At 25.2% G+C, this 62,015-nt stretch overlaps 4 protein-coding genes across 4 annotated transcripts; 2 read left to right on the top strand and 2 right to left on the bottom strand.

Annotated features, from left to right (window-relative positions):
• Window positions 1-25,992: 25,992 nt before the first annotated feature.
• On the top strand, window positions 25,993-31,187 carry LOC132930174 (homeobox protein 2-like). The gene is made up of 6 exons (XM_060995892.1): window positions 25,993-26,229; window positions 26,291-26,472; window positions 26,553-29,269; window positions 29,660-29,767; window positions 30,703-30,816; window positions 30,879-31,187. Exons 1-4 carry the CDS (start codon window positions 26,207-26,209, stop codon window positions 29,750-29,752), a joined length of 3,015 nt encoding a protein of 1,004 aa, XP_060851875.1. The 5' UTR covers window positions 25,993-26,206; the 3' UTR covers window positions 29,753-29,767; window positions 30,703-30,816; window positions 30,879-31,187.
• Window positions 31,188-32,209: 1,022 nt separating this feature from the next.
• Window positions 32,210-35,088, bottom strand: LOC132930325 (WW domain-binding protein 11). The gene is made up of 9 exons (XM_060996153.1): window positions 34,890-35,088; window positions 34,677-34,802; window positions 33,966-34,063; window positions 33,568-33,800; window positions 33,357-33,490; window positions 33,192-33,286; window positions 33,011-33,119; window positions 32,571-32,925; window positions 32,210-32,494 (listed from the first exon to the last, which is right to left on the bottom strand). The coding sequence occupies exons 1-9, from the start codon at window positions 34,951-34,953 to the stop codon at window positions 32,284-32,286; spliced, it is 1,425 nt and encodes a 474-aa protein (XP_060852136.1). The 5' UTR covers window positions 34,954-35,088; the 3' UTR covers window positions 32,210-32,283.
• Window positions 35,089-37,533: 2,445 nt separating this feature from the next.
• LOC132929220 (uncharacterized) lies at window positions 37,534-47,228 on the top strand. Its single transcript, XM_060994412.1, is given in 11 exon segments — window positions 37,534-37,739; window positions 38,832-39,172; window positions 39,227-39,352; window positions 39,444-39,555; window positions 40,183-40,551; window positions 40,628-40,800; window positions 40,858-40,968; window positions 41,259-41,380; window positions 45,984-46,105; window positions 46,107-46,224; window positions 46,292-47,228. Coding segments are annotated over 10 exon segments (1,992 nt in total). The 5' UTR covers window positions 37,534-37,739; window positions 38,832-38,888; the 3' UTR covers window positions 46,747-47,228.
• Window positions 47,229-50,338: 3,110 nt separating this feature from the next.
• LOC132930577 (uncharacterized) lies at window positions 50,339-53,469 on the bottom strand. The gene is made up of 8 exons (XM_060996517.1): window positions 53,086-53,469; window positions 52,604-52,814; window positions 52,365-52,537; window positions 51,931-52,040; window positions 51,575-51,698; window positions 50,872-50,963; window positions 50,617-50,792; window positions 50,339-50,555 (listed from the first exon to the last, which is right to left on the bottom strand). Exons 1-8 carry the CDS (start codon window positions 53,211-53,213, stop codon window positions 50,478-50,480), a joined length of 1,092 nt encoding a protein of 363 aa, XP_060852500.1. The 5' UTR covers window positions 53,214-53,469; the 3' UTR covers window positions 50,339-50,477.
• Window positions 53,470-62,015: the final 8,546 nt, after the last annotated feature.

Genomic DNA, 62,015 nt, shown 5'->3' with positions numbered 1-62,015 from the left:
AGTTATATTCAAAAAAATATTATTCGTAAGGACTTGGAAACTTTTGAAAAATATCTATAAATACTTGAAATTTTCATCAAGTATACTTATATATTATTACTTTTTAAACATGGTAATTTTGATAAATTAGTAAGAAAACTGAAAATTTAAAATAAAATTTCTCAAAAGTTTTTCTCATTGAAATCAATAAGTTTAAAATAATAGTACACGATGAGGTTACAATATAGCAGCAATGCAGCATGACTTCTCTATAGGTAGCTTATTATTTTAAATTTGTATAAGAAATTAAACTCAAAACCCTATTATCTATTATTTCGCAAGAGAATCTTTGGTTAAATTACAAATTAAAAAAAAATATGTCTAAATTATGTTTTTAGTATTTAAAAAAATGTAATGTTGACTATGAACTATAAAGTATTTAATGTGACATAATAAGACAATATATTATACAAATATCAAATTATTATAATATACTTATTGCGAAAGTAATATGAATCGCATGTATTGTAAATGTAATAATCATTGAAATCTGATTGTCAAAAACGATTTATCACGTGTTAGCCTGATGATGTTTGAATGTTTAATTGTGACAATTGTGTACATCTTCATAACGTATAAATGAAAAGTGTGATTGCAAAAAAAATCTGTATTTTAATAAATGCCTATCAATTTGATCCGTTAGAACTTTTGAACGTATCTCTGATGTCAGTGGTATCTCGATTCTCGAGTACAGTGTAAAAGTTCTTTTATTTAGTTTTCACTACGTAAAAAGATAATGTATACCATACATGGAGATTGGAGAGGATCCTGATTCTAGAAGGGAAAGGGGAATTTATGTAATTAATCTTACAAATAATGACACATTATGTTTTGGACTATATAAATGATTGAAGAATTATCGACCGAGTTTTTAATTATCAATTATTTATTAAAAATGATTTAAAATTAAAACAATTAATTAAAATCGTTTGGGGGAAAAAAAATAATTAGCCGAATAATTATTATATTATATATAGGTTGCAATAATGTTCTGAAAATAATTTGCTGATATACTCTCTTAAAGTCTTAAGACTATGTAATTTAGTAATTTGGTAAAATTACATAGGTATTTATAACGTATATAATATTCATGTTAACGTTTGACGTCAATAAAAATAATAAAAATTAAAGGATTGAGGCATTTGTAAAATTTTGCCACCCCTCCTCACCGAAATAAAAAAAAAATCCTGTTCCGTGCCCGTACGGTCATACTCCAACTCCGGGCTTTTCGATTTTCTGAAACATGCGTAAAACGTATAATATACTATGATGTACATTATATAACAGTACAGCGATAGGTGTGCTTGAAGCGGTCTTTGCCTCCACCCGAAACCATTTCAACCGGCATTCGATAAACACATGCATAATATTATTAATATTCATGTGCTGTGACAACCACGGCGTACCGTACCTACACGACCTTACATCGGCGGCGGCGTCGGCTGCTCGACGAGGGGGAACAAACATCTGTGCTTTGCGCGCAACACACGCGCTAAAGTGGCCAACGTGCGTGCGACGCCGTTTTGATAACCCCTATATTATAACCATAATATTATATTATTATATTATATATTGAGCACGGCGTTATAATAACTATACCATATTTTACGTGCGGTCGACGGTACGATATGTCGTACGAATCGTACGATGCAATACGACAAAAATAATAATAATAATAATAATAATAATACAATGTTTATTATTACATATATATATATATATATATATATACCTATTTTATTACGACGGCGGCGAAGTATGTTTCGACACCGCCGCGAAGATAACGCGGGCACAGAGACAGCAGCGTGGCGCGGTCTGAGACCAAGACGACGTATTATTTCGAATCGCGGACGCCGGTGAGGTGCAGCTTCGACGACACAGCAGCGCCGGTGGAGCTGCAGGTAAGAAATGTTTTGTCAAAGCATACGATTTTATTAATTATTATTATTATTATTATTATTCCGATGTAGCGTGTGAGTGTAATGAACTAACAAAATATTGTCGATTTAGGCAGGTTATATAGAACTATTAGTATAATCGTGTTACTCGATCATAGGTTAAACTATATAATATGTGTCAGACAACGTCCTAACCTTAATGTCGACGGGAGACAAAAATATGATAAAAAAAAATTACTCACATTCAACCAAATTTTTATTTTTATTTTTTTCATATCCGATGTATTACACTAATGCCGGCGGGCTGCAACAACGATTAATTAGCATTTATTTTAATGAATCAATAATGGTTGCATAAACATTGTTTTAAGACTTTTAAGTGTCCCGCGATTGTTCCATTAAATTTTAGCGAATCATTAAATTCAATTTTTATGCGACCCGGCATTATATATATTATTATAGAAATATATTCAATAAAGGTGTACTGGTTTTTACTAATCCTACTATTTATATAATATACCACAGCTAGTTTGCGGGTAACGCTCACGTGGAGTGATAGGATAGATAAGTGCCGCGTGAAACTGTACGCCGAGGTCCAAGTCCAGAAAAAAAAAATACGAAAGTACTTCGAATACTTCGACTAATATATTATTACAATAATTTAGCCGTAAATATATTATAATACGTATACCTATATAGATAACGTCTGCGTACGCACGTGTTTACCTCCGAAAGTACGGAATTATTATAAATTATAATCTTCTGAGATTTATTTTCGACGTGACGTATATTTGCGATAATATTATATATATATATATTATAATACATTACTACACTGTAAAGCTGCACCGTCATTTTCTAATTTTTCTGAATTCTGGTACTCATTTGATAATAGGCTATGCACTCTGGCAGAGGAGTATTATACATCATAGAAAATAATAAAAATTATACTCATATAGAACAGAAAAAAAATTATCAAATTTTTACCAAGTACATAGGTGTGTTTTGAAAAATTCCAATAGTTTACTATAATTTAGATTCCATAACTAGAAAAACAACGTTCGTCCGCTCATTTAGGTACTTAATACCTACTATCGATATGGATATTGTATAAATTCATGTGTAGTACACAACGATATACTGTGCAACGAACGAATAGTTCTTTAAACTTTATTGGGTACGTGTCACGCGTGTACCTGTTTACATCAGGTGTATATACGTAATAATATAATCTCTAAACAATATTTGTTGGATAATATTGGTTTTTCCTTCATTGGCCGATGATATTATATTATGAATTGTGTGGTGATTACGTAATCGTTCTTAATTAAGTAGGTGTTCAATATGTTCTTCTATGTATATGTAATATTAATTCATTTTTAAATATAGGTTATAGGTAGGTACATTTATATTAAAATATTAAATTTATAATGAATTTAAACTTTAATTTTACAATTTCAATTAATCTAACGTACAAATATTTAAGCTCAATTACGGCATGCAATCTCTATGAATTAAATACAGTTCTAAATATATTATAGTTAATAAACACTGTATATTGTTCATGCTGTGTGTACAATAGTAAAGAAAAAAATGTATGAATTCAAGAAGAAAATAATATTCTAAGTTATACAGTGTAACACTGGAATGTTTCAAGTGTTTGCGATTAATATTTTTTTTAATTAATTACTATAAAATACCAAAATTATTTATGGAAAAATCATTATTCGTTATTTTGTGTGTTAATATCAAATTTCGTCATAATTCTAGTAATAGTTATATTAATAAAATATAAGAATGTTAACTGCTTTAAAAATAAAACGACAGACACACATTAACTTGACGTACCACGTACCGATCTAACTTAAACATGTTTCTCCGGAACGTTTAATATGAATGTAAAATGTAATTCAAAAACACGAGTATTTGTTTGTGAACATACACTACCTACATGACTATACATTATAATATAATATATATAGTAGAATATTAATAATAATATTTAGTTAAGCATTTTCTTTTCCAAAATATAAACCACATTCTCGAGATGCGTATTCCAAAATAATTTACAATAATAATATTATTATAGTATAGGTAGTGAAATAATGATTTTTAATAATTTTGGAGAGTTGTGTATTGCATGTCAACTTGTTATAATAATTGTATCGACCAAGCTACTCTGTGTCACACCCTCGTCTGGGCGTGGTTTGAACGTCTGATGAACATTATTTTTGAGGTTTTTTCCTGTACCCGATTTACTTGTACTGTTTGCTTAGTTCACATATGTTAAGTATAAATAAAAAATACAAACACAAATAAATGCACACCATACATCATACTTACAACTTTCTTTCTATTCGTTTGACGGATAAAAAACATGTACCTATCATACAGTTAAACATAATAAAAAGTTTAAATTTAAATTTTCAAATTACATTACAAATAATAAAATAGAAATAAAAAACAATACACCTTGACATTTTTATAAAAAAAAAATGTAGATAGTTTTATCGAAAAATTATAATGTTTATTTTATAAGACATCCAATATTAATAGTTAATATCAGATACTACTCAAATTAAACAATATATTATTTAAATTTAAACACAGCAATCTTAAAATAAAATAATATAGTATAGTTTATTTTTTATAAAAGATTATATAAATATAACATATTAAATATATTAGAAAATAGATTAAAATATGGGTAAAGAATAAAGGATATTTGTATTATTATTTTTTTTATTAAAATTAATTTTGAAGTTCAAAATAATATTTACTGTAGTGCTTAACTAATTCATAGTCTCATTGTGGAAAACTTGTTAAATTTTTTTAAAAAGACGATTTTTATTTAATTATTGTGTTAGTGTATACGGGTATACCCATAGGTACTATAGGTACTATTGATTTTTATTTTTGTATTTGAAGTAGTAGTTAGGTAAGTAGTTTGTATTGTATAATTGTATGTTCACAGCACCTTTTAACAGAAATGTTTGAGTGAAATTATACCACTCAACACAAATTTTGTTCATATAACACAAAATCATAATGGTTCTAAAAGGTCATCCTCACATAAATCTTTTTTCAAATTATTTAAAAAAATAATTGTTTCAAGTTTTAAAAGTGCACGGATTGATTAAATAAAAATATATATTAATATCTGTTGTTTTACTTATTAATACATGTTTCACATTTAATATTATAATTTAATTCTACATTATATTTTTGAATAATTAAAAAAAAAATATTTGTGTAAGGATTAAATTTTAGAATCACTATGATTTTGTGTTACACGAAAAAAAATGGCATTGGGTGAGATATAAATATCCCTGGTAAGAAGTGTTGTGAATATACAAATACATACTACATACTATAACTACTTTGGTGTTTATTCTGCAAAAAAATAAATAAATATTTATTTGATTCTGAATGAACCTAAAATTTATTTTTTTAAATAATGATGTATGTTTTTATTTTGTGTTTGTATCTGGTAATGGTGGTTTCTGGAAGAAAATTGGATTTAGTTTGTATAGGTTCTATGGGTCAAAATAATCGAGAAAAACTAATTATAATATGGAAAAACGACCAACGAGAATGATTTTGAACACCAGTTTTATAAAGAAAATCGTTTTTTTGTTTTGTTTTATTGTAACTTGTGAACTATAATTTAATATTTATATATAACACTTGTGACTTGAAATTTTTAAAAACATTTATGACATTTTCTAGACATACTATAATTTTCAAAACATTTTAACTCTTTTTGTACTATTATATACATTTAAAATGTAAAATTTTGTTAACATAAATAATTGGTCTTACGATTTATGGCAGTTTAAAAATTTAAACTAAATTTATTTTTATAGTATTGTTTGAATTTAAAATTTTCACGAAATTCATCAAAGCCAAGAACATTTCAAATTATTTTGTAGTTAAAAACACTTACAATTTTCGATAAATACTATTATTTAAATTATCATTTTCGTAACACATTGAAAATAATAAAACATTTATACTAATTAAAGCCTAAAGGCTATGCAGGTATATAAAGACATTTTAAATTTTAAACTTTTTTTAATGACAACAATTTTTTCCCGGTCAAAAAGTTTGAAAATGTAATATAGTGTAAAGTATCTATTACATTTTTTTTAATCGTGTTCTATATTGTAAATTTATAGTTGTATAACTTGTAATGAATAAAAATGTAATGATTTTAGGTTATGATATGTTTTATAGCAATTATTTATTTTTTACTGACTTCTGTTAAAATTTCATCTGAAAACTAAAATTTCATTTGGCATTAAGAACTTTATAATAATAGTTGATTTCTAAAAAAGTAATCTTATTCAATCCATATTATATTTTTTACCATCCGTTTACAATAAAATTACTATTTAATAAAATCATTATTCGATAAATGGTATATAATCTAATTATTATTCTCACCGAAACGTCTTTATTGAACGTGGTGTTATAAATATACACATAATATAACGATTTATATAGAAACATGAATACTGTATAGCGTATATTCTAAACACATATATAATGGCATAATGTGTTTTTATATACATTACACATCTATTAATTTTTTGTACATTTGCCCTCCACAGGCTATCAGTTATCGTACGTTTAATATAGATTAAAATTCTTAGAGAAATTCGGAGTTTGTACCATTTTTATCATTTGAGGTCGATTTTTTTTGACCCGAACCAATAGCGTTATCACCGGAGTTTGCACGCAGGTGGTCTGTATATAAATTTTTATTTCATCGCTCATGTATAATAATGATCCGAATTAAAGAAATATTGATCCATCATAATGGATAATATTGTTTTTGAAATTTTAAAACATTATATGTACACATTTATGCAAATATGTGTAAAAAAAAAGTTTGACGGTTACACTGAATCTAAATTAATTCATAATGCATAAACGGTCATAAGAGTAATCAAATATTAATTCAGTAGGTACATTTTGAAAACATTGACGTATTCATATTTCGTTTATCTTTACAAAGTTAACGATATTTTTCTTGTTATGTTTAGTGTATATAGATGTAAAACACGTCATTGTAAATCATTTATCATTTTACCATATGTGACTAATGCCGATGCTTTATCTTAGTGACGTAATGTAAAGGAACACTGTACCAATATTTCAAAATAAAATTCAAATTTGTGTTAAGGTAGAAATAGATCACTTAAAAAAAAATAAACATTTTAGCACAAATTGTAGGTACCTAATAATATAATATATTAATATATAGGTATTATTCGAATCATACGTATTATAATATGTATTAGTATGCTGATTTTAAACAACTAAACTTGCCGTATGGAGTAATTTGTAATTTTTAATATATAATGTAAATTTAGTATTTTCATTCGTTTTAAATTCTGTATGAACAAATTTAAATATTTATATTTTATTTTTATAAAAATAGATAATATAAAATATTATTGGTGTATTATGTATAAAATAAAGATTTAATAAGAATAAGAAACATTTTATCATTATAAAAATATTGAACGTAACAAAGTTCAAACGGTGTTAAGATACGCCATTTCATGTTTTTAATTTATTTAAATAATACTCGTATATATAATAGATATATGATTTTAGTAAGAGTGTAAATTAAGTATGCCGATTAATAATACATAGGTACCATCAAAACTATAATAAGTACAAAACATATTAAAATCATAAAAAATCATCAGATTTCCGTTATCAATTTAGTATTAATTAATAATTAAAATTATCTTCTTCGTTTCATTAGACTATAATCTTATTTTTACAAAACTAAACGTCTGTTGTCTGCTATTAATATATTTAAAATACACTTTATCTTTACCTAAATTTGTTTGATCATTTAATCAATAGGTACATTTTATATACGTAATTATCAATTCCAGGACATTTGTCTAAAATACAGTTCAATTAGTATAATGTATTACGTATAGTTTTTTAATACAATGAATATAAGAACTTGCATTTTAATTAAATATTCTTAATAATAGATGTTATTATATTACATTTATATCCCATTGACATGCTTAATTTAAAATATATAAAAATAAATAAATTATAAATTAAATAATAATACTAGTATTATATTATATAATATATTGTGTATACTATACTGTCTATACAATATATATACATAATAAATTAACTAAAAGTTTTATGTTTAAATAATAAATATTAATACTATTATACATGAGAAATATTTTATGATTTTAAATATTAAAAATTATTTGTACTTTGAATTTAAAGAATTGTCTTGTATTTACACTATTACAGACAAATGAACGAATAATATTAATTAAAAATAATAATGTTCTTATAAATCTCAAACAAAATTCTTTAATAAATATAAAGTAATAATAATAAAATATAGAGATAAAATTATATAAATAAATTGTTCAAATCAAAAAATTAGATTTGTTTTTTAAATATCTATATGCAATTGTCATATTTCCTATATAATTTAGTGATTATAATACTCGTGTATTAAGCGTAATATCCAAATTTACGCTTGATTTTATGTTATTTTTAAATGTTTTTTAATATAATAGTGAATTTATCCATTATTAAAGTTAAACATTATGTTTGCACGTCTGTTAGGTTTTACAATAATACTTTTTTATTTTACTTAAGTTATGAATATACAGAATATTGTAGTTTAAAAATGATCATAAATTGCTTATAAACTAAAATATAAAAAACCGGAAGCAATTATACAGATAATGTTTTTACCTTCAAGTTTGACAATACTAAGTCAATTTGTTCTAATATTAAAGCTAACAACATAAAAATGATTCTGATGTACGCAAATTTTCCATGTTGTATTTGTATGTATAATATATGTATTTATTTGTTTGTAAGATAGAAATAATACATTATTATAAAAGGAATTAATTCCGTAAATAAATAACACATGCTATGTCTTCCTTTTAATAAAAATGTTAAACCTTACGTTTCGATATTTATATATTTTTGACATAACCTATTATTTACTACAGTTTGTACGTCTACATAGAGATTATTTTATTCGTTTATTTGATAATTGCGGGAAAATATAAATTCTTAAATATCTTATTGAATATTACTCAATGTATACATAATAAATTGACATAAACTTACAATAAGCATACTTTATTACGTTTGGGTGTAATAAAGACATAGTATTAAACTGCCATTTAGATTATTGGATTAATGCCAATGATGACTGTATGCAATCCTAACAATTACAAACGTTTATTTTAGGTAACCAAGATGGCCAAATTAAATTTGTCTATTTTTTTTTTTTGCATACAGGTAGTCGATACGTGTTTGTTAATATTATTCTAGGCCCGTTAAAAGTAATGGTTTCTAAATAATATTGATAACAATAATAACGGTTATATTATAGGTAAGGAGGTATATTTTAATGCATGTATGTATAATATAATAATTTCTTATTATTATGAAAATAAATTACTCTAACAAAAAGATATTGGTTATGCACATTATTAGCTAATAGGAGAATGAATATAATTAATTTTAAAATAAGTACGTGTGTATGTATATGAGCGTATATGATTTCATCGAGTTTATTACTTCGATAGTTTGATCTATAGATCTATTATATGCAAATCCAATACATATACGCAGCAATCATCGTATAAACGTTACTTCACACTGTTTTCCGGTGTACGACCCCGTTATCCGGTGCACAATCCCGTTGGTGGTAGATTATTATACATTTATACTGTAGAACATTTTTCTCGAACGCGCAATCTCGAACGAAAGCCATTCGCAACCCTCCAGATGGGGTCCACGATTTCAGACTCCACCCTGGGAAAACGTTACCCGCCTCTCACACACTAGTTGCTGAATATATTATTATAGTGTATATTCGTATTAATCGCGTATTCTATGATATACTTATATGATTTCGACGTCGATGTCGAATCGTGAACAAGAATTACTCGAATAATTTTGAACCGTTATTTATGTTTTTTCATACACACTTAAACGTTACACGATGACCTGCAGGGACGACGGAAATGACACCACGTCGCTGGTCGTTCATCGTGTAATATGTATAATATGTACATTGTACAAGTTATATTTTTATAATGTTTATTCTATACTCCTATCGTATACGTCTGGACTACATTGTATATATACAATTTCATGTACTTATATATATATATATATATATATATATATATAGTGCATACGTAATACAACAATTTAAATGGTAGTAATTTATCCTTACAACCATCGGTGTTCACGCATTGAATATCGACCGTTCGTGATCTTTGACCTTTTTTGTCGGAAAAAACAACATAATATTATATCGTTGTCGGTTTTGCATTTCCCCGTCATGAACGGAATTTCATTAACCACGAGTGTACTATAAGATACCTATTGTATTTAAGTATTTTATTTTTTTAACCCACAATTGCTGCAGGTGGTTACTCACATAATATTATATCTACGTATGTTGGATTGAAGCTTTGGCCACGAACACCTATTATAATACTACACAAGGGATTCGTTTTAGATTTTAGATTATTTTATTTTCATCAAATTTCATTTCAATTTGAAAAACATTCAGATAGCGGGCACACGCCGTTCAAACGTCGCGTATTAATAGAAGACTATAATTGCCACCGAGTGCCGTCGTCTATTATTGCGACACAGGCGGGGGCGAAGGTTTGTCTTGGCATCGTATTAATAGCGAAAATATTATTCAACATTCCCGAATTTCGCATGCTTTTATTATTGTTCGTCGCCCTTCGCTGAAAGTATAGTTCAGTCCAGTTTCGTCGATAAATACTCGCTTAAAAAACGAACAGAACCGTCGCGGTGCCAAACGGTGACACGAATTTGGGTGAAACAAATCCGTTTTCAGTTTTGTATATCATTATCGATGTTATCTGAAAATACAATCGTCTGGAATTCGTAAAGGTATTCTGTATATTTTCTTCCGATGTGAGTGGCAGTTCAAGATATTTTTGAACGTGTCTGATCGCATATAATTTGGATATAAACGGGTAATTTCAATTTTTTCCGAGAATAAATTTGTATAATATTACTGTATCGAATGAAAAAAAAAACTAAAGAGGAATTTATTAAAATATGTATTTGTTGTTCGTATAATATAGTTTATAAAGCTATCGATATTTTTTTTCATATTATAAACAATATAAACCATTGCAGGGCATCACTTTATTATATATTATTGGTATTACTGGTATTAGCCATAATTTTCTACACAGTAAATTATAAGAAATATAGAAAGTGACTGATTTACCAAATATAATATCGTTACTGAATTAGTAGTTTAAAATAATATATCACTTTATTTAATATTGTTGAAATATCACTTCATAATAAGTTATTATTATTAACTATATGTATTTGATATATTGTACGACTATACTGATTTAATTAATCAACGTTAAGATTTTTAGATACACAATAAATTCAGATAAAGGTTTTTATTTAATTTTTAAATTTCTTCTGGATGCTCTGTTCCAACAATTGCCTGTTTAAAGGAAGCCAGTGATCGCCCATATAAAAATATCAAATTAGTTTCGACAAGTATATTTTTATAGGGGTCGAAATCAGGGTCATCAGCATTCATAGTTGGAATAAACGGGCCTATTAAAATGGTTGACAACATACAACAGTTAGGGTCTGCATGTAGATACTACTGCAATATTGAAGGCAATTTAGTTATCCTCAATTTATAAACGTACCTAATATTTTTTTACAATAGTTTTTGTGTATATATACATATACGCTTTAAGACAATTGTAAATTTTGGAAGGGTCTATTTTACTATTCAAAACAATATTTAATTTTCTTAACACATCAATATTAACTACAACCTATACATATATAAATATTATATAAACACTAGAACCATAGAACAAAGTGTAAAACAATAATATAATAAATATTAAATACCATTGGTTATTGTATTTAATAATATGGTATATCATAATATATTTATATATAATATTACCTATACATTTATAATCTTTGTGCACTTTTTAGTTTAAAGTTATAATATATTATTATTTATAAAACTAGTAATATAATAATATGATAATATTATATCCCATATAGGTATTTCAGTATTTCAGTATTTGATGTAATGTTATTGATATTATTATTATTATTGTATAGCTATATATAAGAATTTTTTTAATATTTGATTATTTTTTAAACACAATTATTATTGGAACATTTAAAAACGATTATAAACGAATAAAATAATTTTTTCTTGTACCAACGATATAAATATGTAATGTGGTACCTAAATTTCTAACGATTAATTAGATACATATAAGAACGAAAAATATGATAAACATGTTACCTATTCATTTATGTAGCAGTAGCACTGTACATAGAATGAAGATATAATTATTATATAACTGATCACAAATACAACCCCACCCAATGTGAACATTATTAAAACACATTTTGTATATTTGTATAATATCAGAGATACATTCAGACATATGCAACGGGCAAGGACGAGCGTGAGCCCTTAGTTTCATTTTACAGTCTTCTGTAACTTGGCGACTGAACGACCCACGCCAATGTAACGCGTCAGGCAGCGTTCACCGTAGGCTAGAGCACTATTGCTTTTTATGGTTGTATATCAATCAAAGTATATATCTGTCAGAAGTTAGTTAATTCAGATTGTTAATCGCGTTTATTAGTCATTATAAATATCGGCTCTATAGATTATCCACAGCTGTTATCAAGCATAAATGCATATTATAAATACGTATTGTCGTATTGACATTGTGTTAGTGTACTATTATAATTATAACACAAAAGTAAAATATAATATAATATTATTATGTAATACTTTTCAACCGATTGTGAACTATTTTTGATATGAATTAATTTTTTTCCTGACAAAGAATCATTAATTTGGAGCACAATATTTATCAGTTTTTTCTTTACCGTATGCCGTCATAGTTGGATGAGTTTACATTAGTTGAAAAATATTTTATCAGTTAAAAAAAACGATGATCCAATAAAAATATATATAGGTACATCATACACAATCGTGAACTCTGGTACATACAAAAAACATTGATTTCAGTCTTAGTTTTCACAATCGAATCAATGCTTTAATTATAATAATAATCCATAATTATTAAAACTAAAATGCAATTATTTTATTTTTATTTCAGTTAATTGTGTAGCAATGATTTACCATTTCCAAATACTTAAAAATAATTGTTACATACGTTCTAGAATATTTGTACACTCAAAAACACATATTCACTAATTGAACTGCAACAATCTATGAATGTATAATGTACGTTCAAAATGTAAAAATTGATATTAGATTTGTCGGTAGTTTAAAATTTTTCTTACTTAACTACGAAATATTATATACTATACCTATAAAGTACATAGAAAGGTATTCATAAAATGTCAAATTTAAAATTTATAATATTATACGAATAACAAATAATAAATAAGAATTATAGATATAGGATTTTAACTGAACCTAACCTGATTAGTTAACCAAGAAGGAATTAATTATACGAAATAAATATAAATTGCACTATACTTATACATAATATGCAACATACCAGCTGATACCTATAAGCTGATTAAATTTAATTTGTATTAAATTTGTACTTTCAAAATTATAACACGTTTACAGATATATCCGATATAGGTTAGTACTTATATATCTTATATATATATATATATTAAGAATTGTTCAACATTTAAACTAAAGTACTGAATTTACAAATAATTACATTTCTATTTGTTTACGTTTATATCTAGTTTTTACTGCTTTATAAATGAATTATAAATTAACAACTAACTATATCAATATTTAATAATTATTTTTGTTAAAATATAGACCTATTATATTCTAACATTTGGTGTTTTGTATAGAATGTTTAAGTATAGGGTAAATCGCCTTGTATATAGGCTATGTGTCTGAGCAGTGTGCATATTTAAAAACAATTATAATATTGACAAGGCCAAAAAGGCCAAAAACCTATTAAGCATTGTATATAATACAACTATAGTAAGTAGGTACTATGCAGGAATTTCAAGAATTGTTAGAATATAATATAGTAGGTAATGATTTTCTTTAATAAGTATTATGTTTTCGATGATAAACATAAATATTAAAACATTATATATTTATAATATTTAAATATATTTAAGTTAATTAAATAATGAAAATTTTTTAAAAATTGAAAGAAAAAAATGGTAGTAATCAAAATTTCTCTTCAAGAGACACTATATAATATACAACCGACGTAGATAACACTAGAAAGAAATATGCAAAACGATAAGGACGCGCCTTATAACAAATCAAATTGAGCTAATAATATGTTATTGCTTTAAGTCTTAGATAATTATTATGAATACTATTCATAGTATGCATTATATACAGAGTGGTATGCTTAAATTAATTGTATATAACTTGTTTTTACCCGAAAATAATATTTTTTTTTTTTAAAAATCATAGTTGTAGTATAAAAACTTTAACCTTGTTTTGCTTAAACTAAAAATGTTTGATCAATTCGAATACACTATTGTAAATTTTCAAAGACATATATTTTAAACCAATTAACATGTATTAAATGTACATTAAACCATAGTTTAAGACGTATAAATTGTATTATACACATATATATTTATAAAGCAATTAAACACAGGTACCTAATTCAATAACTGTATGTTTTTTCCACTAGAATATTCTAACATTTAGCATTAATTTCTAAATTAAATTTTAACTGCTAGTTTTATAAAGAATATGAAATAAACATTGTTCTTATTTGTATAATATACGGTTAATGAATTATTTTAAAAATCATATTTAAAAAAACTTATGATTATTCTTTAAGCTTATGAAATACTTTTCTGTGTAGGTTAAAGTGCTCGTGAGTGAACAAAATTAAATCCTATTTAAATAATATAACACCAAAACCTTAAGCAAAAACTGTGAACACACGTAATTTATTTAACACGCGATTTGATGGTTTTTTTCTTTGGTCTTTGACCTTACATACACATTGATTATATTCAAATAATTTTTTTCCATAATATCCATGCTACTACTGACGCAGGTTTGATAGCAATAAAATGTTTCTAACATTAGATTTTTTTTTAATACTCAACTAAAAATCGAATTTTAATTACTATTGGTACACAATATAACCGTTTAATAAATTACATTTTTTTTTATTTGTTAAAGTAACTAATTTTTCGTACAAGAAAATTTTTTTCTGATATTTCATTATACTAAAACTGTGCATACATGTGTATAGCAAAAGTAACAATCAGTCGGTACTCGGTTGCATCATAATATTGTACGTTTGTCGTTCAAAACGAAAAAATAAAACAAAACGGCTATCATAATAATAACGATTCCTCCTCATTTTATCAATTACTTCCGCAAATCGGCTGTGTATAATATATACTTATATTATAAGTTATAATAATAAAATAATGTCAACCGCATAAAACAGAATATTATATACTATAGTGGTTTACAGTAATATAGTATAGAGCTCGCATCTTATCTAGGTTCGCAGTTGATAAGATTAGAAGGCCCGCTAAAAAAAAAAAAATCATAATAATAATAAATAACGTTGAAACCACATTCCCAGACGTGTGTAACGAAAATGCGATGAGTAAAATACTTAATAATTATAATATATTGTATTGTGGCGGGGAGCGTGGTGTATATATTATTACGAGTGAAGCTTTTGTAGATATGCAACGCTATATGCGTATGTATGGGTATTATATTTGAATCGTTTGCGCGATGCAAAGGCTCTTTTGACGAGGGCCACGCCTTTTTCAGTTCGCGTCTGTCAACCGCACGTTCTGGTTTTGGTTTTCTGTGTCAAATATTATCGACGTACGTTTATTCGGTTTTTTTTTTCAAGTGCACGTTATTATTACTAGTTTACCGCACAATATTATAATGTTGTTAAAAAAATAAATATATATTAAAACACATATATTACATGATGTTATAATTTTTTTCTAGCGTACATATCGTATATACATATGCGTGTACCGTTTACTCACTCCGAATTTATTTACAATTAATCATTTCGTATATAGTTAATAATGTTGCACCTATACCTATATACATGTTGGCTGTTTTTGTATCGACCGATTTTGTTTTTTCATTATTATAATATTCATAACCGAAAAAATAATAATACAGTTTTCATTTATAAAAATTATAATGTTATTTAAATGGTTCACAAATTGAAACGGTTTTCATATATGGCAGTACGTATCGGTTCCGCGCCGTGGTGTTTCCTGTTGCGTAAATATTCAACTTAAAGGTCAAAGGATATCATCAAGTGGCAACGTTACTAATGAGTTACCCGGGATCCAAGTTCGATTTTAAATATTTGTTACAACACTATAATATTCTGTATATACCACGTGTGTATTTTTTTAATTTAATTTTGTGTATATTTACGTAGTTTACAATGAAATGCATTGCAATATTACAATACTTATAATATAATAAATATTTTCCGTTAACAGAATCTGAACAATTAGGTAGTGTATTAGAATACATGTATTAACAATAATAATGAGTGATTTTATTCTAAAATAGTTCAGTTACATTTTTGAAATCAATACAAGTTATTTTAATCATATTTTATAATATTGTACTTTATATGTTGTTCAATCATACAATTTTAGGCACTCGATAAATATTTCTCAGAAGATTTATGTTTAATTATTAAATTCTCAGTAAACTCATATCAACTTAATTGCTCAACTTTTAATATATTGCATTAATTCATCTTTGCACCAGAATTTTTTTTTTTTATTAAATTTACGACATAATTGAAACGTTTTAGATATTTTTTATATAGAATAATCAGTAAAAATAAAATTATTTATAGTTATTTGTATCCAGAAAAATTTCGTTGCAATAGATATATTTTTTATATTAAATTCAACAAATATTTTAAGAAATAAAAACGATTATACAGCTATGATTAGTCGTTAATTAATAAATTATGTTGATTTGTAAATAACAAGTCAAATAAAGAATTTTGACAAAATAAACGTGCACTTCAATACTATTTACTTTTTGATAAAATAATATATTTTATTTAAATATTTTTCATACATTTTGTTCATTCAAATAAACTGATAATCTGTGTTAAAACAGAGTCTATAAATATGGTAACAAATGTTTGGACCGCTGTGTGTTTTTAATCGCATAAATTAGAGATGGTTTAAAATATTATTATTATCGAAAATAATAAGCAAGCATATTATGTTTGTGTGTTTCTCGTTATATTGACTTAAACGTCTATGAAACCTCACACTGTTTTTATCATATTAGATAAGGCTGTTTGCCCTAACTAAAAGGCCAAAGATCATGTTTGCGCGTTATCTCGGTACAGCTTAGGTCATCCGTTAGCGCTCGCCGACCTTTGCGCGCGCAACCGATATATTTATGTAAGAGCCGACGTACTCAACGCGCCAGTTCTCCGTCGGACAGATAGCCGAACGATCTTGGGCAGCCGGAGTTCACCATTATAATTTTGTCTGTTAAAGTATTTTTTATTCGTGTGCACAGTTTTTATTTTAAATTACATCTGTATAATTACTTGACAGTTTATAATTTGGTATTATTATTGCTATTATTATTATATATTTTTACATTTTTACTTGTAGGCATCCCTCGGCGGATCCTTAAGTACGGCCACTATTGTACGGGACGTCGTCCGATTCACATTTTAGAACTACAGTTTGTGACAGGTTAGTTGATTTATTAAACATCCCGAAATAATTCTATTATTTAAAGTATAATAGATAATTATTCATGTGATCAATTAATTTTATTTTATTATTATTATTATTATTATTTATTTTTATTTTTCAATGTAGGTACATAATTTATCCAAGCCTTGTATAAATTATTGAAATAAATTATTATATTCATTACCTACGTATTTATTATTATTTTTTTTTAAATTAATTTAAACAACGGGCAATGTTTGTTTAAATTTAATTCCTTGTTCACAATTATTATCAGTTTTAATTTTATTACTTAGTGCAGATTGCTTTTAAAGTGTTTTTATAATGGCGTCATAAATTATTTTAAATTAACTATAAATGGTATAAAACTTTATTGTAACAGTATATTTAAACTTATTTCTTGATATTTTTTTTTTTGTTTGCTTGATGATTTATTTTTTAAATAACAATTCCCTTATATTTTAACATTGTAATTGTTTTCAACTATTTTGTATAATTTAAATTTGTAAATATATTCGTTTTTTAGTTAGATGTTAAGTTATTTTTATTGTTTATTTTATATAATTTTAATATGCTTACATAGTTAACGTATTTCCTGCAGTACTCACTTTGGATCTGTTAACGTCTTACTTGGGCAGGATTAGAGTGACAATTTATATGTCTAATACTGTCAGGTAATGATGTCCTCAGTTACCCACATATCATCGAAAACGCAGAATCCAGTAATAAACATAGAAGTAATTTATAAAGAAAAGCTGTATATTGTAAACTAATTTATTTTATGAAATGTATGTATTACAAATGCATATTGTTAATATAGAATATTAATGCATAGTCTTGTTCATATACTTAATTATAAGCTAGGTGTGAATGAAAATTATGTAGGTACCTTATTTATAAAACATTTTTTATTTATAATATATAATAATATCTTTTATAGTATTAAAATGCTATTGTATTATATTTTATAATTTTTTTGTCAAATGCCTACGGTATGCACTATGCAGACATCAGTGTTGGTGAAACGTCTGACACAAAATTATGTTTAAGAATGTTTTGTTTAGTAGGCTAAAATCAAAAGGCGGCTGTTAGAAACATGTGCAAGCCAGATATTAGTGTCATCGAAAGATTTATGAATGACTTCGAAATACCTCCTGGCCAGACGAATTTGACACATCATCAAGTATAAGTAACTAAACATAATGTAACAAATTAATAATAATAATAATTAATTAATAGCTACCGTGTAACATACCTATATATTTATATAATAGTATAGCTAGATCATAGTAAAATGTATAGGTTTTTGTTTAAATAATACAATTAATGACCAATGAGCAAAGTATTTAACTATACTATCAAGAGGCTGTTGGTGCAATATTTATTTTCTCTCTTAGACCCACGTACAACATAGATAAAATGCATTCATGTAAAATTGTTTTTTATGATTTTTAGTAATCTTAGAATAAAGTAACCTATAAAAAAATGATTGTGAATAATATAATTGAGGGTTCGACATATCGGTTTTATATTTTAATATTATTTGATTTTATACTCAACTTTAAAAATAAATTGAAAATTTAAATGAATATTAAATTTTCATACCATTCAAAAATGTCATTCTCTATCATTTTTGTAATGAGTGAATTTACCCTGAGATTACTAAAAAAACATTTTGCAAAATTATTTTGCGTGAATGTGTTATCTGCGTTACGCGTAGGTCAGATGTACAATGACATCTTCTAAACGTTGTTTACTATATTTTTGTTAAGTATGCAAATTATTTTACTCTGGTATTAATCTGTAAATAGTTTATACGACTTTTCGACCAAATTAATTACCCACTAATGCAATTTTTAGTGTGCTTAATATTTATTTTTGGATAAAATTAAATATTATATTTTCCGAAAAAAATGTGTAAGCTGATCTTTAAAATTGTATCATAGTCGTGTATTTATGGCCTGTGCCTATTAAAGGTATGGTCAGTATGGACGTAATATTGAATTATATCACAAAATATATAATATTATTACCTAAACATTTCTTGCATTTAATAAATGTAAATACATACCTATTGTGATATAACACGATTTTTAGACTAAAATTATTTTATTAAAAACAAATCTACTGACATTATTAATAATGTTGGTTGTTTTAATGTACAAACAATGTAGTTTAGAAAATATTATCAACTGATCTACCAACCAGTAAAAAGTCAACGGCTTCTTAAACTAAGCAGAATATTATAAATTATAATATTATAATACAAACGTTAGCATGACAGACATGTAGTGTTTATAAATATACATATAATAAATATTTTACATACGTCGTATTGGTATCTTATCGGTGCATCACTATTAGGTACAGAATTATTTTATAATTTTAAATTTGAATAAAAAAATCAACATTAATATAACAAAAACAAATTGAATACTGTAGTCTGTACCTCCGTTACAACAATGATTGGCAATTGATAAATCTATACGTTTCATACATAACGTTAATATATAATATTAGTAATCATAATTCAATTTCGTTAGCTTTATAGTCATACATTCAAACATACGCTTTATCTCCTTTAAACGCTAGTTGTTATAATTACTATGAAAATAATCATAAATATATATTATGCTATGACTTAATTTTTTAATTTTTTCCTTAAACTATTTTAAAAACTTTTATTAATTTATTGTTAACTCCTCATGGCTAGAACCCAATACATGTTTTATAATATATATATAACAAGGTAAACAAAAAAAAAAAAGAATAGAATAACAGAGTAATGTTATTAACAGTACAATTATTAATGAATAAAATAAAAATGATATTCACGCATAACATCTATTATAATTTTTAAAAACTTACTTTTGTAAGTGTCCAATATTATAGATATAATTCATTAGTAACTAGCATTAGGTAATTATAAACTTACTGGATTAAATACACAATTATAATATTATGTTCACTTTTACAATTAGCTATAATAATTGTTCACATTTAAAAAAATTAGGGAGTTTACGATGATAAAAAAATTTTATAAAACTCATATTATTATATATACAATTTATTGTTACTGCATTATTATTATAATTATTGCTGTTCTGTAGTTTAAATTAATTTTATATTCTTATAATAATAAAATAATTTTTAAAAGTACACAAATTCATAAAATATTATTAGTCTCTAAAACCAACAATATAGTAGAATCTCGATAAGTTGAAATTCTCGATAACTCGGAGAAAATCATTCCACGTGAAATCTCTTGGGCTTCGAATTATTGAGATTCTATTGTAAATATTATATTATAACTAATATTATTATTTTAATAATTAAATTTATATTTTATATTTTAATTAATATAAAAATAACTAACCTATTAGGGTAGGTACTTATTTATATTTTATTGTTACTTGTTAGATAGTATATTAACATTTATAGTATTTAAATTACTTATTTTATTATGATAATTTCATTAGTTATTTTGCTTAGTAGTAAAAATAAAATAATATTACGATTTCATGAATGTTTAAAAATATATATATATATTATTATAATATGATAGATCTAATAAAAGAATATTTGTATAACACAATGATCAGATTTACGAATTTTTTTTTCTGTCCATGTTACAGCTTCAAATACTAAGGTTGTTTTTTACGAAAATAAATATTCCAAAAGAGTATATACAGTGGAGTGACTAAAATTGGTTGTACATATTAATTATTTTCATATACGTATTGGAATCATACTATCAGTTTATAAAGATTTAAATGTATGCAAATTATACAATCCTAAATCACTTTTTTTTTTGTCATAACAATCAATACATTTTTTAATTAAGCATTGATTAAATATACTAAATATTAAATATTTAATCAATGTATTAAGCATATTTTTTTCGATTTTATTTATATATTTTGATTTGTAAGTCATGGAAAAGAAATCAATTGTAAGCGATATTTTTGTCTATGTTAAGTTAGATAATAAACATTAAATTTTTATGAAAACTATTTGCCTGGTGGTTTTATTACTCTTATTGTACTACTTATTTTTGAAAATTAAAAAAAATCTTACTCTTAATAGTTTATATATATTATTATTCGTATTTACTAAATAATAATTAATAATACCTACTGTAGCGTTTAAAATAATATTATTACACGAATCTGCTAACAAATGTATTAGAAATTATTTTTTTAACACTGCATAATATATTAATATACTAAATTGATGATTCCTATTGTTATTGTCAATATAGCACCCCTTTTATATAAATTCACAATACTGCTGTATGCAGACATCACTTATATATTATATACTAATCGCCAATTTAAATAAAATACCAGCATTTGAGAACTTCAATTGGTAGACAAAAAATAAACAAAAACCAAACAAGAAAAAATACGTTGAAAAGAGAGTACGAATACTGTACAGCGAGAGTACTATAATAGTAACTAACTCTCATGAAGGCTATAGTGAACACATGCGTTGAAACATAATAATAAATGAACAAGCTGTCTAAATACGTCTATATAGTGGGGACGGGGAGCCATACGGGTTAAAACTACTATTATATTGACTTTATTAAACAGCACCACTCATTCCTGCTGGCTTCCGTTTAAATTACATTAATCTGAGAGATTTTTTTTCAAAAAAGACCAATATTCACCGACAAGGGCTCACAGTGTTCTATAGAGAAAAAAAACCGTTTTGGATAATTAAAACTGTTTGCGACATAATTATACATATTACATTATTATGCATATTATAATTTACATTATATGTATAATAATCGTAATTCATTATTTTAACCATTATTCTATAAATTAAGGTATAAAAGTAAATACTTATGTATATTGTATACCTATTACAAGAATATGTTATTAAATTATGAACATTTAGTCATGAAATAAGAAAAAATATTAGCTCGAGCTATTAAGAAAAAAAATGAATTGTATATAAACATTTAAAAATAACTCTATAACAGTCAAATCATTTATTTTATTTTTCCAATCACCTTTTAGACTTTTGTATCATCACATCAACATTTTAAATGATTCAGGTAATCTTGCACTCTTGTGCCTTAAATTATAAAGTTATATGTTAAACTAATATATATATTAGTTTATAAGTGAATTCTATAGAATTCACTTATAAGTAATAAGGATGATAATGCAATATATCAAAATACAAAATAGTTCACAATTATTTGCAGTATTAGATGGTTATAAATTATTCAAAACCATTATGATTCTCACTTTTACAAAATTAGATTAGGTTAAAAAAAATGTAGGTTTTGAAATGTATAAATATTAATATGTTATATAATATATCATATATTCATACTTAACTTATATGCAATATATATACACGATAAATATTAAGATAATTAAGGCCACAGTTAAAACGTCCAAAACACTATTAAAGCTAAGAGAAAGAAATGTCCTAGAACAAAACTGTCCAAAGAAAAATATCTACGTACAATAGCGAATCCAGGGGGCACATGGCCCCTGTCAATGGAAATAGAAAAGTGTTGAACTAGTCATTTTTTATATATATTTATGTATGATTTTAAAAACTAAATAAACACTTATATAATATAGTCGGACAGTCGATGTTGAAACTTTATTCATATATCTTATATTAATTTAATATATAATATACAATTAATTTACTGAAAATAAAAATAGTGTCCTCCCCTTACTAAAATTTCTGACTCTACTGCTGTCTACGTAAGCACATTAACAAATTATAGTTGCAACTCTCCTCCTCTGAAAAACTACAACTAGATCCGATTTAATACCAAAAACTTCCCTCAAAGTTGGAAATATTTTTTCAACTACCTATTTTGAATAATGTATACAAGTCATATTGTTTAACCAATACATATATTTGTTATGATCTTAGATTTACTCGGAATCTAAAATATAATCATATTTCGATATAAGTATCATAATTTACAAATAATAAGACTGTAAATCATATAAAAATGTCATCATAGTTTATAATAGATTAGCACAACATTTGAGATCGCGGACAGGTCGTAATAAGAATAATAGGATAGAAACAACAGATAACAGCAATAATATATAATAAGCAAAGTATAATATAACTGAGGCTAATAAAATTTAAAAAGAAACAACTGATTTTAACGATATAAGGAAGATTTGTAATAGATTGAACCAGCTAGTTATTTTAAAGTACCTTACCCGCTAAAATATTACTAAAATCATAACCTCAGTCATTTATTTCAATTGCAATTGGTTACTGCTAAGAAAAAATTTATTAATTACTACCAACCACAGCTTGCAGGTAGATTGATCATCTTAGTTTTATTTATTCGCAGACAACACCGGATAATTCAAATAGTAGTAAATAAACTGTGCTTATGCCAGCGACTAAATATATAAATAATAATATACAATATTTTAGAAAATTTCAATAATCGATGTACCACGTAGTACACGTACTATCGATATATTAGTAATTAGTATAAATATAATCTAGGTATGTTATATGAAGGCAATTTGAGTGTTCTCAAATTGAATTACCTACCTAGATTTGGAAGACAATTTATGTGCACCCAAATAAATTTAAGCCACGTTACTATGTTAGAGTAAGTTTTATATGTTATACTAGCTGTAATGTTGTATTCTTGTGTTTTGTATGCATACAATAAATAACTGTTTTACGTGAAAACTTTTACTTAAATATTTGTATGTGTACGGCGTATTGTGTAGGCAATTTGGCGTCATTATTAGGACGACGCCTCTTTTGCAGTATGTTCATAGGTTAGGTCGTAAATTGATGAACGATTTGAGGAAATATAAATTTAAATAGCTCACAATAGCGGAGTAACTTTTTTTTTATGTGTGACAAAATATTTGTTAGTAAAAAAGCTTGAAAATATGTAATGCAAGATTCCCCATCACTTGCTTTCATAGTAATTGAAAATATTCTCAATGTTTTCACAACTTTTATTATTCACGTTTAAATTTTGATTTAAATCATGCAATTTTTAATTTTAATACCTAATACTTGAAAATTAAATACAACACGTTTCTCATAAGTTTTTTTTACAATAATTATAAAAAAAATAGCCTAAACCATTTTTAGGGCTATTTATATGTCATTCTATTTTACTACAATTTACATACATGAAAAATAATAATTTTGAAAATAATTTTGTTGTAACTCAAAAAATTCAACCATTGCGCATATTTTTATTTACTATACACATACACTATACACTATACCATTTTTAAAATATTTATATAAATTTTAAGTTATTTATAACATCAACATATTCTGATATTTACATACCGATTGACTGTCGAACCGATTACTGTATAGAATGAATCCACCGGCAATCGATAATGACTTAAAAATTAAGATTAATAACAATTATTTATTTATTTATTTATAAAATAAACGACAATCGGCTTTTACACTGGTAATGGCAAGAAAAATAGATTATAAACATATTAGAATAGCGTAATGAGTAATGACGCATAAAACAACAGTAGCAAGAGAAAAATAATAAAGTAAACATAGTAGAATAGTGAGTACAAGATATAACTAAATATAATCAGGGGTGTTCCCATAGGGTATACTACATATACGCCGTATACTCTCAAGATTTTTTTTCAATATTATGGGTAACTGCGTATACCCATAAATCCATAATACATGCGTATTTGATGATATAGTATACTCTCAAAAAAATTCATGGGAACACCACTGAATATAATTATAAGAAATAGATACAAAAAAATTATTTAGGGGTTTAGGTTCAATTAGATAATATAATACCGATGATTTTGGCAACAAATAATTTAACCTACTATATAACTATTGATTATAAACAGTACCTACTATTAATCATCAATAGTATAACTAATAAAAAAATGTAGGTACCTAATTGAAAAATATCCTTAGGTTTACACTTTTGCAGAATAAATATTGTCATGTATTATATCTGTAGAGTGTAGATAATAATAATTATAAAAGTAGAATACAGAATTTATTCTGTTATAGTACTATCTACATTCTACAGACCAGCATCTATAATTCTGTCCGATGGTCGCCAGACCGTCTCTTTTCCCGTAAAATGCTCAGGCCTTATATACATATATATATATATATATATATTTATATTATACTATATATTTATATTATACTATATATTGTAAGATAATAGAAGTCTGTGGTAGAATGTTGATAGTACTTATCACTATTACAATTATTAATTTATTATTTAGCTTAGGCTATAATAGTAGTTATAATGTTATATTACTATATTAGTTATTAGTTATTTATTTAAATTATTATATTGTTACAATTGTTGAACAATAAAACTTATTATAAAGCCAAGACTAGTTTTTAAATGTTACTTTGAATACTTAATGTCTTTTGTTTAATAAATTAATTTTAATTTTATTTCCAACAACTTTTTTTATTTTACAATGGGCGGTAAAAAAGCACCATCGTATGTATTTATTATTAATTTATTATTACACCAATTATTTCAAATGTTTTTTTCTCTACAGTAAAAATCGTTTATATGAAAAAGAACGAAGAGATCGTTTGAATGTTAGTTTTGAAGAATTGCGAACTGTTCTTCCACCATCGGACTCTAATGCTTCACTGGGTAAAGCTGACATTATTAACCATGCAATTGATTTAATTCGTGTATTACAAAATGAAAAATTGAAGACTTCAAGTATGCATAGTAAGTAGGATTTTTAATTTTGAAACCATTTTTGTACCTATAAAACTTATTTTAAATCTAAATTATATGTTCTATCTTAGGAAAGGAATTAGTTCGCTTACAAAATAAAGTAACCCATTTATGTACAAGAATCAAACACCTAATATCCATTTTGAAAGAATCAAAAATTAAAATACCAAAAGATAGGTCTATTAAAAAGACATCAATACAAAATAGATCAAAAATAAAACTTAAAAAAGATTCTGGTGTCAGAAATAGTAATATAAAAAAGTTTAAAAACAAACAAAAGTTAGCTCAAAAAGTAAGGCCTATTACTTTAACTACTAAACCTGTTAATATACCAGTTTTAACTTCAACTAAGCCTACATTTATTTTACCAAATGGGCATTTGATAAAAATTGACACTGCACCTATTATACCTCAGTCACAAATCATATTTGATATACCTAAAATACTTTTGTTACCAGATTATAAAAATTCAGAGGTATTAATTGCTCCAAAAAAAAATGATGCAACTATTACTACATCTATGAACAAAAGACCTATACCATCATTAGTAACATACAATAGATTATTAAAAGAAAATAATTTGTTGAAGGATAATGAAGTAGAACTAACAAACAATAAAAAAGTAAATAGTAAATCTGAAAATAAAAATGAATCTAATAAAATACAAAAAGTTGAAAAAAACACAAACAAAAATGTAATAGAAAAAAGTGATAAACTAGGTTGTACAGAACCAGTAAAATCAAATGATAATAGATGTACAACAAGTCACACAATTGAAGCTATAGTTAAGGATATCAATCAAGATAAAAATGAAAAATCTATTGAAAGAGAAGAAATTGTAACATGTAGGAATATTAGTGATGAAAATAAACATTTATTAAAATCTGTTGAAACAGATAATAATAAAACAACAACTAATTCTCCAGAGTGTTTATCAACGGCTCAAACTACATCAACTGTTGTTAATTCATTAAGTATATTAACGGAAGAAAATCAAAGAAAATCAATAGAAACAGCAAAAAACATTATCTCTTGTTTTGATGACATACGGTTACCAATACCAAACACAGATTTTTCTACAGATTTATTTAGTTCTCTCCAAGGGCCAGTTGGAGGACATCATGCGGATTCAATGTCTCCCACAGAAGCTTTTCTCCTTTCTTTTCCCCTGGTTTCTACTTCAAAAAATACTAATATTTTAAATGAATCTGAACAAACTGAAATGCATTCAGCTACTCCCACAACAATATTGCAAATTGGGAACTTAGAATCTCCAGCTACAGAATTATTCCAGAAAAATGATGATGATTGTGAAAAGGATCAAAATAAAGATAAAATGAAAGATCAATTTGGTTTTAATGTTAAACCATACTATAATGATGGATATTTAGACATTAATAAAAAGAATGATCAACATTACGGTTATAAAGAAGTTAAAAAGTTAAAGGCAATACCTCCACCTCAACCAACTGCTTCTACTTATCATAAAACATCATATAATGATATTTCTTCTTATTATAGAACAACTCAATCAAATTCTGATCTTTGGAGGTATACTAGTTATAATTCGTTTGATAAAAATCTTAATAAAAATACTAAAAAGACTGATAAATCAACATCTACAGCATTTGCAAATAATGTTCCTTATGTACCGTATGACTTAAATACAGTAAATTCAATTAATACAACTACATATATTGATACTGAAAATTATCAAGAAGTTTGGCCTCACAAACCAAAACAAAAAAAGAAACAAAATGAAAAGAGTGTTCCAGTTAACTGGATGACAGATAAAAGTTGTCAAAATTCTTATGCTAAAAAAGATGACTATAATTATCAAAAGAAAAACAATTTTGATATGTCTTTTGATTTGCAGTCCGAACCTAAACAAGCATATTCATGGTCACCATCAAAAACTATCCCTTTATTACCTCATTTGGATACTAATATGCCTTCTACATTACCAACTCTAGTAGGAGATTTAGCTTTAAATATTAATACAGGCTCCAATACTCCATTTGACCAAAGAGTTTACGAATGTAACAAAAAAAATGATAATATAATTCCTGTTACAAGTACTGAGCAAAATATGCTTAATTATAAATCTCGTTCTGTTAATTCAAATTTCCTATCTGTCAGTCAGTTAGTAGAACAACCCAAGTCAAATGACAAACGTAAAGGAAGAAGTTGTGCTAAGGATTATTGTTGTGTGTATCAAAATCAGAAAACTGATAAAGATTATTATCAAAATCAAACCAAACAATATTATCCTGAGATTAATACATTTGAACAAGATCAGTCTTGGGTACGATCAAAATATTCACATGATTCTAGTAGATCAACTAATCATAGTGCTGAATCTTTAATTAGACATCAACAAAAACATGCTTCTATTATAAAATCTGGTTCAAAAAATCAAAATTTAACTAATAAACAAACTAATTGTTATAGAACAAGCCAAAAACCAAGTTATAATAACAATGAAAATTTTAGCAATTATTATAATCAACCCAATAGTAATTATCTATATGAAAATAGAAATGAGCTAGATAAACAATCATCTTCATACCAAATACCAACTAATTTCTATACTCCTCCAACAACTACAAAGCATAATATTTCAAATTATATACCTCTTCCTACAACATTTAGTATGACAAGTTCAAGTTATAATAAACCAGTTCAACATTTTAATCAGAACACAAATAATTATTATAACAGCAGTAGTAATGTGAATACTTTAACAAACTTCAATTTGAGTACTATATTTCCAGAAATGATTGATAAGGTAAACTTTGGTTATTAGTTATTAGTTTATTACTTATTGGCATAAGTGTGCGTATAAGATAGTCAAGGTAGGCTGTTAAATCTTCTTTACTTAGCAGCTAGTCATAAAAATGTTCTAGATAATAACTAATAATATTACAGTTAGAAGTCTGACTAGTGAGTCGAGTAATACTACTAGTAACTTAAAGTATAATTTAAAATTTTTAAATAATACTAAATGTCACCCCTTGACTTGTCCCAAAAACTTGAGTAACTGTTGGACCAGAACTTAAATTTAATTATGAATATTCATATTATCTATGACTTCATACTGATAATGTCTACTGCGCACGCTAATGCTTATTGTACATGTGCATAACTGCATAAGTTTTAATATTATTATTTTTTTTAGGAACCAAATATAACACCATTAGGTGTACCAAGTAAAAATAATGAATTTGATGTTATGAATAATTATGGAACCAACATACATTCATCTTATTAAATGAGAAATATTTAGGTAAGTTTTAATTGATTTAATATTTATTTTACATTTTAAATGCTACATTTTCTATTGTAAGCTATTCAGTAAATACAAATTATAATAATATGTGTTTGCTAAGTTTGCTTCCAATTCCATTTATTAATTACTAGCTTTTAAAAAATAAAAATATTTACATTATTTAGCATTTTTGATTGAAATATTATGGTCTATGTAATTTTTGTAAATGTAAATGAATAATAAATAGGTATATTATGTGTCAGTAAGTGACTAAAACTGATACTAATATAATAATATCCGACAATTATCTACCTGTGGTGGAAGAAAACTACTCAAACCCATATTTTGCTATTATAGTTTATATCGGTAGCTATTCAATAAAAAAAAATGATACAAATAAAAGTAGTAAAAATACAATTTTTTCAAAAATGTTAATTTGCCATCATGAATTCCTTTATAAAAAAATATTTTTAAACTGTTATTACTTTTTGAGATAATAAATATTAACTGTTAAACGAATCACTCAGTATGTACATAATATGTATATTATAGTATTATTATTAACTTAAATAAAATTATAATATTCAATATTATATTAAATTAAATTAATAAATATTCTTATAATGTACCTGTTCAAATTATTTCAAATTAAATAATTAAATGAAAAAAACAATTCTAATTGTAGTATTAGTGTAGATTGTTTACTATTTCACAGGATTTCTAACAGAAAAATTATAATTTTAAGTACTAAGTCATTGTTATTACTTATTATATTTTTTGTATTTAAATAATTATATATTTAAATTTAACTATTTTTAATTTGGACACATAAATTATAGTGGTCATCAATACTAATACTTCTTAATATATGAATATTAATTTGACAGTTAATGACCTTTTATTTTATATATAATTTATATTTTATATTATATATTTATTTTCGTTTCTCACAGGTGTTGGCATTGGAGATTTTTATATTTTATAAAAGTAAAAATATTATAAGGAAACTCGAAAATTCTAAAATTATTTCTGCAACAGGAATTTTTACCAATTAAGGTAAAATACAGGTAAATATATCAATAGTTTGATGTTTCGAATTAATATTAACCATATTTTTAATTGTTTATAGATATCATTTTCAACTATCAAAATATAATGCAGAAAAGCAGAAGATAATAAGTATATCCTTACAACCATTTCCATTAAAATGTTCTATTGTTAACAGATTTTTTTTTATATTTTATTATGTTATTTGAGGTGATTTACCAAACATACATTTTTTTTTCTAAAATAATGTAGTTTTTCAAATTCTGATCTTCAGAGTTTTTAAATATACTTGAAGACCTTGGAAGTGAGCATGTTTGGTAATACACCCTATATTATATTGTATAATTGTTGGACATTTTTATAAGTATAAAATAAACAGTATTTTACAAAACCTGTTTGACTTTATGTGATTATTCCTTACGAGATATAATATAAATACAAACTATTTATATCAATGACAATCAATTATTCAAAAATATTCAGTGCATTAATTCTTTGTTAGTTTTATTTTTTTGGTAGTAAAATCATATAAGTATAATTTTGTCCTCTACTCTATTATGAGTGCTACTCATGTCTTGATCTTATAAATCTATTGAATGTTTTACTTGCTATATACTCAGTATTTTTTAGGAAATAATTTTTTCATATATTCTTTTAAGCCAAATTGAATTGATTTTAGTTTTGTTATAAATTTATAATATAAATATAATAACTTTGAGACTAAATTTTCACTATTTAAATATTTTTTATTTTATAAATATGAAAATCTTTGAATTGTTTTTGGGCAAAATATATCATTATGTTTAATAACTTTATATTTGTATTAGTTCTAAGACTTTAAAGAAGGTTAATAATACATATAAATTTTTTTAATAATAACTAAAATAATCTGTAAAATTGTTCAATTTTTTAAATATGTATTTTGATAAAATTGAATATTTACAAATGCCGAGAACTTAAATTTAATAATTATTATAAGATTTAAAATTGCTAATCACATTAATTTGAAAAATTGCAAATTATACATTCTGACATATTTGTATACTTTTTTAGCATGTTATTTTCCTAATTTTTTTTTATAAAAAATGTGTTATTTTAGAAATAACGAAGACACAGAACCAAAAAAGCTAATCCAATCACACATTTCTTCAAAATAAATCATAAGAAAAAAAATATTAATGTAGTAGTAGTTTAAATTGAGAAATAAATTTGATTATGGTGAAAACAATTTAAAGAAAATTAATTTCTTAAAAAAAAATGTATTTATTTTGAAGACTTAAGTCATGCTAAGAATAATAAATAGCTAATGTTGTATTCAATTTCCAGGTCTTTTAAGTAACAATTTGATAAATTTTTGTTATTAAACAAATTGATTTCAAAAGTATTGTATTGAAATAAATGAATATCTAAACATAAAAATGTACTAGTTTTATAATTTTGTTAAAAATGAAAAAAAGTATATAGGTATAGATATAATGAGAATATCTTCAAAGGAGCCCTTCCATTTCTTGCATAAATTGCATATATGCATCATCTTTAGTCTGTTGTCCAGCTTGTTGGTTACTGGCAGCAATATTAGATTTATATTCTGCAGCTTTATGTTGTTCCCATGCATTATCTCGTTTATTTGGTCTACCATCATCTCTTTTCACTCGGATTGATGTAGGCAAGAATCGTGTAATATCAGCTGCAAGATTTCTATTACACACAATATAATTCATATCATTAATTACTAACTAGATATTATAGAATAAATATAAAATTTTAAGTATACCTCATTTTTGGTTTTGCTTCAATAGTAGATCCAGTATTATTTTGAGCTTCATCACGATTAATAAGTTGAGGTTCGGCACTTACAATATTCGGTGTTACTGCAGCAGCAGCAGCAGCAGCAGCAGCAACGGCTGCCGCAGCTGTATTCATATTATTATGCATACCAGAGTTATACCTCATCATTCTTGGTGGCATTCCTGGAGGGGGTCCAGGGGGTAATCTTACATGCATGCGTGGTGGTAAACCAGGCGGAGGTCCAGGAGGTAACATTGGTGGTCGACCAGGAGGTGGACCTGGAGGCATTCTACCAGCAGGTCCACGGTATGGCATAGGAGGAGGAACACCAACGGGTAAACCTATATATGCAAAAATAAATAATTAAAAAAAAAATGCAAATATTAAGTTTCAATTAAATAATTTAATATTATGAATTTATCATACTTGGTGGTAACCCTGGAGGTAAACGTCCTGATGGAGCAGGTAATGGTAAGGGAATTTCATTAGAGTCTTCATTCTTTCCAGTAGAACTCCTCTTTTGAACTTCATCAATCTAAAAATAAGTTAAATTGTTTGAAGTAATAAAGATTAAAAAAAATTGAATTAGTATTTAGTTATTCCTAACCTCTCTCATGAACATCTCTATATCGTCAGTAGTTTTGTTTTCTTTACCAGAATCCTCTAGTTCAGCAAATCTTAATGTGCGGGAACGTTTTGGAGCTAAGTTAAAAATAAAAACTAAAATATAATACCAAAAATAAAATTAAAACTGATTTAATCATTAACTAACCAGTTTCTCCGTCGCTAGAATCATCTTCATAATCATCATCATCCTTTTCTTCATCTGTTAATATTGGTGGTACTCCTGGAGGCACACCCGGTGGTCGTTTTTTTGTACCAGATATTGGTGACATTGGTGGACTACTAAAAAAAATAATACATCTTTTGTAAGTATTTACATAAACTAGTCTTAATAGTACACAATATAAATAATTACTAACGTATATAATGGTGGTTTTTTCAATATTCCTAAAGGCAATTCAATAGAATTATATCCTGTATCAGAAGCAGGTAATGGAATATTTGATGTCATAACAGGTAATGGAATTTCATCAACTGATACTTGTTGAGCTGTTTTTACTGCATCAAAGTATGATATTAGCTTGAAACGACGTTTCTCATACTCAGATTCTGCTCGTTTGATTTCATGATATTTATCAAGCTCATCTTTTACCTAAAAATAGTAAAATATTTTTATTCTAAAATAATCTTTAATTGATATTTAGTATATAAAAATCTTATATAATTAATAAATAGGTAATTACTAAACTATAAATTTAAATAAAAATACTAAAAACCTTAAAATATACCTTAAGGATAGGTTGGGCATGGTACTTACATACATTTTCATAACTCGATCAAATGTTTCTTTAAGTTTTCTTCTTTTTTCTCTTAATACTTTTTCATTGAGAGGAGATGGCTGAACAACATTGTATTCTATATACAAAATTCAATATCATGTTATATATTTGTATTTTTTTTTATTGTTACATATTTAATTAAACAATTCTTTCTAAAGAGAAATACACTTTTGTTTATATGTCATCGATCTATTCTCTTTATTTACCTATATTTATCTACATTTCGTTTTTTATGAAATATGCTGTCATCTATGTACAAAATGACTTAAAAACTTTAATATTTACAAGTTAATAATTTCTTTGGTTTGTAAAATTAAAAAGAAACTTGGCAAAACAATTCTAGTCAATATTTATTATAAGTGTATTGTGATCATGTAAATCTGGATACTTAACAAATTTAAGCAAAATGTCTGCTTATGTAATAATATTGTCATATATTAGTCAAAATTATACAATGCATCATAAACTTACAGTTAATTAAAAAATATAATCATATTAAGCTTGAATTTATTATAAAATGTATAATTATACTGTACTATATAAATACGTAATATATTATTAACTTCTATAATCTTTATATTGATTAGGTATTAATCACATTATTCCAAAAATAGCTTTATTGTATTAAACATATATTTCCATTTATACATATATATATAAATGTTATGTATAAACAAATTTTACATTACCCATTTGATCAATTTTTTCCATTTCAGCAAGTATTTGTAATGGATCTTTTCCTTTCAATACAGCGGTTCTAACAATCATACGCTGTTTTTTATTTTTTTTTAATTCCTTTTTTCTGGCTTCCTTTCCTATTAGATTATATAAATTATGTTTTAATATTTTATATACCAAACAATTCATGCTTATTAAAATATTTATAATACATTAATACTTACTCGCTTGATCTGTGGGATTCATATATTTACCACTTTTAGTGGTGTTTATTGAACGCCTCCCCATGATTTAAAATTTTAATGAACAAATAGTACTTATAATTAAGTTGTATCAAATAAAATTAAAAATAAATTATAATATTACACACATTCAAATTAAATAACATTAAATGAACTACAATATTTTTGATTAAAATATAAAATAAACAAATAAACTGATAAGAATTATCACACATTTATGGAGTATCCTCCTCTATGTACCAAACGAATGTGAATCAAAAATAATACTATCCAGCAGCTAACACAGTTAACAGATAACCGCCCACTATATTATAACATTTATAACGACGAAGGTTTTAATTAATCTAACAAACATTCTAAAAATACAATTTCATACAGTTGTATTTTCAGGTAGGTAGTTTTTTAAGAGTGATTCGGTAGGTTGAACTAATTTTTGTGTGATATCGATAAATTTAAAAAAAATTTGAATTTTAAACATATTATTTATTTAAAATTGTTGTAAAACCATTTTTAAGAACAATTATCCTTATTCTTTATTAGACTTATTAGCATTAATATTTTAAATTTTAATAACTAAGAAACTACTCGTTTGAATTTGGAATTAGGTACATCAACACTTTCAAAAAAATTATCCACTAAATAATTTACAGTAAAAAATAGGGAGGTTCTCTTTAAAAAACAGAAGTTTGTATCGTCACAGAACACTTCTTAAGTAATTAAAAAAATTTTAAAATGTGGTTATCAAAGTATCAGAATTTGAATAAACTTATTATTAAAGAAAAAATTGCGGTGAACATGCTTGTAAAATACTTCTGTATTAGGTTATTTACTCAAAAACGATATAATTCACATGAAAATTAAAAAAGTCTTACTTTATAAATATCACAAAAAGAGAAATGATATATACTTTAAAAACGACATCGACTACCATCACTAGGTACCTTGTTTTCTTTATTTTTATTTATTTTCCCAATTATTTAGAAATGTAGTAAGTATTAAGGATTTTTTACTTTTTCTCAATATAAGTACCAATTATAATAAATTGTTATATTATGTATTACTGTATTACTGTAAAACGTTTAATCTATTAATATGTATAAATATACTATAATATAAATTATGTATCATTATATTTTTGATAGGTACTATTATTATTTATTTAATAATTATAGTATAGTACTATAGTAGACAGTAGTATAGTTACTATACATACATTTTGTAATTATTGATACAAATGTTTTCAATCGAGATACCAACTAAAATAAAAAATGTTTCTTATAAGTTATTATGAATTATTTTTTTTCTATTATTGATCGAATTTGTTTATAATAGTTATGGTTTTGAATCAAAACTTTTGATACATCACTGATGGATTTTAGGAAAGAGATCCCAGTAAGCAGCAAATAAATAATAATACAAATAAGGACACAATTGAATAATTATTACTCAGAGATAATGCTACATTTTTTCTATTAATAAACATTAAATTACTCCATAACTTTAATCAAATTATGTAACAATTAAATAAGAATTAATTAAGCAGATAGATAATTATAATAAAAAATTCCACGTAAAAAGTATAACTAAATTATTTTATTTTAAACAAAATATTTGTATTTGAACAGACATTTTTAAACTACCTACTTGGTTGTAAAGCTTCTCCTTGTTTTTTGTTCTGTAGTTTTGTTTTCATAAATTATCTATAATCAGAGCAGTGCCGTTAAGATTTGGCACCCAGGGCAAAATTAAAAATATTCGCCTCCTATATTATTTACCTATCATTTATTATTATAAAAAAAAATTTGGCGCCCATTTAAATCATACGCCAAGGGCACGGTTCTGTCTATGATTATTAATTTGTAATATCTCTAACCTAATTAGATAATAAATACTATAATACAGCATACACATAAAAATAAATACACGCGTTATATAGGTATAGATTGTTAATATTCAAGTACTTGTAAGAGAATACCCTGTGGGCTGTGATGTAGTTAGTAGTTTTTTTGTGGTAATCGACAATCAATACACATGACACATCATTCTTAGAATTTTTTAAATTGGATCAAATTTTGTTCTGATTTAGATACAGTTAAAAAACCAATTGCTGGCGACATAGTTCAAGGGCTCACGTTAGCAAAAGACCAGTCCATAAATGTTCATATGTTCTCTCTAATCTGTTAAACATGCCACTGGTTATGTTGTTATGTACACAGGGCCGGGTCTTGCATATTTTTTACCCGGGACAAAGTATAAAATTAGCGTCCTCTTATAATTATTCAGCCCTTCTCTATTATGCCACTGTTATTTAGTAATTTAGGGCTCCCCGACCGATATTTCCAGGGCAACTGCTCCCGTTCGCCCACCTTAGACCCGGCCCTGATAATACAGTTTAACTGTTTTGTGGTAAATAATATTATATTCTGTATAATTTATAAAGATCCGTAAGTAACTCTAAAGTTAAAATACCGCCAATAATTGGTCATCATTGGTATACCATAATACCATGTGTATGTTAGTCACGCATTTCAGAACTCCAGAGAGTTTCTATAAACATTTACGTCAACAGCGTCGCTTGAAATTTTTTTTTCCATTTGTCGAAATAATTGATAATTTTCTTTTTTTTATACAACAGCAAATAAATGAACGAAGAACCTACGAACGGAAGAAATCTAGTTTTTGTTGTGCTTCAAGCTTTAAAAGCTTTTTCTTCATTTTTCTTTTGACTATTTGTTGTAGGTATACCTATAACATATTAAACAATTTATCAGTTCATTGTTGAATATTATTTACTCTTAATTATAGTTCTGCATAGGTACAAGGCATTTCCACGTAAGTAAAAGTTTACGTTTGTATACGTGTTTTGTCAGTCCACCATTAAGTTTATGTTATGATGCTCCTATAATATTACTTACCTAGTAAATAAATAGGTGCCTACGGTATTTGTGTGTATAAAAATGTTAAAATACTGAATATATAAATACCAAATATTGTAGCTAATTGATTTGAACATAATGAACAAATTACTAAAGACAAACATTTTACAATTTATTACTAGCAAAATTAAACACTAATTTTGAATTATAAGCATTTTATGTTTTTATAATGCAATTAAATTCCTGCTTCAACTCTAGATTTTATCTTTAATATTAATTATAAATAATTGTATTCATATATTGTAATTTTGGGTGGGGCCAAACAAATGGATATTTAATTAGGAATTACAATATGTGAATCATAATATAAGTTGATATATTTTGCTAATTTTATGACAAAATGATAATTATGTGAATTTATCAAAAAAACTATAAATTAACATGATGATTAAGTACAATAATTATTTTTTATGAAAGTTATAAATATAAATTTGTATTTATGCTCTTTTTACGTTGCTTATGATTTACTCTGCCATAAATTATTTAACTCAATATTTACTATTTATATTTTATTGCATTTTATGTATTCTTGTTTTTATTTATTTGTCATGAAAATAATGGGTTCATATAAAATTGAACATATTCAATACTTAATTATTTTGTAAATTTACTAATTCTACCATGAACATAAAAATAAAAATTTTAAATGTTATTATGTTTTATATTGAAGTACAATATTATTTTTTTTCTAATAAAATAAAATTAACTTCAATATTTATTTTTTCTTGTAAATATTTAGGTGTTGATTATAATTAGTTATAATATATTTATAAAATAAACATTTCCTTAATGGTTAGTTGACAATTTAAAGTGTTATAGTAAAATAAGTAAAGGGTTACGTATATTTTTTACATTTAATATTCTTTTTTGAAAGTGATAAATTTTATTACATTGTTATATTTGATATATGTATTAAATTATACTTAATTGTTTATTTAATGTTTTAGTATCTATTTTCTTATAGTTTACAATTTATTTGATTTAATAGATCCAGAATACTGAAAGTTTATCTCAGGGAACTGATACCAAATTTAGTCACAGTTCAATGAGACGTGCAAGTTATGGTGGTGGTAGTCGAGGAGCACCAAGAGGTGGCAGTATGAACAGAGGCGATAGTTATAGTGGCCGTGGCTCAAGTTTTGGTAGCCGTGGTGGTGGAGACAGTGATGGATATAGACGTGGTGGGCCAGGAGGAGGTGGAGGAAATAGTTTTAATAACCTGAAGAGTAAGCAACCTGGTGGGGCTTTACGTAAACCCAAATGGGAAAATGAAACACTTCAACCTTTCCAAAAAAATTTTTATACTCCTCATCCGTTAGTTTTAAACCGGTATGTATTCAATATTTGTAATAAATTCTATTTGTAAATTTTGTTTATATTTAGTCCTAGGTTAGAAGTGGAAAACTATGTTAGGGAAAAAGAAATTTCGTATGTTGGTAGTGATATCCCAGATCCAATTATGAATTTTAATGAAGTCATTCTTCCAGACTATGTTTTCAATGAAGTAAAGTAAGTACTTAATATTAAAGTATTATAAATGTTATGAATTATGATTGTTATGAATAATATACTTGATAATATATATTTATAAAATAATTAGGAAACAAGGATTTAGCAATCCAACTCCTATTCAAGCAGTTAGTTGGCCAATTGCACTAAGTGGAAGAAACATGGTTGGAATAGCTCAAACAGGTTCTGGAAAAACTCTTGCTGTAAGTTGAAAACTATTTTACCTTAAATATTTCTTAATTAATTTTATTTTCATAGTTTTATATTTTTTGGAATAAAATTAGATATTTGATTTTAAACTACAGTAGAACCTCAATTATCCGAACCTCCGTTTTACGAACCCTCTATTATCCGAACTGCAATTAGCGTATCTGAACGTTTGCGAGACTTTGCCGCAGAAAAATGCGTTGCAGCTCGTGAAATAAAAATCGATATGTTCCTATGTATGTAATGTATGCAATTCTAATAATGTGATGCATGTAATTTTAATAAAATATTAATAATAATAGTAATAAATATGTATGTATATAATATAAAATATTTAACTGTTAAAAAAAAAATTTTTTTAAATTTTCAATATCCGAACTAGGTCCCAATTATTTTGGATAATCAAGGTTCTACTGTACTTCAAAACATACTGATTATTTGAATAAATTAAAATTTAAAATCATCAAAATTAGCTAATTATTTTTACCATAGGCCAATGATGTCAAACTGCCTATTTCTTTTTTTCAATGTTAAAATTAAAAATTCTGATATTCAATTGTTAAAATGAAGTTATAAAAAAGTTTATATATTATAATAATTATTGTACCTACTTATATTTTTAGTATATGTTGCCGGCAATATTACACATCAATCATCAGCCCCGTCTCTTACGTTATGATGGTCCCATAGTTTTAGTATTGGCACCTACTCGTGAACTTGCTCAGCAAATTCAACAAGTTGCTGTTTCATTTGGTACCTCTACTTTTGTAAGAAACACTTGTGTGTTTGGGGGTGCTCCCAAAGGTCCTCAAGTTGATGATTTAGAACGGGGTGTAGAAATTGTAATCGCAACACCTGGAAGACTTATCGATTTCTTGGAAAGGAATACAACTAATTTAAAACGATGCACATATTTAGTCCTCGATGAAGCTGATCGTATGTTGGATATGGGTTTTGAGCCTCAAATACGTAAAATTATTGAACAGATAAGGGTAAACAATTTAACTTTAATTTGTATTTACATCTAATACAATTATATATTTATATAAAACAATAAATGTTTACCAGCCGGATCGTCAAGTTTTAATGTGGTCAGCAACATGGCCCCCTGAAGTTAAAAATTTAGCTGAAGAGTTTTTGGACGATTACATACAAGTGAATGTTGGTTCTTTAAATTTATCTGCTAATCATAATATCTCTCAAGTAGTTGATGTGTGTGATGATTTTGAAAAAGAACAAAAGTAAGATTTGTTAGAGTTTTAATAAAATTCTTGAAAGTAATTAAATTTTTTTTTTAGACTGTATGCTTTGCTAACAGATATATTTTCACAACCAGATAATAAAACTATCATTTTTGTGGAAACTAAACGTTCTGTTGATAATATTGTGAAATTAGTGAACCGGAATGGGTAAAATATTTTTATTTTTAAGTTTATTTATTAGATAATATTTTTAACTTAAGACACTCAATTTTTGCTAATTGAAAAAAATTTATTTTAATATTAATTAATATTATCAATATTGTTTAATATGTAATCTTGTATCTATTCTATATTATTGGGCATTTGCCCATTTTATTCTTTTGAATAGATAATTATTACTTTTATAATGAGTGTTTTACGTTTCAAATGATCACCTTGAATGTTATATGTGATTCAAATATTATTATTAATTTTATTTATCATAATGAAATGTCAAGATGGAGATCCATTGGAATACATGGTAATAAGTCTCAAAATGAACGCGATCACACATTGAATCAATTTCGTTCTGGTCAAGCAAATATTCTGGTGGCAACTGATGTAGCTGCTCGTGGTTTGGGTAAGTTGCAGTAAAGAAAGCAAATCAGACCGTGGAACCCAGATTCCAGACTGGTTGTTATTGTATCGATGCCTTCGATGGTCTTGTATCTACTTGCTCAGCCGGTCGGGTTAATGTCAAAGAAAACAGAGCACGTCGGATGATTTTCAAGGCACGTAATATAATATAGCCTATTTTTCTTTTTTTCTTTTTTTTTTTTTAATTCTTGATTATCAAATCAAGAGAAAACTATACACAAACAACATGTAGGGCTGGTGTTTTAATCGCGCTACGTGTGTGGTTATATAAATCTGGTCAAAAATGAAATGTGAATATATAAGCGGATTCAGGTTATTCTGTAGTAATTTAAAGCTCATTTAAAATTTATCAATTCTAATCCGCTTAAATGCTCAATCATTTGATCAGTAATTGCATCAGCCCAAAACTTAATAAGGAGGCTATGTTATACCAATTGACCTTAATTAGGCTAATATTAGTGCAGTAGAGTTTTAATTATCTGAAATTTAATAGATTTTTTATTTTATTGACTAACCTAATAAGTGACATCATATTTATAGTTATTGGTAAATTATTTATTCAACTTTAATATACTACCTAAAAGATTATTCAGATAATTAAATAAATTTGGCATTCATTTAATATGTGACTTACTGTGAACACCTTAATCATCAGTCATTTCATAAGATAAATTGAGATAAAAATATATTAGTTCTAATTATCTAAAAAAAAGTGTTGCACTGAAATACTATAAGATCTGATGAATGAAAATTATACCATATTGAAAGATATGTTTTATTCAATTAACTTAAATTTTTAATCATTCAAAGATTTTTATGAATCCTCTAAATGGGGATCACACAAAAATAATTGAATGCTTATAGTTAATATTAAAATATATGATGATCAAAATTGTATTAAATTAATGAAGATCTTTGATTTCTTAATTGACATTTATAACACTTAATTGTATATTTTAATTTTAAATACCTGGTAGGTCACATGCTAATGAATGTCTAAATTTCTACACAAAATAAATATCTGTTGAAAGAGACATTCTCGATAGGCATAGAGGAGTAATTCAAATATAAATGTGAAGGAGCAAAATATTTTTTATATATTATTATGTATATTTATTTTTTTAGGAATTTTTTTAAAGTTTTATTCTTAGCTTTTAATATTGATGAGCTTAATCAATTCTTGGACAAATTTATAACAAAATTTTTATTAATTATATTGTAGTGTAGGATTAATATTAACATAATAACTGAGTTGAGAATTTTACACAAAATACTTATGTTTTTTGATAAAATGACATTTGTATCAGTCAATATAGATAAGCATTTATTTTTTATAAAAAAAAAGCAATAATAATAATAATAATTTTAAAGCAACATTGAAGATGCAATTATTTTAAATTTCATTAAAAATTAATATGTGGTTAAGTGAGATAAGATACTAAACATAAACCACAATGTCGAGCATAATTAAATCAGTTCAATATTTTTACTGGATATCTAGTGCAGAAGGCAACGAAAAACCTCTTCAATGACAATTCTTCTTTAGTAACACTACAGTTCAATATGTACAATCACACCTTTTAAGGTTTATTTTTCTTTTTCAACTATTTTACTAAATATACAACAGAAACATTTAATTAATGCTAAACACAGCATTGGATGGATTTATTAATCAAAAAGTCTTTGCAATTAAAATAATAATAAAAAAGAATAATGTCACGTACAAATCAAGGAAACATTTTTAATATAATTTTTATTGCATAAAAACAATTTGACATTTTGTGGATATTTCACTAATGTTTTATAAACATAAAATCATTTAAAATAAATAAAAGTATTATTTTTACTATGCTCTGTAATTAGTAATCAATAAAAAAAAAATAATTACAAACAATAGGTTTTAAATTTCAATTTAATGATTATTTTTATGAATAAATTATAAAAAAATTATATATTAATACCTAGCTAACTTTGTTTTCCAAATAAAAGTTAATTTAAAGAAGTTTAAAACATTTTCAATTAAAAGAAATATTTAAATTTTAAAGTTTTAGAACTAATTAAGAATTATTTCATAAATATATTTATAGTTTACTAGTTACATAAAATACATAAATATATAAACATTTATAATTTCAGTTAAAGAAACTTAGTTAGAAATATTATCTCTGATGAAAAGTGGTATTAATTTATTGTATATTATATTATATGTGTATAAAATAATTATAATTATTTCCATAATATTTGTATGTATAATTTATTACTTGAATATGATTTAAAATATTGCTTAAAGTATATAGACTATTATAATGCATACAAATATACAATGTAGTATAAATACTGCCTAGTTATATGTTGTTATGATAATATGATCACAAAAAATAGTAATAACGTAATGAAAGGTATCTATAAAATAAATAAATTTAATAGTTTTAAAAGGATGTTAATGTATTAAATATTTTTTAAGTATTTAATATGTTTTATTTGTATAACTACTAGAGACGTCATTAAGTAGTTTAAAAGAGAAAAAATATTAGTAGTTAAAATTTAAATATTTACAATATGATTTTTCTGAGTATATATTTTGATGTAATATTATATGCTAATATTTCATAAGTATGTTATTTAATTATAAAAGGAAATATATTTTGGCCTTCAGAAACGGTTAAGACTCATCATAAGAAGTTAGAAGATAAAACATGACATAACACTAATGAATAATAATCATTATTCATTGTATAAATTTATATTGTAATGTTATATATTATGTAGCAAATAATGCTCCTTCATGTTAAATAAAGGCATCTGAAATATTTTACATTATGTCAATCAGTCTGGTAATTTTATATATTATTTAAAAATGTATTACAGGTCAACATCATCTTTATTCAATTAAGTGATTTTGTTCTAATGTACTCAAACAGTTTTTATTTATATTACCACAGTTAAATAATATTTGAGTATATGATTTCATTTTAATGTACTTAAGTATTTTAATTGTGTGTGTTCTAATTTTATATGAATTTATAGTAATTTTATTGTTTATATTGTATGGATACTTTTATAAAGTATCTTATTTAAAAGTTTAATACATTGTTTTTAAGAACTTTCAATTTATGCATTGAACATTTTATTTATGTTCATAAAAAGTGATAACATATTTTAGATTCTTAAAAAATCAATGAATATAATTCTTATTATATTAATTCCCGAGCAATGACCCAGTTGCCCAGTATTGGTAAAACCATTTTTTAGAGTAATGTTGGGTATAACCTATAAATACAATAATTAAAAATTAAATCATTTATATCATTATAAATTTAATTTTAATTTTAGTTTTTTACATATTCAGGATTTTTTTTGTATCAACTAATTATTAATCACTGTTAGACAAACAAATTGTTAATGAATAAGAATCTACCTCTTCTTTTTTTTTTTTTAAAGAATACAAAACTAAAAACCTATTAAATTAGAAAAAACTTATTCATAAGTTATGTGCCTTTATTTTGTTTTATTTATTAGGGATTTGTTTGTTAGCCACTGAGTAGTAATAGATTGACAATAATCAACAGAATCTAAAGATTTTACTCAAATTTTTTTAACAAGCATTTAAAACTAATAACAGGAGTGGCTAACTTGCGACTCACATCTTATTTATAAAATCAAAATTTACCTATTATTATGAATTTAAAGTTTTTTGGTATAGATTATAAAAAAATTATTAAATTTTATAAAATGTATCTATAATTCATTTATAATTGTATTTATCTGCATGACATGTAAACATTTTCATGTTGGTCATACCTGCTATATAAACACCAAAATTAAGTCTAATTTTCATTAGAAAACATATTTCTTTATAACTGATTTGTTATCATTTTAAATTGTATAATAATGTGTTTTTCTCTTGTTAAGAATATGAATGATTATTAACATACTTATCTACTTTTAACTATTGCTATTGCATATACATGATGGCATGCAACAAACATCACTGTCATCTCACTCTTGTGTGTATACTTTCTTCTTAATTATGCGTAAAGAAATAAATTCTCCAATAAAAAAAAAAAAATTATTTTTAGTGAAGTAAATTTAATGCATTACATCTGGGTATAGTCATATTTTAATTCAGTAGTCTATATTAGAACTGGTATGTTTTTATTATTTAAACAAATTTAAAGTGTTTTGATTGTATTAGTTATTGTATTAGATATTAAACTTAACACTTAACATAGGTTATCTGTATCGAGTAAAATGATTTTATTTTATTTTTTCACTATACATTGTCTGTTTAGACTAGTTTTCCTTTTAATAATCTATTTACACAAATTACATGTTACAAAACATACATAATATAATTAATTTTAAATACCTACTTACTTATTAATATATATGAATATTAATATTAATGAAAATAATTTTATAAGATGTATTTTAATATTTAATTTGCTTAAGATTATTATTATTTATTTATTTTATTCTGTCTACTATATACATTTTTTATTAATTTAATACATTAACTACCCATCTTTTATAATTTTATTTTGATTTGTTAAATATTAATAGTTGAATATTTTATTTTTAATTAGATGTGGACGATGTCAAATATGTGATAAATTATGATTACCCAAATTCTTCTGAGGATTATGTACATCGTATTGGTAGAACGGGTCGTTCTAGCCGTACTGGAACTGCATTTACATTTGTTACCCCCCAGCAATGCTCGTCAAGCCAAAGATCTCATATCTGTCTTACAAGAAGCTAAACAAGTAGTTAATCCAAAGCTTTTTGAACTTGCAGAAATGGCTGCTACTGGGGTGTTTGGAAAGAGTATGTTTTGTTAAATAGATAAATGTTTTTGATTTTTTGAATAATAATTATGTCCTAAATATTTTAGTGGACCGTTCCAATCGTAGTCGTGATCGTGGTGGACAAAACAATCGAGGCCGTGGTAATCATGACCGTGGTAGTCGTGGAAACTATGGTAGTGGTGGTCGAGGTGCATATAGAGGAGGAAGTCGAGGTGGTTACTTAGGTGGAAGTCATAGTTCTAGTCGTGATAGCTATTCAAGCGGAAATCAGGGAGGTCGTAGTGGGTTTACAGGAACTATTCCTGTTAACAACATTATGAATAATAACAACGGAACTGCTCCAGGACGTGAAAGAGCAAGCAGATGGGGAGATAGCAATAACAGTCAAGTAACTCAGCACCAACCTAGTCAGCATCAACCAACATTTGTGTCGCAACCGCCTGTTCAAATACCTAATATGAGCAATCCACCTCCTGGTTATGCAAGTAATTATGGGTTCCAAGCGCCACAACCTAACAGTAACTTTAGAGGAGGTTTTTAATTTATGACTTTGATTTTTTTCTTTTATATATGTATTAATTATAAAGCACTTTATTTTCAAACCTAATTTTATTAGATAACAATGGTATGTCTAGAAAAAGTAAAAATAAAAAAATTATACCCGTGTAATATTACTTTTAGTAAATTATTGATTAATTAAATTATGAATACACTTATTTGTATTATTTATATTATTTATATATATATATATATATTATATATAATCAATATTTATAACTAAGTTTTTATTATTTATTATTTGAAATTTGTATTTTATACAATTATTAAATTGAATGATAACATAAGTCTTCTGTTCTAAATACTACTCAATGCTACTAAGATTTATATTGGATAGATCAATTTTGTATTGTTCTGATATTACAATACTTGGTTTTTGACATGTAAAATTATATTTTCTGCTGATGTAAAATATAAAAACATGATTCATTCTTTTAAATAAATTCAAACATATTTCAAAACTTAGGTTGTCACTTATTATTTATTACTATTATTTTATACAACTATTTAATAAAAGTAAGTAGTATATTATGGTTTAGTACTAATTGTTGTATTAAATTCTGTAATTATATGTTAAAAATAGATTTTATAAATAAATCTTAAATCATAATAGGTATATAAATGTATAGATTTTAGATTGATAGAATGATATTAAATGTTCAAGAGGGAAATATTATAAAAGCCTCTTAGACTTGGAAAAAAAAAATTGGCAAAAGTTGTGTAGTTGATTGAATTAAATTTCAATATCATTGTATTCAAACACTTTTGCGAAATGAAAATTACAAAAGTAATTTAGTACACTAAACAAAATGTATCTTGATCCCCACTTTCAATTTGAACACTGGTGATGATAAGATAGTTCATACTTATAAATAATTAGATTTAATAACATAATAAATATTATTATATTGGTATTTTTATTAACTTGGTATAAGAACACATATGAAGTCCAGTAAATCAAGCAAACAAATTTTAATTAAACTTACCTTTACTAATTTTTTACAATATAAAAGTTGAAAAAAAAATTTGTGGAACTGGTACTGGTCCTGTTGTGTAGTAGATTTTGAGTGTTCTTTTTCATTGAATAGGTTACTAACGAATGTAGTATATTTTTAAATCAATGATAAGTGATATAATTATTACATTTTTAAAACGATAATCAATGGAAATGATTTGTCAGTACTTTATTTGGCTACATGCTTCGATATGTAATATTAATAATATTTGAATAACATAAGCCTATAATAAAAGGAAGAAGTCTGAAGTAAATATAATTGCGTAGTTAACTATCAGGTACTTATCAAAAAGTGGGGGTTAGACATATATAGGGGAGCCCGATACACAGCAAGGCCAATCCAGATGTGAAATATTTGAGCTGATCAGAGCACCTTCATATCAGTTTTAAATATTTGTTTTGGACTAATTTTTTAAATAATATAAATATTTGAACAAATAAGCAAGTTGTATCATATTTACTTTGAACATTTAATAAACATTTAAAATATATATGTATTTATTTTAATAAACATAGAAATATTATTGAACTTGAACATTTTCTAATGATGAATTACTTCCTTTACGCTGTTAATGGTTACTATCTTAGTTTTCTTAGAATTGAATATCGGTCGTTAAAATAAAGGACTACACAAAGTGTTTCATTTAGAGCTCAAGCTTGTTTACAGTCAGGTGGGGAACTTTGAAAATCTGATTAATTATAATTAAATAAACATAAAATTTATTTCCTTGTTATTTGTTTATATTTTTAAACTACTTTAATAATATTTTGTGGTTTTTTACATTAATTGGATTCAATTTTGTACTTAAAAAATAAACTAACTTATTAAATTATTTATATCAACTCTAGTGAATTTATGCTTCATTTAGGCTTCATGTTTGGTATAATTATAAATAGCCAATAATTACAATCATAAAAGACCTGTAATGTTTAGCTGCGTATAATTCTGCAATTATAGAAGATATGAAAATCAAACTTATAAAGTATTCTTAATCAGTAAAATAATACAAAAACTAAAAAAACCATACTAAATATTGAATGATTTGGAGTAATACAAGATTTATTTTTAAAAATTCTAACTTTTGATAAAAAAATGTTTACTTTTTTAAATTTAATAATAATAATTTGCATAATTTCTGGTTTAATTGCGTATGTTGGTTGATAATTAGATAGCTTTAAAATAAAAAAAAATTATAAAAATGTTGAAAAGTTTTGGAGAAACGTAAAAAAAATACGTGGTAGATTTGATTTTATTAAAAAAAATTGTATTTACCATAATTTAAAAATAAAAAAGTTAGATCCTCTCTCCCTTTAAAGGGTATTTCTTCATCATTCTAGGTATACTTTTGTATGTCAGCCAGTCACTTCACCACAGAACACATTGTTTAGTATTTAATTATTAATGTATGTAACAATTTTAAGTTCCCACAAATTATGTTTTTAAATTGTATCAAAATAATTAACATCATTATTTATCTTTAAATAAGTAATTTTGTGCAAATTTAAATTTAAAATGTCTATAAAAAATAATTGTCTTTATATTTTTTGGTTTGAGTAAGAACTACTTATGAGGAATCTTGTATTAAATTTTCATAACTTAAATATAAAAGAAATTGTTATGAATTTTGAACATTAAATGCATATCAAAAAATTTGGCCTATGTATTTTTAATATTTTTATACAGATATACTATGTGGGATCTTGCATTAAATTTTTGAGAATTTTGACCCAGCATTATTAACAATTATGAAAAAATCTAAAGTTTCTTATGCCTAGCATTAGCTTAGAATTTTAATATGGAAAATGATTTAATAAACATATTTTGGTGAAAATTTCAAGTAGCAACGATAATTTGTTTAAAAAAAGACCTTATCAATTTTATCAAAAACTTACTTAAAATTCCTATATATTTTTTGTTTTGACCTTACTAAAGTAAAAACCAAATCCATTTTTGTTACCAGAAAACGCCCTTATTTTTGAAAATAAAAGCATTTAATTAATTACTTATCATGTACACACACAACAAAAAAAACAGAGATAAATTAATAGAATAATTACTAATAAGTCAAATTGGATTGTTTGACTATATTTAATTTATTGTAAATTATTTAATTCTTAAATTATACCTTACTAATGTTAAGTTTGTCATATTTATATAAAATATGCTACTTAATAAAACGCTGAGTAACTAGCGAGTTATTACATTATTAAAGTAGTTGACACCCTAACCACAATATAATTCATTTCTTAAGAGTTCTTAGAAGTATCATGAAAATTTTTATTAGTTATTATTAATTACTAAGAAGTTAATACACCATATTCATAGTTTTTTAATTTTTAGTATATCTACAAATATTTATAATTTATTTTATCCATACAAGACTTAAATAATAACATAAATATTTTTTGATAACAAATACATTTTTATATTAAATAAATAGCCAACATTTAATGGGATATGAAAATGTATTGTTAAGACTTAAAACTGATATGTGAAATAATGCATTCCCATTTTAAGAATAAAATGTTTTTCTTCTTTTTATAATAAACATACATAAACTGAACTTCATCTGTTTGACATTAGTCATATAATTTAATGGATGGATACAAAATCTATTTAAAACGTTAATTTGAATCAAGAAATGAATTTAAATGTAGCTAGTTAATAATAAAAGTGAAGTTAATTTAAGACTTTTTCATTACATCTTGGCTCCTATCCTAGCTAACTTATCGGCTTCTTCATTACCAGTAATTCCTTTATGACCAGGTACGTATGTCTATAATAAAAATTGTTATTAGGCTTGGAACAAAATTTAAAGTAAAATGTTTTTATTTTACCCAGCTAACTGAATCCATTGACTGGATTCTTTTATTTAATATCATAAACATTTCTTTGTTTTTCACTTCTGCACCTGCACTAGTTTTCCACCCTTTAGCTTGCCAACGCGGCATCCATTCATTTACACTTTTGATGACAAAATCTGAATCTGTGTGTATACTTATTCTAGTGAGACCTGAACATAAATTTATAAATAATACTGTTTAGAAAAATTTGTAAAAATAATTTGTTTAAACAACATACACAGAAATTACCAGTAGAATTAACTCGTTCAATTGCTTTAATGGTAGAAAATATCTCTGCATTGTTATTAGTTTGTGTTCCAGGTACTTTTATTGCCAAATTCCTAATATAAGTATTTGTTTCAATAATGTACTATAACATGATTCATCGCCAGAGAACGGATTTTTATATAAATGCTATATGTATTAGAATAAACTTTTTGAAATCTGATGTGAATTGACCTCAATTTAGATCATTTTATTAAAATAATATTAATTGTACTTTTCATATTTCTAGTTGTATATTTTTATTTTTTCTTATATTTTCATGCTCACAGTCACATACTATTGATAAGATTAAGACTAGTCCTTAGAGCCAAAGATAAGATGACATATGCAACATATATATAAATTAAATTAATATAGATTAATTAAAATGTTAAAGTTTAAGCAACTTCTAATTTTCCAGTGCAATAAGGTAAATGAATTCAATTTTTGTTTTCTCTTCTTATTAACGTGGGCTAATATTCTAGATTAAAATAATGTTTATGATAAAGAACTTATTAAAGACGACAAATTGTCCTTTGCTTAATTAATTTAACATAATATTTAATTTAATTTTATCATTAAATTTTAAGTGCATATTTTTTTAGCATATTACACCATTTTTAAAAGCATATTTTGAGGATTTCTTGAGCATTTAAATCCGTTCCCTGTTTACTACAAAAACACTTACAGAGGATGACTTTTTCCAAACCATACTCCAGCCCCTGCAGATGCTCCTTTAAAGCCATTATTCGAACAAGCGCCATCAGTATAAACAACAACTTCATTTTTTTCATTGAATGTGAAAGATTTTTCTAAAATTTAAACATTATTAGCATGTTATCTTTTAATCCAATATCTACTTAATAATTAATATAATTTATTCATTTAGTTTTTATGTTATTTTTGTAAAAATATATTTTAATCATTGCTTTAAATGTTTAAAAAACAAATAATGAAATAAGCAACTATTTATTTATATTATGTGAATAATAAATTATTATATTATATTATTATGTGATGTTAATAAATAACTGTTATAATTACTTGCTGATTCTAGTTCAGATGGGAGTAAATCGGTACTATCAATAGCATCAATATATGGAGAACACATATCTTTTTCATCAGAAAATGTCAAGTTTTTATTTGATGGTGTACTAATCAAACATTAAAAAATACATACATTTTTATGAGATTGTTACAATCTAGTTATATAACATGTAAGTACTGGTAATAAAAAAGTTAATTTAAAAAAATTAAAGTTAATTGCTTAGTAAAAATTATAACAAATTGTCTTTCAAAAATATTTCAGTAAAAGTGTATAAGATTAAGTGTAATAATGAAGAGTACCAGTTTAGAGAAGTTCAGAAAAATTTACAGGAACAAAATAATTAATAAATCAATCCTATAAAGTATAAATTATTTCTTTCAAATTACTCAGGATAATTATATCTCTATTTTATACTAAACAGCTAACATACTTTGTGGTAGTAACCAAGGACAAATTTTCTATGGATTCAGTTTCATTCACATTCAATATTTTATGAAGTTTACCAATAACTTCATCATTTAAAATCTTCAATTGGTCTACACATGTCACCGATAATCCTGTAAAAGATGATGCAGCAAGCAAATCACTGAACGCCATTTTAATCTGAAGGAAATAGCCATAACTTAGAAACCAATTATTAATAAATTAAAATATAAATAAGAAAAATACTTTTTTTATGTGGTCTTTTACTGAATCGATCGTAAAGTTTGAATTCTCAGATCTTTTTCTTTTTATTCCTTTGAAATGATCATTAGTGCTTTGTGCATTTTGCACAATCTGGAAATTGAAATCTTTAATATATTTTTCTGCTTCTATTTTTGTATTAAATTTCTTAGCATATGAATTAGGAGTAGCGTCTCTCAATCCACGAGCCATCTCCCTGTAAATAAATATTATAATAATTAATAAGAAATCAGGGAGATCCATATAGTGTACTAAACATATTTAAAACATAATTTTACAAATTGTGAATCAAGAAAAAATGTTAGTTATACATTATGTATTCAGATAGTTTTAACTGTTATTAGTATTGATAAGTCTTGCAACAAAAAATGAAATTAAAAAACAAGCAATTTGTTATGTTTTTAGTTAAACGAATTTGCTCAGTAGAATGTGTTAAAGTGCATATTCAAATGTTGATTTGAATTTACCAGTTTTCTGCTATTGCACCGGTTTTTTTAGTCTTGAAAATTACAGCGTAAAACGGCATCTTAAAGAAGCAACTAAATATTCGTTTAATCGATAATAGATTACGGTATTTATAACCACTGAAATACATAAAACTCGTGATTCGTGGCAGTTGATCATAAAAAACTACACACTACCTATCAAATATCAAAGTAACAACGAAAATAATTTCACAGACGGTGATAATTTTAACTTAAAATTTCTTAAAACATAAACATAGCGATACTACGATGTGAGTAGTGATTGTAGTTCAAATGTTCATGCTCAACTACCGCAATTCAAGTAGTTTAACTACTGTCCAAGATAAAAATTGGAAAGTGAAATTTAAATTTGAATTCAATTTTAACTATCACGTTTATAGATAAGAAGAATATAATATGTTGAAGAACTCACAATTCTTGCAGCTGATAGGTCTGAGGTGGTCGACAGTCACATAGATCCCTCGACAGTTAGATCCCGGGGGATAACTGACGCAAGAGAATATAATTGACGGAGAATTCAAACGTCCACAAGAATTTAATAAATGTATTCAATTTATAATTAAAAGTTTTTTGTTTTTAATTTTAATTTGATTTTACCTTAATTTAAATAGTAAAAAACACCTTGATAAATAAAAACTAATAAAATTAATCATTAAACTACTAACATATTTAAATTAGTAGTTATATTCCCTAGTTCCCTAGTTACCTATTTAAAGTTTCAATACAAATTAATTGCTATTATACGGTTAATAATTTAATATTATTAATTTTAACATTGATTAGGATTATGATATAGGTATAGGAACATGTGCCCTGGCTTATTGCATATAGCTTTGATACATTTACATTTAAATTTATCTAAATAACTGTATATAGTTAATTCATCATATTTTTATACAAATACTGAAATATAACATACCTAATAAAATTGTATAAATAAATGAAAATCCATCAATAATTAAATATAATATAATAAAATCTTTTAATATGAAAGTATCAAGTATCAATAAATTATAGGTATAATATATAGAAATTTGTATCTGAAAAGAACCACGTCGGAACGTTACAGTATCTATGTAGGTAATACTGTAATAGTTATCCTTATTATATAGTTATAATAATAACAGTATAACTGTATAATAAATAATAATATTTTTATACTCCCTTACTTAAATTAAAAATATATCAACATTAAATTATCATTATTAGTGACGCAACCGAAAATAACATTACCACCGTATACTAAATATAAAATAAAATTCTATATTCTACAAAAATTACTCGTATTACAATGCACACATAAATAATTATTGACAAAATAAATAAATCCGGTGACAACGATTTTTTTTAAATAATATTTTGTTGATATATCAAATCCATTATTGAATTTCCACGACCTTAAAATTTAAATAACAATAAATACAATTAATTAATTACAAAATTAAAAATATTTAAATAGCATTTTTTTTTATTCCTGTATTTAATTTATGGAGGAGAGTCCATAAAGTTTACTCGAGGAGACGGAGGAGAGCAAAAGTCATCACTGCAATTTCATATTCATTATAATAATATATTATAAGTATTTTTTCACACGATCACTATCATTACAATTTTATTGAATATTTTTGTATTATTATTATTGTGATTGATGTTTTACATATTGTGTAAAATCCAGTATAGAAGAATGTCTATAAAATCCGCCCTAATAAGAGCACAAGTCATTATTATAATTCTATACCTATTATAAACATATTAATTATATATAATACCGACCAATCACGATTTTATTTTATTTTTATTCATATTTTTTTTTACAAAATTTATTTGTTCTTTCATTTTTTTTTTTTTTATGTATAACCTGCATAAATACGAATTTTATAATTTTATAAAGCTTAAAAGACGATAAATACAATCAATATAAAATTAAAAATATTTAAACAGCATTTTTTTTATTCATGTAATTTAGTGTCGTAGCGAACTAAAAATTTTCCAGAGGCAAGTTGATAATACCCTATATACCCACCCACCACTATTATTTCAGAAAGTAGTGGGAGAGGGGGGTTTCAAAAAACTCCTGTAAAGCATCTTTTAAATGTTTAAATTATTAATGCATTAATGCATTATAATTTAATACAACTAAATACTAATTATATTATTTCAGATCATTAATGACTTCCTGTGTAGTATATCATATATTCATATCACATTTTCAACTAGGGGACCCAGTGACTACCATCAGGCACCCAACCCCCTGTTCGAAAAAATAATCTCAGAGGCAATTGTCTCTGAAACTGTCGTTCACCACGCCATATTGCATGTAATTTATGGAGCCGAGGAGAGTCCATAAAGTTTACCCGAGAAGAGCAAAAGTCATCACTAGGACTGGAATTTATATGTAATAAAAAAACCAAAAATATGTACACATATATATGTAATTAAAATAGGCAAAATATGTAGGTAATATAAAATAAAAAATATGTAAAAAGAAAAATTTTAAATTTTGTTAACGTGTAAAATTAAAATAAAATTCTAAATAACTAACACTCTAACACTGTTAAAAATTCGTAAATATATTTTGTCTAATAATTGTTGAATATAAAGTTTAATCTAAGATCATTTGAATCCGTTGAATGTATAGTTAATAGTTATCGAACAGAAACAAATAAGATAAACTATAATCAAGTTATTAGTATTTAACTAATCCGGTGAAACTTCCATATAAAAAAAGTCGAATAAGCAACAAGAAAAATTCGTAATATGGAGGAATTTGTTAAATAACAATGAAGCCATGAAGGTCTTAGTTCTTAAAAATATTTTGTTAAACAGAAAATTTCGTAAAATGGAAGTTTCACTGTATTTTCATACACTTATTTCCTAAATGCAATATGCATTAAACAATTACAAATTTTACGAGTACTATTATTGAAGTATAAATGTATAAGGGGGATACAAAGGGGGGCAATAGGGGCAATGGGGGCAATAAGAGTTGTTTTTAGAATTTGTAGATTTTAAATATAAAACTATACGGGATTATGATATTAATTATTATTATTGTTGTGCGTACAACAATATTGTGTTCCTAAATCCTTTTTCTTCTCAAAACGTATACACAAAACATACACGCACGTCCCGTATGCGTCTATCAATTAATTCAAAATATATCATTGTGACAATAATTTTTTAGTAGTTAGACTGAAATATTTTCTGAAAATATTATAAAAATAATTATGTTTTTTCACTAATAAAATATAATAATGGTTAAATGGCAAAAACCGGACACCGACCCATTGGGCTGCTTTTAAAATCAAACAGGGGCAAATGCCCACCTTGCCTCTCCTTCAAATGACGCTACTGCTATTATATAACTTAGTATAACTATATAACTATAGTTACTATTGTATTATTATTATTGCTTAAAAGTTTTAACTTAATTCATATTCTCACTCACAGTCTCAGAGGTTAGTCGTAAGTCCAGTCATTATTTAAAGACACCAATTCGTGTATTATTATTTAACACTAACAGAGAAGTATTCAAAATATTATGTAGATTAGTTTTAAGCTGTTTATGCCATAAACTTATTAATACCTGCAGTGGCGGCTCGACAGGGGGTCTTTGAAACGGCGACTCACCATAAAAAATTAGTAAAAAAGTTTGAAGAAAATTGTAGTATAATTTAATATTTTTATCTATTTTGAAAATAATTATGATGGTTTCGATATTAATATAATAATATTTTGTATTATATTTTTACATTAATAATGAGAAGACGGGTGTCATTCAATAATAATACGGGCGAAAAATATCGATAACAACAACTAATTAATAATTTATGCGAAATGCGATGCCAATGGCAGAAACTTTGAATGAGTCTAGTCTCAATGTATTGAACAACATCTATACAATCTACCCCGCCCTACGCCATGTCATGCATATAAAATTTGTATAATATTGAGTACAGTATACACAATTGAGTCTCTCGAACGGGAGACTCACGAATACATTTAAATGTCTGACTAATAATAATATTACAATATAATAATACAGTATATGATTTATGGATATGAATCTATCATATTAATCTATCATCTATGGCAATCTTCGCTATTCGCTGGAGACGATTGACGGTTGTAATAATTTTAACAGAGAAAAAAAATAGACGTACAAATCGTTAAACCGTACTTTAATATGATTAATATTTTACACGCATATGCCGTTCTGTTCAGTTTATTTTTATGAAATATCTCAATATCTTCAATTCGAAACACGGTAAAGACGGAGGAGGAAAGGTGTTCCTAGGTCGGCGATGTGGTTACTGAACGTGTGGACATTAAATATGACACAACTAAGTTTTCACAAAAAAAAATTGATGTTTACGTGAGTTTGATTTTCTATACTTTTGGACCTTTAATTTACTTTTTTTAGACATAAAATAAATACATACTTATTGCACCGGACAATCTGCTACCTGCCGGGTAACGTATACGTATGCATATTTTATTCCCGAACGCGCAATGCATATAAAATACGTGAGACCAAAAATACATAATTTATTAGCAGACCCATTTTATAGAATAATAATTTATATTTATATTGATTGTATAAATGGCATTTTTCATTTTTAACCGGCCGAGTACCCGACTAATATAAGTTTATTTTATCCCTAACAAAAATAAAAAGTTTTCCGAAAAGACGCATTAATATTTTTTTATAATTTTCTGAATTTTGAATTTTTAAGACATTGGATATTTATTTCATATTTCTGAGATAATTATTTCTGCTTGGCCGATTTTTGTTTTTTTTTGTAGTAATTTAAATTTAAAAAACGAATAACTGTAGTTATTTGAAAATGTTATCAAATGTTAATATTTGCATTTCTTAGACATATTATAATTTTCAAAATATGTTGACTACCTATACACTTATAGGATAAAATAACGATAGAATAATGCAATAATACCATAAATAGATGCATTTAATATATATATATTTATATCGCAAATTATCTGAGCATATTAACATTAGAACCTACTGATTATTTTAAAATCAGTAAAAAATAGTATGATTACGTATGTATTATTCCTAAACAGGACGGTACCGAAACGAAAATGATATAGTCACATGTGTATTATATATGAGTCGAATGTGAATAACTGCTTGTATTTAGAAATTAATTTTATTGATTTTGTAAGTTCTTCTTTATTATACGTAGATCATAATCTATTAACTATTTAGTATGTAATATTAATTGAATGATTAAACTTAAATATTTTTAAAATTATTAATCATGTAGTACAGCCAAACTGTAAACTGCTGTATAGCTACTATAGTAGGTGACTACAATACTACATGTAGACTAGGTTAGGTATGTCACTATAACGAATTTGTACAATTTGAATTCAATTTTCAATGTATAATGCATTAATGCATTGTGTACAATGTAAAATTATGCTGGTCGAAGATGGTCTTATTTTATGGTGAGAAATTTTACCAAACAACTATTGAAAATTGAAATAATAAAATTATAATTTAAAAAAAAATTCAGGATGATATACAATTATTATAATTTTACGTATGAAATTAATTAGATACCAAAAGTTTCGTATGCAAGACGCCAAGGCAGCTGAAATATAATAATAAATTCTATAAAATCACAAAGAGTTCTATAAAAAAAAACATTATTATAAATTATAATATTTACCATCCATGGCAAATGACAATCGTCGTCATTTGTAGGAGACGATTAACCATTCTAATAATTTTATTGAACAGTCGTCAAACAACAGCCTTCAGTACATGACAAGTACTCTCATTTTCATAAAAAATTTCAATGATTTCATCCTGAAGCGTAAAGAAGACAAATGAAGAAATAAACTAGCTGTTTCTTCGGTGGCTGCAGTGCCCGTTTGAACTTTAATATGGCACAGCTTGATTTCGCCGAAAAGCGTCGAAGGATACTTGCGTAGGTTAATTTTCCTATAATTTTAGGGTAGTAATAAATTTAATTTTTATACTTTAAATAAATATTCATTAACTTGTACAAGATCCCACCCCGATTACGTAGACTTATATTATATTTTCGATCGTCCAATGCAGTTAATCAGCAACCGGCGGGTTATTGAATACGACCCGTTTTAAATTCTTAAATGATAAACATTATTTTTTATGACTGAAGTTCAATATTTTATGAATTATTGATTATTAATTTTCCATCCAAAAAAAAAAATAATTCTTGTAAAACGATTTTTATATTGTGTTATATATAGACTATAATACTATAAAGTTTAAAACAAATAATCTTATATACCGCGATAACTTAAGGTTTTAACTAATTTTTTATGAGAGTATTTCTTATTTATGTTATTATTTAAAAAATATTTCAAACTATATTTAACAAAGTTTTTTATCTTTTTATTATTACAAATTTTTATTTATTTTTTATTTATTATTTATTTTAATATTTAATAATGTTCAAATTATTTTTTTCATTAGTATTCATATAAATATTTTCTTTTTATATCTACAATTTTAAAATTTTGTATAGTAATTCTCATTAATTTTTTTTAATGCAAAAACAAAAGAAAATGCTCACTGGAAACTTATATTATGACTGTTTGAAGTTTAGTATTATATAATTTATATGTAAATTAATAAAATATACGTCTACATAGATTTCATCATCCGGGTAACGGATTTTTCATAAAAATGAATATATTTTATTTTAAGTTTAAAAAATAAATTGATTCCCCAAATCATTGACTAGTGACTAGGTACTATTTGTTACAAGAAACCACAATAAACGAAATGTATGAATTTTTTTCTACTATGATAGGTGTCTTCAGACACAATATCTACAGACAGAGGTAATTGCTTCTAATGTAATAGGTATGTAAGATTAAGTTAAAACAATGTGCGTGATTAGAATCAAAATAATGCAGTAATAATAACTTTTTTTTATATACTTATTAATATAATTATTTCTATTTAGTTCACTATATTTTTATAGATTAAATTAAATAATTTGTAATCATCATTATTAGAATAAATTATAAAATATTACTACTTTGCAATATCTATAAAGATTTGGTCTAGTTTATATGTTTCAATTTTACGTATGTCAAACAGCTAAAATAGAAAAATAGATCGTATAATATCACAAAGAGTTCTATATAGATTTATCATATTATAATATTCGTCATCCGTGGCATACGGCAATCAATTAACAATTCTATAATAGTCTTAATGAATAGTATACTGAAGTACATGACAAGTACTCTCATTTTCATTTCGTGCTGTTTATTTTCATAAAATGTATTTTTATTCTCATTTAGAATCACGATGAAGATCGGTATGAAGAAAATTTGCAGTTTCTTCGGCGGCGGTGCACTACTACGTGTCTACGTAAAGACATAAGATTGACACAACCCGGTTTCCCAGGAACAGACGACTATTACGTAAGTTTTTTTCTTATTCTCTTTTAGGATTAAATTTACATTTTAAACTTAAAATAAAATATATTCATTTATATGAACAATCGGCTACCCGGACGATGTAATCGACGTAAGCACATTTTTTATTCTACTATTCACGCCGGGTTTATTGACTTTTACAAGCTGTTAAGCTGATGACAGACCTATATTTTATTTCCGATCGTCCAGTTCAATGAAATGGTCGGCAACCGGCGGGTTATTGTATACACGACCCGTTTTAAATTCTAAAACACTGAAATTTTTTTTTTATTTATATTTTATTATTTTAAAGTTCTATACAATATTTTTTTCCATAGTAAAAAATTTAAGAATATAAAATTTTTATTTTTATCTGGTCCCCAAACTGTTTTTAATTTGTGAATGTGGCCTGAGAATTCAAAAAGGTTACCGACCATGCATTCATTAATGATGAAATTGCCAAGAATAAAATAAGTCGTTAAGTACACCTTAGATCCTGGACGTAGCGAAAAATGTATAATGATTTTACAATTATGTAGTTTATCTTCTGTTTGTCATGAATTCTTGTAGTAAATGTGATCTATTTGGTACTTTGGGTAGTAAATAGTAAAATAAAACAAAAAATTTCAGATTTTGCCATAATATTGAAAAAACAACAAAACTGAAATAATTACGCTATATCCTTGTATAATTCCAACCCGGAGGATAATTGGCAGCATCAATAAGAATTTCATCTGAATAACAAGATGTCGCAAGGCTGTGTTTGTTTAATACTATAATTTTTTGAACAGTAGTGCAGTATATACTATATTATAAATATTTACTTAAATTATATTTAACTTTTATGGTTTTTTTCAGATAATATACTGTACTACGGTTTTAGGTGTTCTTTTATTTTAATAATACGTTGATAAATTACCAATTTTTTCAATTTTTTTTTCCTATCGTCTTTGTGTATGTTTAAATTTATATTTTTTATAGTTATTGTGCTGTTTAACTTTCTTATAAAAGAGAGTGAGGAATTTAAAAGGTGGCCACCGAACAGAAAGTTAAACTACAATATACTATAATCTTTTTAGTTCTTGTCTACATTTTTAACTGATAAATTATGAACATAAAATTTAAAATTAATTTAAATTCAAAAATAAAAGAACACCAACACAAATATTAAAATTTTTTTACCTATGAGTATAAATTGCATTTAATCTGCATATTAGTTGAAGTTTTATAGGCACCAAACATTTGGCTGGATCGTGGATTACTCATCGACGATGAATTTGTCATTGAGCTGATAAAAAATGTGTCGGCACTCGGCTTCGTTTCAACCCGGAGGAAGATTGGCAGCATCAATATAAGGAGCTCATCTAATGTCAACTGTCGAAAGGATTTGTTTGTATTATATTATAATTTTTAGAATTGTAGTAGGTACAGTATAATATATATAATATTTATTAGTGAAGAAGAAT

This window comes from Rhopalosiphum padi, chromosome 4, assembly GCF_020882245.1.
Source record: "Rhopalosiphum padi isolate XX-2018 chromosome 4, ASM2088224v1, whole genome shotgun sequence".
Taxonomy (NCBI): domain Eukaryota; kingdom Metazoa; phylum Arthropoda; class Insecta; order Hemiptera; family Aphididae; genus Rhopalosiphum; species Rhopalosiphum padi.
This window is presented reverse-complemented; position numbering and strand designations above follow the sequence as displayed.

What these genes read in the sequence shown, in the direction of transcription:
- LOC132930325 (XM_060996153.1), bottom strand. Translation starts at nt 34,953, where the DNA reads ATGGGGAGGCGTTCAATAAACACCACTAAAAGTGGTAAATATATGAAT. An exon ending in GGAAAAAATTGATCAAATGG is followed by an intron (nt 34,064 to 34,676) that starts GTAATGTAAAAT and finishes TTTTGTATATAG; the next exon opens with AATACAATGTTGTTCAGCCA. An exon ending in ACCTCCAGGGTTACCACCAA is followed by an intron (nt 32,926 to 33,010) that starts GTATGATAAATT and finishes TTGCATATATAG; the next exon opens with GTTTACCCGTTGGTGTTCCT.
- LOC132930174 (XM_060995892.1), top strand. Translation starts at nt 26,207, where the DNA reads ATGGGCGGTAAAAAAGCACCATC. An exon ending in GAAGACTTCAAGTATGCATA is followed by an intron (nt 26,473 to 26,552) that starts GTAAGTAGGATT and finishes GTTCTATCTTAG; the next exon opens with GAAAGGAATTAGTTCGCTTA. An exon ending in TTCCAGAAATGATTGATAAG is followed by an intron (nt 29,270 to 29,659) that starts GTAAACTTTGGT and finishes TATTTTTTTTAG; the next exon opens with GAACCAAATATAACACCATT.
- LOC132930577 (XM_060996517.1), bottom strand. Translation starts at nt 53,213, where the DNA reads ATGTATTTCAGTGGTTATAAATACCGTAATCTATTATCGATTAAACGA. An exon ending in TAAAAGACCACATAAAAAAA is followed by an intron (nt 52,538 to 52,603) that starts GTATTTTTCTTA and finishes TATTTCCTTCAG; the next exon opens with ATTAAAATGGCGTTCAGTGA. An exon ending in CAATGGATTCAGTTAGCTGG is followed by an intron (nt 50,556 to 50,616) that starts GTAAAATAAAAA and finishes TTTTTATTATAG; the next exon opens with ACATACGTACCTGGTCATAA.